Raw genomic sequence first — 72089 nt, 5'->3', positions numbered from 1 at the left:
AGCAAGGAGGCCTACAAACCTGACTCAGTTACACCAGCTCTGTCAGAAGGAATGGGCCAAATTCACCCAAATTATTGTGGGAAGCTTGTGGAAGGCTACTCGAAACATTTGACCCAAGTTAAACAATTTCAAGGCAATGCTAATAAATACTAATTGAGTGTATGTAAACTTCTGACCCATTGGGAATGTGATGAAAGAAATAAAAGCTGAAATAAATAATTCTCTCTACTATCATTTCACATTCTTAAAATAAAGTGGTGATCCTAACTGACCTAAAACAGGGAATTTTTACTAGGATTAAATGTCAGGAATTTTTCAAAACTTGCGTTTAAAGGTATTTGGCTAAGGTGTATGTAAACATCCAACTTCAATTGTACATACATACCACATGATTAATACTCAGTATAAACAACAACAACAAGATTTGGCAAAGATTTTATTCATTTTGCACCTATTATCAGATTACCGTGCACATTCACTGGAAAGAAAAATGTCTCATTTGATGTTGCAATTTCTCTTTTTCCGCCTCATAAACCATGAATCCTGAATCCTGCATTTGCCAATATTGCACTAATACTCCTTTAAAAAATGAAGACATCTTTCTCTCTCTCTCTCTCTGCCCCCGACGCCAGGCAATTATCCTAATCTACCTTCCTCCTCTGCTCCTGCTCTCCTCTCCTCCAACGCATCATGCTGCTATGGACCACCTCTGTGCCTTCATTATCAGCTTTGGGAGTGTCTAATGGCTTGGCTCTCTCACGGCGCAGTCAGATGGAGGAGAGAGAGAATGCTGCTGAGGAAGAGAGACAGAGGGACTGGGGAGCAGGGGGGGAGGGGGGACAGCACTGTAGGGAGACAGCACTAAAAGTTAACATCTCAATCACTCGGGACAATACTGCCAGAGTCTGTTAGCTTTAGCTTTTCAGATGTCACCCTGAAGACGAATGGCGTAGGGACGAGGTTGTCTGTCACATTGCAATGTCAAAGAGGTGGTGAGGGAAGGACACTTTAGAGGAGGAGACAGATTGTGTGGTGTGTGTGTGTGGGGGGGGGGGTTCTTCGACCTAAAATCCTCAAAAGTCCCCACAAGGATAGTAAAACAGGGAAAATTCTCCCTCTTGGGGACATTTCCCACGTCCCTATGAAGACAAGGGCTATTTTAGCTTAAGGGTTAGGTTTAGGTTTAGGGTTACAATTAGAGTTAGGGGTTAGTGGTTAAGTTTAGGGTTAGGGTTACAATTAGAGTAAGGGGTTAGTGGTTACGTTTAGGGTTACAATTAGAGTAAGGGGTTAGTGGTTAAATTTAGAGTTACAATTAGAGTAAGCGGTTAAGGTTAGGGTTAGGTTTAGGGTTACAATTAGAGTAAGGGGTTAAGGTTAGGGTTAGGTTTAAGGGTTACAATTAGAGTAAGGGGTTAAGGTTAGGGTTAGGGTTAGGTTTAGAGTAAGGGGTTAAGGTTAGGTTTAGGGTTACAATTAGAGTAAGGGTTTAAGGTTAGGGTGAGGGTTAGGTTTAGGGTTACAATCAGTGTAAGGGGTTAAGGTTACAATTAGAGTAAGGGGATAAGGTTAGGGTTAGGGTTAGGGAAAATAGGATTTGGAATGGAAATCAATTTTAGGTCCCCATGAGGACAGAATAACAAAATGTGTGTGTGTGTGTGTGTGCCTGTTTGTTTGTGTGACGGGATGGGCCAGCCATGGGGTGTGTTTAGGGTGACTGGTCATGTTTTGAGACGGGACAGAGCGGCTGGTGCACCACGACAGACAACATACAGCCTTGTCTCTTGGAATCAGCAAACCATTTAACGTACAGAAGGACTGGGGGTGGCAATTCAGTTGCACTTAGTTTTTTTTTTTAGACAAAATGACACCCTTGACGGTTGGAAAAATGTTGGGGTCCCTGAACAGATTTCTGCAATACGAAAATAAAACGTGTGACATCAAGACAGACATTTTCAAACCTAGTTCTGAACCCCTAAAGAGAGCAGTGACAAATGGAACCACACCCACACTCCTTCTGCACCGTGTTTTTGCTCACTCCAAAAGTGTCATATACTGTGATGTATATATTGTGATATAGAATATATTCTACATGGCACAAACATACATGGACTCATTTCAAGTGTACTGTAACTGTACATTCCATGCTCGGAGGAGCGGCACATATTGAGATGGTCAAACGCGTGTCTCTGCTTCCGTCTAAACATATGATGAGGTACAGTGAATATGGAGGTCTGGCACTACACGCCTTTACAATGGTACTACAGAGCACTCCATTTAAACGCTAATGTTTAGTAATGTATGTGTTATATAATGTTTACGACATGCACACTTCATGAAAACGCTTTAGTCTACACATAAACGTACCACATGGGCGCACCCCCTCACTGAAATGACTCTAGATACAGTATTTAATATTCTGTTGAGTTGCCAAATGCTATGTAAATACAGTACATGGTGAGCTGTGCATAGTCTCAGTGTAGAGCCTGGGTACTGTTTGGTCACCAACAAACAATGGGGGCAGTGTTACCCTAAAAAATGGGCAATAACGCAGTATTAGTCAACAGCCTGAGTCAATACACCCCACTGGGCTGCGTGTCCTCCTACAAACACAACCAATTGCTCGAGCAGGCCTCTGCAACTAGATGGAAACATCAATTACAGTAAATTAAACCAAAACAATGAGGAACACTTTCATTTGTTTAATCTCCTGAGCCGTTTTGGATGAAAGCAAGCAACATTGGAGTAAGATAACATTACATAGCCCAACGTTATTACCCCCATCCATCAACCCCCCCCCCAACTTCAAAAAATGTTTTCAATGTCCGGCCCACTTTATGGATGTAGTTGAATTCCAAATAAGCGGCCTCTGAGGTCTGTCCCACGACCCTGAAACCCCTCGGCAGCTCCACTGTTCATCTGGAGAGCTGCAGGCATTCTCAATTTCATAGCAGAGAAAACAGCAACAGCTCCATTGAAACACAAAAAGCTTTACGTGCTTGTGTAGGGGAGGAAAACACACACATTATGTGATTCAAAAACTATTTGATGTCACAATCCTGAGATACGGCCTCTAGATTCTATATTGGGTCGGCTTTAAAGAGGAGGTGAAAACAATGGAGCGAATACAAAGAAACCACAAATGACTAGTCTTCAACTAGCTCTTTTCTAGCTACTGAAACAGTGACTATGCACCAAAACAAAAAGAACTTCAACAAAACACTGTAATGTTTCAATGAGCTGCTTCGCCATGGTCGATTATCAGGGGGGGGGGGGTGGATGGATGGATGCAGGGGACAGACAGATGAAGATTTGGCTGTTCCAGAAAGCTTTTTTTTGGCGGGGAGGGGTTGGGGGGTGGGGGGTTGGAGTAAATGAAAGACAAATGCCAGTAGTGCCCACTCAGCTATTTTCCCAGTTAAAATCAAAGGCTTCACTGGACTGGCCTCTCCGCGGGAAACTTGAAATGGGCCCTGCCTTTGTTTGCTGTTGCTAGGAGACCTGCAGACAGCTGAATGTGTTTGCAGTGGGGCACAAGATCAAAAACATTTCCAATATAAATGTTGTAGACTGCCGTGTATTCCAGGCCTAGGCTTGCAATCTACAGAGGACAATAAAAAAAAGACCAACAAATAAAGATGTCTGTGTGTTGGTCATGGACTAAATTGAGGATTTGCTAGATTTTTGTTGTTAGCAAAGCAAGGTAGTTTAATGGTGACCGGGTTGCATGTTTCTAACACGTGGAAGGGTACACCACTGCTCTTTTCTGTAGTACAAACAGTACGACATGTGAGCGTCACACATTATGTTACATATTTTGATAATGTTATGGAGCAGTAACATTTACATTTAAGTCATTTAGCAGACGCTCTTATCATAATGGATTTAAAAATACACAACCATTTTGTATATTGGTTTGGTTAGTCCAATGCTTGCTCTCTCTCTCTCTCTCACACACACACACACACACACATCTCCTCGCCCGCAAACAGTGTACCAATCAGGCCCACATCCTGTTTGATATTTATAGGGCTGAAGTTAACCTTAGCCACAATGCTAATTCTAATATTGTTATTGTTGTTATTGTGCTCATTAGCTATTATTAGGCCGACACTCAACTAATGTCCAAATCTGCTGAGCCAGAAATATTAAGGGGCCCCTTGATATTTACAATAGTGTCATACACTCTTAGAATGAAAAGGTGCTATCTAGAACCTTAAAAGTGTTATTCCACTGTCCCCATAGCATAATAATTTGAAGAACCCTTTTTGGTTCCAGGTAGATCCCCTTTGGGTTCCATATAGAAACTACCTGGAACCAAAAATGGTTCTCCTATGGCGACAGCCAAAGAACACTTTTGGAACCCTTTTTCCTAAGAGTGTAGGGACCTGAATCATGCCAATAGATGTGATGGCCTTTGCAGTGGTTTGAAAGTATAGGAGAGTACTCATATTTTCCATGTTCCTGTGGACTTTCCAATGGATGGTTATTTATTGTTTTGGTAGGTAAGTAATGTGCCTGTTTGTTTAATGAGAGAGTAACAGTGTGTTCAGTCTATGTTGACCAGATCAATGATGAATAAATAGTCCAAGTAAGCCACGCCTCTTAAATCCTCTCCTCATCTTCAATTACATAACATCGTTTGGAGCCACTTAACCAACATGCATGATCTTACTTTGCCTGTAGCCATGTCTGAAGGATCAAGTAGTCTCCTTCCTGTCAATTCTTCCAATTAGGAAAGGTATACCTTGTGCCTAATGGGTAACTTGTACGTAATGCGCAATCAAATAACGTAAGACTGGTGTTGCAGTGGCATGTCCCATTTAAACTGATTTGACCCCTCTTGGCTTTCTAACACTACTCAAAGGTCTTAATTTAGTAGGCCTATTAGGAGCCGTGCGTATCTACTCACCTAACATAATAAACAATAAAAGGTCAATGTAATTACGGTGGCCTCGGGTCCAAGAACGAAACCTTTTCGATCTGGTAAGTGTGTAATTAAGATGTGGTTAAAGACGAATGAGCTAAATTGATATAAAACCTGTGGAATCTACATTATACGTAATGGAACAAATAAAACTGCGATCGCCACGAGAGTGACCTTCATGTCTGGAACGATTAAGATTAGAATCGTGCTGCGTCCGCCTGTTGTTTTCACAAACTTGAGCCAACTGGCACAGCACTGGCGTCCTCTCCCGGCTCCCAGTCTGCGGTGATGACTGACAACGAGATACCGCATGGCGTGCATAGATGACAGAAATAGTTGCACGCCAAAGGATAGCTGGAAATTCCTGACAAACATCACGCGACCAGTCGTGAAAGTCGTTAAGTAGGCTAGCTATTAGCGTGAAAAATACCTTCTGTAGGGTGAAGGGTCATCCCTGACCCATATGTCCATTCACGTTTTAAAACACCTGCAGCATCGTAACTATACCCAGGAAGGCTACACTTCGCCAATTATTTGCTGTGTGAGTAAATGTAGTTTAATGGGGGTGGGGGTGTATTCCCATCCGGTGCGTCCTTAATGACTAAATGCCGCTCTATAGACACTGTCGCTCGATTTGGTGACCCAATAATAGCGCAGCTGCTAAAGTTTCACCAGACGACAGTACAGAGCGCAGCAAATCAGATTCTTCTCTCACGTTGTTTACTTTGCATGCCGACTACCAACTTCAAAGCATTTACTTTTAGTCCCAGCCCTCAATGGGGAGAGAGATGTTACTGGGCTCTCCAGATGCTGCACCCAGGGACCCACCCACCCATAGAAATTAAATAATGTTATTTCTATTATCGTTCTATTTCTGTGGACCCATCCATGTATGACATCACTCAGAGAGCGTAGGCTACTGTACCAGAGCTGTTTTCAAATCGTACATCAGCAGTCTAATCACACGACAGCCGGTTCCTGCAAAGCCCCTGCCTTAAAATAGGTATTAGCCTTTGGACTAGGAATGTCCTGCCATAAATACATGAACAACAGCAGGATAAAACGAAATGGTACCGTGCATTGCGTAAGAGATTTGGATTGTGCACTCTCAGACAATTGAGTGCATTCAATTTCTTGATGACGACAGCACAGTTTCAGTTGTTATATTTGTGTGCTGGGTGTAAAAAAATGATAACGTCTGAAACCAGGATATTAATGAAATTTAACCAAACATTGTTGTGTTTGTCTCAAAAATGTCCAAGTCTAAAATGAGTAATATTGTGTTTTAAATACACACTTGCTCAGTTACAATAAGATAATAGTTTACTGCATGAATGAACATAATCTGTTGTCACAGCACCAGACTAAAACGAGAAAAAGCATGATCATGCGAAAATGACGATCCAACATGGGTATAGCTAAGTAAGTTTAAATATTGGTAAATTAACATGCTATTGTTTGTTTATTAATTGTGCAAGACTATATATGAGACATTTAAACCCAACAATGTAAATGCCTAAAGGTGCACAGGTGGAAGGACTATCAGTGGCTCTTTGTAAATATGAAATATCACGCTCTGGAAGACTTGCACTATTTGTCTATATTATTAAAGATCAACAACAAAAACAAGGGGAAATTAACAGTAAATTAGAAATGTTTAAATTGGGATCCCAAGTGAAGGGATAAACAAATTATTCTGTAACTGTTTTCAATAGACTAAATAATGATCAAAATAATGATCATGAGACAACAATTATTCTGAAAACCCACTGCCACAGACTGTCTTTTTCGCTTGTCACAATATTAGGCTAAACAGGAAAGTAGGCCTAAACTGTTGAAAGTTTCAACAAGTCAGTAAAAGTTATCCTTCCTCTCGACCTTGGGGCTAATAGTTGACCTCTTGTTGGATGACTGTTGCCTGAACCCTAGTTCCCCGTGGTGACAATAAAATGCCTTGGTTAGGCGTTGTGAAGCAAAGGTATAGCCTGTGTAAGGAAAAAGATTTAGTAACGGTGAGAAAATGGAATTCTTAGTGTGAGGTCAGAGGGTCAAAGTAACCTTTTTACAAGCCCCTGAGGGTGTATGTGGAGACCATCGACGTAGAACTATAACAGTCAGGCCTAAATACCATTATCATACCAAAGATGTGTCTTTGTCGTCAATCAATAGGCCTATCAATCACCAATTCCACTTGACAATTATTTGCTTTTATACAATAGTTCATTGGGATCACCAACTTTAGGCTAAACAAGTCGTGTTTAATACATGTCTGTTTGTCTATCCACACCCTATAGGCCTACATCCTTTCATCATTCTTATTTCAGTTGACATAATACATGTCTGTAGGCCTACATGAACTTATTACTAAACTTCAATTTACATGACATCTTTGCCTTACCTTTTTTGTGGCTTGCAACGTGACATCCTTTCTCTGCAGCTCCAAATGTACCATATAAATCAGTATCACAGTTGCCAATGACTAGCCAAGAAGCTTGCAAACTATTCAACGATGCTTGAAACTTTTCCTCTAAAACATATTAGCTAGCTACGCTCTTGAATAATGTAAACAAACCACATTACACTGCTGAATAATGCAGCAATTCACACGCATGTGCAGACAATTAAGGGGGTTATTTTCTCGATCCTACAGGCATTAAATATAGCTTGCAATACACAGCTAGCTAGCAATGCTAGCTAGTAACATTACATGTCAAACAAATTTATGATTGTAGCAGCTTGTATTGTTACTGTATGAATGTTGGGCTCAACCAGACAATTCTGTTTACACTGCCCTGCTTTAAGGCATCCACATGCTTCCCACCCGAAACAGTTCGGAACAGATTGTGCATATATTATGACGACCTTTTGTGATGTTTTTGTTCTGTCTTGGGCAATGTTTTTTTCAGCTGTTCTGCACAATTTTATTTTTCTTGAAGGCAAGATTGAAGTCAGTAGCTGAAGTCCACGCCCCTTCTTCAGTGATTGGTCAACAGTCTTGATTCTTTAATGAAGTGTTTGTTGTCATTCAACGATAGATTACAATTTTTTCTACACAAAATCAAAATCAAATCAAATCAAATGTTATTTGTCACATACACATGGTTAGCAGATGTTAATGCAAGCGTAGCGAAATGCTTGTGCTTCTATTTCCGACAATGCAGTAATAACCAACAAGTAATCTAACCTAACAATTCCAAAACTACTACCTTATACACACAAGTGTAAAGGGATAAAGAATGTGTACATAAAGATATGAATGAGTGATGGTACAGAACGGCATGGTACACTAAACATCTGTTAGATGTAAAATTGCACTACAATGGTCTCCTCTGAGTTATCTTAGATTTATTCTGACTATTTTGAGGAAGCTAGTTAATACTGGCTAAAGCAAAGGTATTTTAATTAAGGGAGTATGTGAGCAGACTCGTTCGATTAGCCTAGCTAGCCTAGGCGCCTGCCGAACCTGGTTGCTAAAATTCTAATAGTTCGCCTAATTTCAATTTATGTGACAAAACAAGCAAGTATAGTGGATATAATCATTTTACGTTCTAAATTGCTGTGAAATATATTTTCCAGGACCAAAAATATTGTACTTTCAGCAGTTTGAAGCTGGTGTACAAAACCGAAAGTAAAACATGCAAAAACGAAACTTGAGAACGGGAAGTATAGAAATAGCGCACATAGAACATATATACTGCTTCTTAGACTTGTTTTCAATGAGAATTACAGATTTATAACACATTTCTATGTGAATTTGGTGGGTAACAGAAAAAGTTACATATTGCAGCTTTAAGTTTTCATTACAGTAATGTCTCTCGAGAATCTCTCGAAAATCTCGTCAATGAGAATAGACCCGAAGTAAAATTGGTGAGGGCTTAGTCTAACTGTTCTGGCGAACAGGTGAACAAAAAAATAGTCGAATTACAATCAACAGAGATAGGCCTAAACAGAATAGGCCTATAATTATGGTACAGAGCCCTATAAAGCTATATAAAAACTGTGAAAGTGACCAGTGCATAATCATCAAGGAGAAACAAGTATATATTTAAAATGTAGCCTAAGAGAGTTAATCATTTCACATACTTCTAAAAAAAGTGTTATTAAGGAGGATTTGGTTTGAGATTCCCTTTTCATTATAACTTTGATTTTGATGTGTGTATTTTCTGTGATTTATGTAATGCAGGGCTCATCTGTAAAATAGACCTTGGTCTCAGTATGACTCCGTGATAAAATAAAACATGTAAACGGTATTATAAAGCGTCAAGACTTGTGGAGACAGAAGGGCGAGGGTGACGTCACAGTCACCCGCCGTGTGTTCGGCGTCTCCAAGTGAAGACTTATCTGCAAAAAGTTTGGACAGACAATGTGGGTGGACAGGGCGTGAAACTACTATCATCGTCAGTTTTGAATGAAAGAAAGAAAACATATATTCAACAAAAGGGGAGGCTCATTCCAATTCAGCTGCGTTGTTAGGACAACGAGTACCATCCCTCAGATGATTAGTTCCACTTCAAAAGAATTTACTTTCCGCAGTGAAAACGCCCCCCTTTTGTGTCCTTACATAGGATTTTCACAAGCCAAAAGAAGAATCGTATGTCTAGTCAGTCTGTTTATTTTTTCCTCTGTTCGCACTACAATTGTATTAAATAAATAGAAGACTTATCACAATGCCCTAGAAGTCTATAAACATGTCCAACTCCCGGCTAAAAAGGTGGCTTGCTCAGACATCATCATAGTCTGCGCCAAAGAATAGAGAAACATGACCTTAATAATACAAAAGGTGTAGGATGGCTGTATAACTCCACCCAAAGCCATTTGGGGGCGATTTTAAAAGTTCTAAAGATATAATCCACAACTCCACCGACATGCAAAACACAAAATGTGGAAAATATAGTAGAACGTTTGTTTCAACCCCTTTCATCCCGTAGGTTTAGCACTGATTTGCTGATAGATTTGGAAAGAGAAGCGCTAGTTGAAAAAACAGCGCTAGTTACTGGTGAGGTCTTGAAGCGTCAGTATGACGAGCATTAAACCCCATTTTTTGGGTGATTCAAAAACAGAATTCTGTATTATCTTCTCGTAGATTCACTCGGAATGCCATTTCTTAAATCTGAATTTCAAACTTGTTCAATGTTAGGCATGGTAAAATACAATGGTAAAATGTCTATATAAACAAATTGATTCAACAAAAATGTCATAGTTTCATGGAACAGTGGAGGGCAACAATACAATATGAACTGACCACAGTCAACATATGGGCTGAAAAAGTTAGTCCCTCTTTGTTAAAGGCCCAGTGCAGTCAAAAACGTGAGTTATCTGTGTAGTGTATATATATTTCCACACAATGAGATTGAAATAATACTGTGAAAATTATGATAATTCCCTTTTATTGTAAGGGCTGTTTGAAAAGAATGCCTGAAATTTCATCTTGTTTTGGTGGGATGGAGTTTTGGCCTGGAGGAGGTAATTTACCAGGAGGTAAATTAGTTAAAAGACCAATAAAGAAAGATAGTTACAAACCTCTCTGGCAATAAGAACTAGTTTTCAGTTTTCCCCTCCCCACTCAGACCACTCCCAGAAAGTCCTCCCATACGGAAAAGTCATATTTGGCCATATATGGCCTTATATATCAAAGAACATGACATACAGTACGAGTCAAAAGTTTGGACGCACCGACTCATTCAAGGGTTTTTCATTATTTTTTAATAATAATAATAATAATAATAATAATAATAATAATAATAATAATAATAATATATGTTTGGACACACCGACTCATTCAAGGGTTTTCTTTATTTTTACTATTTTCTACATTTTAGAATAAAATTGAAAATATAAAAAGGACTTTTATAGAAAAAATAAAAAACACATGGAATCATGTAGTAACCAAAAAGCGTTAAACTAATCAAAATATATTTTAGATTCTTCAAAGTCACCACACTTAATGACAACTTTGCAAACTCTTGGCATTCTCTCAACCAGCTTCACCGGGAATTATTTTCCAACTGTCTTGAAGGAGTTGCCACATATGCTGAGCACTTGTTGACTGCTTTTCCTTCACACTGCGGGCCACCTCATCCCAAACCATGTCAATTGGGTGGAGGTCGGGTGATTGCGGAGGCCAGGTCATCTGATGCAGCACTCCATCACTCTCCTTCTTGGTTAAATAGCCCCTATACAGCCTGGAGGTGTGTTGGGTCATTGTCCTGTTGAAAAACAACTGATAGTCCCAATAAGTGCAAACCAGATGGATGGCGTATCGCTGCAGAATGCTGTGGTAGACATGCTGACAATGTCACCAGCAAAGCACCTCCACACCATCACACCTCCTCCTCCATGCTTCACGTGGGAACCATAAATACAAAGATCATCAGTTCACCTACTCTGCGTTTTACATAGACACAGAGGCGGGAACCAAAAATCTCAAATTTGGAATCATCAGACCAAAGGACAGATTTCCACCGGTCTAATGTCCATTGCTCATGTTTCGATGGCCCAAGCAAGTCTCTTCTTATTATTGGTGTCCTTAAGTAGTGGTTTCTTTGCAGCAATTCAACCATGAAGACCTGATTCATGCAGTCTCCTCTGAACAATTGATGTTGAGATGTGTCTGTTACTTGAACCGTGTGAAGCATTTATTTGGGCTGCAATTTCTGAGGCTGATAACTCTAATGAACTTATCCTCTGCAGCAGAGGTAACTCTGGGTCTTCCTTTCCTGTGGCGTTCCTCATGAGAGCCAGTTTCATCATAGCTCTTGATGGTTTTTGCGACTGCACTTGAAGAAACCTTTTTAAATGATTTACATTTTCCAGATTGACTGACCTTCATGTCTTAAAGTATTGATGGACTGTCATTTCTCTTTGCTTATTTGAGCTGTTCTTGCCATAATATGGACTTGGTCTTTTACCAAATAGGGCTTTCTTCTGTATACCAACCCTACCTTGTCACGTCACAACACAACTGATTGGCTCAAACGTTTTAAAAAGGAAAGAACTTCCACAAATGTACTTTTAATAAGGCACACCTGTTAACTGAAATTGCATTCCAGGTGACTACCTCATGAAGCTGGTTGACAGAATGCCAAGAGTGTGCGAAGCTGTCATCAAGGCAAAGGGTGGCTACCTTGAAGAAACTCAAATATAAAATATAATTTAAAAAATGTAACACTTTTTTGGGTACTATATGATTCCATATGTGTTATTTCAGATTTTTGATGTCTTCACTATTTTTTTTTAGATGGCATATATATTTAAAAACAATATATACATCTCACATATAGGGATTCATTATTTTCTAATTGCATTTCGTGTTAAGCAACATTATGACTACTTTGTTGTTTCTTGTATCTACTATAGATGATACTTGCCATCTAATTTTGGAATTAAAATTGAGATTGCGTAGACTATTGTAGTTTTATCATTTGTGATGTACAAGTTTTGAAAATGCACAGAAACCTAAGTATGAATGTTTATTTTCGTACACTATAGTTCTGTTTGCCCATAAGGTTAAATAATCACATTGTACTTATAAAACATGGTTTAGAGATTGTTGTTGTAATCAATGACTGTATAGGTTGTAATCCACTATTATTTTGGTCCACCAAGGATTTCCATTGGGAATTGTTTATGCCTGTTACCACCAGCAGGGGACGAGGGAGCACAGAGGTTTGTCTCCCCTCTCCTCAACAACACTCAAAGAATACGCATTGTTCCCTTAAACAGGTATGTGGTGTAAAACAGCACATTATACACTAAACAGTGCATTCGGAAAGTATTCAGACCCTTGACTTTTTCCACATTTCGTTACCTTACAGCCTTATTCTAAAATGGATTCAATTGTTTGTTTTCCTCATCAGTCTACACACAATGCCACATCATGACAAAGAGAAAACAAGTTTTTTAGAAAGTATAGCAAATGTATTCAAATACATATTTACATAAATGTTCAGACCCTTTTCTATGAGACTCGAAATTGAGCCCAGGTGCATCCTGTTTCCGTAGATCATCCTTGATATGTTTCTACAACTTGATTGGAGCCCACCTGTGGTAAATTCAATTGATTGGACATGATTTGGAAAGGCACACATCTGCCTATATAAGGTTCCACAGTTGACAGTGCATGTCAGAGCAAAAACCAAGAGATGAAGTTGAAGGAATTGTCCGTAGAGCTCAGAGTCAGGATTGTGTCGAGGTACAGATCTGGGGAAAGGTACCAAAAAAATTCTGCAGCATTGAAGATCCCCAAGAACACAGTGGCCTCCATCATTCTTAAATGGAAGAAGTGTGGAACCACCAAGACTCTTCCTAGAGCTGGCCACCCAGCCAAACTTAGCAATCAGGGGAGAAGGGCCTTGGTCAGGGAGGTGACCATGAACCGGATGGTCACTCTGACAGAGCTCCAGAATTCCAACCATCTCTGCAGCACTCCACCAATCAGGCCTTTATGGCAGTGAAGGCCAGACGAAAGCCACTCCTCAGTAAAAGGCAAATGACAGCTTGCTTGGAGTTTGCCAAAATGCACCTAAAGGAGGACTCTGGCCATGAGAAACAAGATTCTCTGGTCTGATGAAACCAAGATTAAACTCTTTGGCCTGAATGCCAAGCGTCACGTCTGGAGAAAACACGTCTGGAGCACCACCCCTACAGTGAAGAATGGTGGTGGCAGCATCATCCTGTGGGGATGTTTTTCCAGCGGCAGGGACTGGGAGACTAGTCAGGATCGAGGTACAGAGTACAGAGAGATCCTTGAGGAAAACCTGTTCCAGAGCGCTCAGGACCTCAGCCTTCCAACAGGACAACGACCCTAAGCACACAGCTAAGACACCGCAGGAGTGGCTTCGGGACAAGTCTCTGAATGTCCATGAGTGGCCCAGCCAAAGCCCGGACTTGAACTTGATCGAACATCTCTGGAGAGACCTGAAAATAGCTGTGCAGTGATGCTCCCCATCCAACCTGAGTGAGCTTGAGAGGATCTGCAGAGAAGAATGGGAGAAGCTCCCCAAATACAGATGTGCCAAGCTTGTAGCGTCATAAGAATAGTCAACGCTGTAATCGCTGCCTAAGGTGCTTCAACAAAGTACTCAGTAAAGGGTCTGAATACTTATGTAAATGTGATTTTCCCATTTTCTATTATTTCTTTTTTTGCAAACATTATTTATAACTACTTATAAAGGCATCATAGAGCATTCATAAAGTGTGCATAAGCTCTACTTAGATGCCTCAAACAGGTATGAAAAGTCATTATAAAGGGTGAGATAAAAGGTCCTTTTATCAGGTGCTTTGCCAAATGGGCAAAAAGATATGTTTTCTTTTAAGTGGGACAATCAAAGGAATGACAAAGTGAAATAACGTCTGATGTGCAAATGAACAGCTTCTTAGTACAAAGATGGGGGAGGTAATACAAAATGGCTGACTCTTCTTACACTCAACTGATGTGGCATTGAATAGGCCTAAGTCATAGGATAAATGCAATGATTTCCCTTTGAAAGCTGACGGTATAGTTCCTTTTGACATCAAGATGAAATATTATTGCGTTCTGAATGTACGAAAACGTATTGGCTATAGGTTGCAGTATGATATCCCTTTAATACACAGACCAAGATCCCACTAATTTACCATGCCTGCATTTCACAGCCCTGTACCATAAATACAGGTATCGGGGTCTGTGAATCGTTCTCTGCTTTTTGCAGGTAAATTCATAAACACTTCCATTGTTTAACACTTCCCTAATTTGAACTGCAAACAGCCCCCATGGTTAATCAACACCACCCACTCCCCACCCCTCCCAATTTGCCAGTTACCCACTGATATGTATAAAAGGAGTAAGTGGTGAATAAGGGACTGTTTTAAAGGGGGTCATATAAACATTGCCTTGTATTTCTTTACAGGTAATATACCACATCTTCTGTTTGAAATGGGTATTACAGTGCAATACGACTCCTCTTCAGTTTCAGAGAGAGAGGACCTATTATGATTCTTTCCATTTAGTTGTAGTCTGGCCACACAGCTGATCCTCTCTTCAGCACCAGTCTTCTACGAGCCCAGCATACCCTCTGTATGGAGCTATAGACAGAGAGACACATACTATCTAGATACCAGAGACTCCGATAGAAAAATCCAAGATCAAAAGACAGTGACACACTCAGAAATAAATGCAATCATGTTTTAACCCAATGCAGAAAGAAATCAAAGCATAGCTATAACATACAATTCCCACATTCCCACTAAAGAAGGAAGAGCCTTCTTGGAAAAAGGACACATTATTGACTCAAGTGCAACTAATTGCTTCTTTCATCTATCCAATTAAAGGCAGAATTCTAATTCTAGTAGTTTATTTCTAACTCATCAAGTGCCATAGCCTTTTAATCAGAACAAACATGTGAGCATTGCATATAAAACATTTCAGTGAGGGATGATTTATGCTATGTACCTGATGATTGAGATCTTCCTCTCACAGTACAGTGTAGGATTCCTCTTGGACTGCTCCGAGGGCTAAATGACAGCTATATATGAGACGTCAGAGGACGTTGTGACAAAGATAATCGCTAACTGATAACTCTTTCCATTTAGCTCCATTTAGGTGTGCGTGGGTGTGATGAGGTTGTTAAAATTGTGTTGAGGATCAATGGGATGTTGACGTTAGAGCAGGGATCTTTCCCAGAAGACCCCAGGATAGGTGCCATCGCACGTTGTCATGTGTGATGTTTGAGAAATGCCTCTCTGAAATCCCTCTGCTCTACATCGAGCAGCTGTGTGTGTGGATACAGTCAGCCAGCACAGTCAGCTCAATTCCCCAGGTCTCCTAGTGATGAAATAACCCAGTTCCAAGAGGTAACCACAGCTCTCAGCCAGGCCCAAATGAGATGCTATTGTTTTAAGCAAGCCACGCTCTCGCCGGTTCTGGAAGGAGGGTATAAATCAACGGTTCTGGAAGGATGCAATGCTTTACCGGTTCTAGAAGGGTATACTTCTACAGTTCTAGAAGGGTATACCTCACCGGTTCTAAAAGGAGGGTAACCTCAATGGTTCTAGAAGGAGGGTATACCTCACCGGTTCTAGAAGGAGGGTATACCTCACCGGTTCTAGAAGGAGGGTGTACCTCACTGGTTCTAGAAGGAGGGTATACCTCACTGGTTCTAGAAGGAGGGTATACCTCACCGGTTCTAGAAGGAGGGTATACCTCACCGGTTCTAGAAGGAGGGTATACCTCACCGGTTCTAGAAGGAGGGTATACCTCACTGGTTCTAGAAGGAGGGTATACCTCACCGGTTCTAGAAGGAGGGTATACCTCACTGGTTCTAGAAGTATGGTATACCTCACAGGTTCTAGAAGGGTATACCTCACCAGTTCTAGAAGGAAGGTAATACCTCACCGGTTTTATGAGGGTATACCTCACCGGTTCTAGAAGGAAGGTGATACCTCACCGGTTTTATGAGGGTATAGCTCACCGGTTCTAGAAGGAAGGTAATACCTCACCAGTTTTATGAGAGTATACCTCACTGGTTCTAGAAGGAGGGTATACCTCAAATGCAACTAATAATAGTGCATCTATTGTTCCATCTTGACTTGGAATTACATATGATGTACTTTAAATATAAGATTAAATATATGAGTCAATGGGAACTCTGTGGAAAAAAAGGAGAACAAAAACCGTATGGAGAAGTAAAACAAAGCGCTAAATATGCCGACTACAGATCTAAGGAATGCAGCAGCTATTACGTAAATTATTTGGGAAGAGTAACTGCACTGAAGATGAATTAACTGAGTTTGTAAACTGACTGAAAGGAAGTATGTTCTCTCTCAAGCATGCCAGCCTAATTATTTCCAATCCTTACTTGTCTAAATAGGCTTAGTAAACAAAAGTGCCAGTGACTTGAATTGTTCAAAAGAAATCCTCAAAAAGGGAGTGGAATTATCAAAAACCGCTGTTTCATAACTCAATGGGTACTAAATCTTCAGTGTTCACACAGGCGTGATGGAGAATGTAAAACAATCAAAACACGATCTCCTGTTTCAATAATACACCGTTTAATACACAGTTTATACAGAGAGACTCATGCTTTTATTTCAAGCTGGCCTGACTACCGTTATGTTCTCCTGTCTAGTCTACTCAACAAAGCCAACAAGCCAAAGGTCAACTGCACAACATAAAGAATGCTGCAGCACAGGTACTGACTAAGACCAAACTGAGAGCACACATTACACCAGTCTTTAAATCAATCCACGATTGTGCACCCCAATAGATGTTCGACACTCATTTCAGTTATGTACCCAGTAGGTCCCTGAGGTCCTCTGACACTGGCCTTTTAACTATCCCAAAGCCTAGGACCAAGAGACATGGAGAGACAGCCTTTAGTTACTATGCCCCCAGACCCTAGAATAGTCTGCTAGAGAACCTGAGGGGAGCCAAAACTGTGGGCATGTTTAACAGGGATCTTGAAAAACATACCTTTTTAGCTGTGCTTTTCATTAGGGTGATTTTTAGTCTTTCAGTTTTTATTATTATTGTGTTTTATCCTCTGATGTTTGTTGTGTAGTAAATATTTCTGTTTTAATTTTTAATTTTTAATTTATGTTTTTTTCCTGTGAAGTGCATTGCGTTACATCCAAGTCTGAAATGTGCTATATAAATAAAGTTGGATTTGATGTCAGTGGCTTCACTTTGCCTCTGGCATCATGCTCGTATGTGTGTATTAACAATGTCCCACGCTGTTACACATATGTATTACTGTGTTTGCCAATTCACTGATTGATATAACTTCTCTTCAGAGAAGATGTGCAGATCATGTTGCGATGTGTCTTTAAACTAACCATAAGTACAGAAGATACAGAGCGGAGATAGCCGCGAGAAAATTATTTAAATGTATTTATTTCGCCTTTATTTAACCAGGAAGGCTAGTTAAGAACGCGAGCTGGCCAAGATAAAGCAAAGCAGCTCGACACATACAACACAGAGTTACACATGGAATAAACAAACGTACAGTCAATAATACAGTAGAAAAGGTCTATACTATATACAGCGTGTGCCAATGAATAAGATAAGGGAGGTAAGGCAATAAATAGGCCATGGTGGCAAAGTAATTACAATATACCAAATAAACACTGGAATGGTAGATGTGCAGAAGATGAGTGTGCAAGTAGAGATACTGGGGTGCAAAGGAGCAAGATAAATACAGTATGGGGATGAGGTAGTTGGATGGGCTATTTACAGATGGGCTATGTACAGGTGTGAGCTGTGAGCTGCTCTGACAGCTGGTGCTTAAAGCTAGTGAGGGAGATGAGTCTCCAGCTTCAGTGATTTTTGCAGTTTGTTCCAGTCATTGGCAGCAGAGAACTGGAAGGAAAGGTGGCCAAAGGAGGAATTGGCTTTGGGGGTGACCAGTGAGATATACCTGCTGGAGCGCGTGCTACGGGCGGGTGCTGCTATGGTGACCAGTGAGCTGAGATAAGGCGGGGCTTTACCTAGCAAAGACTTGTAGATGACCTGGAGCCAGTGGGTTTGGCAACGAGTATGAAGCGAGGGCCAGCCAACGAGAGCGTATAGGTCGCAGTGGTGGGTAGTATATGGTGCTTTGGTGACAAAACGGATGGCAGTGTGATAGACTGCATCCAATTTGTTGAGTTGGAGGCTATTTTGTAAATGACATAGCCGAAGTCGAGGATCGGTAGGATGGTCAGTTTTACGAGGGTATGTTTGGCAACATGAGTGAAGGATGCTTTGTTGCGAAATAGGAAGCTGATGGTTGGGGAGCTGAGCTACAGAAGGTCATATGGGTCTGCTAATACAGGGCTAGTAAAAGCCCAGTGCAATACTTTAGTGATTTCTAAAGGTTTTATTATTTATATATTTTTTAAATTCAGATTTTTCAGGGGGTGCTGCAGCACCTTCAGCACCACTACTTCCCACGGCTATGGAGGACAATGGTAGGATAGATAATAATAATAAAATAATATATGCCATTTAGCAGACGCTTTTATCCAAAGCGACTTACAGTCAGTCATGTGTGCATACATTCTACGTATGGGTGGTCCCGGGAATCGAACCCACTACCCTGGCGTTACAAGCGCCATGCTCTACCAACTGAGCTACAGAAGGACAGATTCTGTTCTGTCTGTTCTGCGGTAGGAGGTTTCTATAGAAACAATTATATTTTTGTTTTCCTCATTTGCATTATTCATTGTGCCACAGATGTATTTATAATGAACACGTCACAATTTACATTTACATTAGATTCGGATCTCTCACAACTTCCGTTATGTATCTTTTTCACGAAAATACAATATACACCAAACAACCCCAACCTCAAGGTTATCGTCAAGATTACCAACCACTAAACCTCCCTTCGTGTGATTTGTTAGCTAACCACAATGGGATGCGACAGTGACTTGATACTCTATCTGTCAAACCAATGGGGATTTTGTACTTCGTCACCGTAAATAAGTTCTCTTTTTTGGGGGGACAAATGAATATTTTGAAACCCCTCCCAGTTACGCAGGCCAATTGCGTAATTCTGTCACTTACATAACAGGGAGAATAACATCTGTCATTCACAACGTCAGTAATGCAGGTTGATGGTAATGTCACAGATATGGGTGTGGAGCTGGGGATGAGTGCTAATTACCACAGCTATATCCCCCTCTAATAACGGGCTAGAGGAGCTCTATGAAATACACTCTGTTCTTCCACAGGGGGAATGGATTTTTGATCCTCCACCCAATCAATATCATCTAAAACACAGTATTCCCTAGGAGTCAAGATTGAAAAAGACCAAGGCATATATTATGATTTTCTAAGTCATTGGAATGAAGGATATGGGAAAACTTTGCAGCTTTAAAAGTTGTTCATGTTCATGGAAAGTAGAATAGGGAGGAGAGATCTGTATCATACTGCCTAACTGCATGGAATTGTGATCGACCCAGAAATAGGGACACGTTACCCATAAGGACTCGTGTGCCGTGTCACCTCATGGGAAAATGACTCGGTTTTTAGAACTGGAATGTGCTAGAGAGAACCAGCAGACACTGGAGATCTCATTACCATATCATAGCACATGTCCGATAAAAGGTTACACTACCTTATTGATCGCCCAAAAGATGAAGGGACAGTCCACTCCTTTCCCCCTCTCTCTTCTAAATCCACTAGCTACCTGGCTTCCTCAAAGGAAGACTTTTGACTGCTTACCCTCTCCCATGCCCCCTCATACTCCCTGCCCTGTGGCTACAGATATCCTAAGGCTATCTCCCAAACTTCAGAAGTGCCAAAAAGGCATGAGACGACATTGCTAGTTCCGGCCCTGAGCCATTTGCTCTATGCTCGCATCATGATTTAGCGTATTATTTTTGGTGAGGAGTGGACAGATAAAACAACCAAAGGGCCTCTGAGGTTGTTCTAAAACGTCTCAACTGTGCATCCTTGGCTTCCCCTTTGAACCTCTCCGTCTCGGGCCTACACTGTAGGGTCAACACCAGACCAAATCCCATTCGTCCTTTCCATTAATGCAACAGCCTGAAACCAACATATCATTACAGTTCCAGAAACTTGCTCTAACTGTAATTGAAATGGCCCAACGCGAATTCCGTGGTTCTGGTTGCCCCTTCATGCCCTATTCCCCACCCTCCATCTATCACTGTATCCCTGGTGCTCTTGTAACGAGGAGGGGTTAACAGCGAGGTCGCCGCGCCCATACGTACTTACTGCCTCCTGAACAGTGGCCCCTCAGTTCCTTTGCATGTGTACATATGACGCCAGCAGAAAACCGGCATACAGCGTCATGTCAAGTACATATTCATTTAGCTGGCAGGTGCCAAGGAGTGTTAGCTCGAGAGCATCAACAGAGATGTGCTCAGCAAATGGATGTACTTCAATGGGGATGTGATCAGAAACGCCATCCTTCCTTCAGATGTCGAGTTCATAGGTTTGATTACACAGCCCCCTCGCGACGCATCCTGCTACAGATAAAATTAAACACCCGCGATTACAAACGGCTTTGAAATACCCTGGACCACGATCAATGTCATCCCTTATTTAAGCTCATCCTCAAAAGATGGAGATTTGAGGATTCATACACAAAGTATTCAAACGCTATATCGCACAGCAGCCACAAATTGTTACTAATGAAATGTGATGGTGTTAAGAGACAGCAAAGACAACAGCCGCTTAAGGTCTCCTGGTGCTGTGTTTGTCAAATCTAAGGGATTCTTCTCTTTGGGCGTTTTGATCAAAGCCTCTTTACCATTCTTTCACAAGTGCTCAACATGCATTCAGTGTAACGTAAATCATTAAGCAATGACATTAAAAAATAACATCTAAGTTCTCATAGATAATAACCAGTCATGATGAAGCGCATATACACAGAAATAGGCAAAGATTTCTGCTCCAATGTGCTGTTTTAAGCATATTCATCTGCCTCTTCACATACATGAAAGCTGCCAGTTGCCCTTGCCAAGAAGTGGAGGACATTAAGGCAAGCGTCCTAGTTGATCTCTGATGACAAGGATCTGGATGAGAGATCATAGGCAAGGGGGCGAAAGCTGTGGTCATCCCCCTGAAAGGATGGCATTTCTCCTCGTGGGTCTTGGGCTTGCTAGATGTTGCCACATCTTCAAACAGCACTATAGAAAACCTTAGAGATGTGGATTTGGAAAGATACACAAAGGATTCAGTATGCTTCCCTTCGGAACACACATGCATCCTGTCATGAGAAAACCATTGTCAGCCGTATGGGCAAACTCCTGAGCTGATTGGCTCGAAAGAGACCTTTAAAGCCTTCATTGCTGCCCAGAGACTGGCTTATCAAAAAACTGTCCGAAATATCTCTTATGTAAGGCATGGATAATGAATGAAAGAAAAAAAAACAGCTTTTTTTAGAACCATCCACAGGGGTTCATTGAAATGCATCAAAAGACAAAAACGCATCAGATACCGAGATGGGCGTAGTCTTTAGCTTCTCCCAGATCCATCTCTCCCATTTTTTTCCCAACGATAGCCTTTTTTGGGTAAAAGTCTTCTACAAAAAATCTGTGAGCGCTGTATGTTGGGGGGCTTGGGCTTTAGTTGACAGTGGAGCCCCAATTGCGAAGTGTGAATAGAGGGCTGTTTTAATAAGCCTGGTACCGGCTGAGCTACACAGGGGGGCTGGCACCAGAAAACTGCACTGCAGATGAAGATGAGAGAGAAATCCAAGGGATCAGTCTGGCCACATCAGAAGATCAGCGCTCATGGGGATTTCTGATTTCTGATTCTGCATTTCGCTGCGAGAAATATTACGCTTTTACACACTCGGTTGTCATCATTGCATTGTCTTACATAAGAGTCCTGCCACTGCTGGTGTGGTTCGTTTGAACGCTTGTTAATTGTCAAGTTGTCAACGGAACATAGAGGACATGAAACAGATTACCTTGTGAATGTTCTTTGAAAACATGTCCCACAACTCAATAGTACTCTCCACGAGTAACATCTTCCTCTGACACCCGTGTTTCATCCCTCTGATTGCCTACTGCACCACCTGACCTTTTAGAATCCATGTTGGGTTCGTCTTCACCATCACTCTCATCACACACTGTTAGCATCAGAGTTGCGTCTGTGCCAAGCCCCTCTGAGCCCCACGTGCTCCATTTGGAGAGAGATGAACACAACATTGAAATAAAGAAGACGGAGGCGCAGCTGCATCCAGTTTATCATGTAAAGGGCTGCAGTTTCCCGTGGCGAGAGGTAAGGACCAGAGAGAACCTCAAATGGGGGCATAGATAAGTGAAGCTTCATATATGGTGGGGGAATATAGTGGAGGACACTATAGCTACCACAGGACCACACTGGCGAGTATGAAGAGATTAGGGGGCCAGTGTGAAGAAGTCATGGAGGGTAGCCAAGAGCAGAGGGAGAGAGACAGATGAGAGAGAAAGGAGAGGAGACGGCGAAAAAGGAGGGGGAGGGCAGGGATGGATGAAAAGAAACTGAGTTAGGGAGCAACAACACTACCGGCTTGACCTGGAGAAGATGGATCCAATTAAAATCACACTTGGTCGGCCTTATCACCGCCCCCTCGCCATGCTGACGCAGTGCCACACTAGTCGGCCTAGCATGGTTTCTATACCATAGCAGTGGGGAGGGGAGTGGGCACATGTGGGGGCCACACGTTCCATGCAGGTTACATAAAATGTCTTAAATGGCGGTTGGCGATGACACATCTCGGCCAAAGATCCGGTGTGACAATGTGGCCCACCCTCTGGCACACTGGTGGGAATCTGGCCCTGTACATGAAAACAGAGATCGGCACAGCGGATTCCAAGGTGAAACCAAGATATTCACAGGAATTTGAATGTTACATGGTTTCTATACCATAGCAGTGGGGAGGGGAGTGGGCACATGTGGGGGCCACACATGTGGGGGCCACACGTCCCATGCAGGTTACATAAAATGTCTTAAATGGCGGTTGGCGATGACACATCTCGGCCAAAGATCCGGTGTGACAATGCGGCCCACCCTCTGACACACTGGTGGGAATCTGGCCCTGTATATGAAAACAGAGATCGGCACAGCGGATTGGCTGAGTGTGACGGTGATTCAACGGATTCCAAGGTGAAACCGACATATTCACAGGAATTTGAACGTTACATTAGCAGCCGAAAAAAGGGCGGCTGATTCTAGTTGCTAGGCAGATAAGCAAAATAAAGATGGAAGACACTGAACGGCAGACTGGGAAGATAGGGTCCTATCATGCAGTACCAGTGATTAACAGGGGGAGCGGCAGGGGCAGGGGTGTGGTAGGGCTGAGTGGTTATGGAATATTGCCATTGCTTTGTCAGGGAAAAGAATATAGAGCTGGATCTGTGAGAGCTTTCTGCACAGATTAATTGTTGATATTAGGGAAAAGACATCTAATTTCAGGGTGTTCAGCTCTGGCCTTCCTATGTACACATCATCACTGCGCTTGCATAACACATCAAATGGAGAAATAGATTTCCCCATGCAAACAGAGACATTTTCTAGGGCAGTTATATGCACAATGGAATGACTGTTTTCCCCAAAATGTTTTCTGAGAGCAGATTTACTGACTTGGGAGGAAGATAAAAAATAAATCATAGTCATTACATAATGGATGTCAGATAACCTTCACAAGGATAATAGCTGAGGTTTGGATAGGATCATTTTTTATGGAGGAAGGAAATATGAAATAACCTCACTAACCTGCAACACGTCTCAGACAGACCCTAATCTGAGAACTAATATTGGCAGTATCCAATCAGACAAAGTCCTTAGACAAACATTCCAACCTTTGGATTAATTGTAAATTGTTGATGACTTTCTGCAACTTCCATCATGGGCAGGGTAGCCTAGTGGTTAGAGCGTTGGACTAGTATCCGAAAGGTTGCAAGTTCAAATCCCTGAGCTGACAAGGTACAAATCTGTCGTTCTGCCCCTGAATAGGCAGTTAACCCACTGTTCCTAGGCCGTCATTGAAAATAAGAATTTGTTGTTAACTGTAAAATAAAGGTACAATTTCAAAAAAAATGTTGATACGTATGTTGAAGTAATGCAGAAAAAATATTGAGTTTATTTTAAAAAATTGCCTGGTGGGATGTCTCTTCAATCAGACAATCTCAATAACATGAATACATACTGAAATAGTGTGTTTATTCATGACTAATGCCCAGTAATATTGTTTTATTGTTATTTCATCATATCAATGTTATTATGTTGCATCAATGTTGCTGTCATCAACATACACCGTTCAATTAAATACACCGTTCAATTACATACACCGTTCAATTACATACACCGTTCAATTACATACACCGTTCAATTACATACACCGTTCAATTAAATACACCGTTCAATTAAATACACCGTTCAATTACATACACCGTTCAATTACATACACCGTTCAATTACATACACCGTTCAATTACATACACCGTTCAATTACATACACCGTTCAATTACATACACCGTTCAATTACATACACCGTTCAATTACATACACCGTTCAATTACATACACCGTTCAATTACATACACCGTTCAATTACATACACCGTTCAATTACATACACCGTTCAATTAAATACACCGTTCAATTACATACACCGTTCAATTACATACACCGTTCAATTACATACACCGTTCAATTACATACACCGTTCAATTACATACACCGTTCAATTACATACACCGTTCAATTACATACACCGTTCAATTACATACACCGTTCAATTACATACACCGTTCAATTACATACACCGTTCAATTACATACACCGTTCAATTACATACACCGTTCAATTTCACCCAGGTCTTAAAGGTCCAATGCAGCCGTTTTATCTCAATATCAAATCATTTCTGGGTAACAATTAAGTACCTTACTGTGATTATTTTCAATTAAAATTGTTTAAAAAAAGGAACAAAAATTGCTTCTCAGCAAAGGGCAATTTCTCAAGCAAAAATGTTGCTGGGACTGTAAAGGAGTGGTCTGAGTGGGGAGGGGAAAACTGAAAACTAGCTGTTGTTGGCAAAGAAGTTTGGAACTCTTTCTTATTTAAGTGATAATGCCCGAGACGCCGGTGTTTGGAGGATATATTGGCACATTGTTGTTGCAAACCGTGCCAATATATCCTCCAAACAACGGCTTTGAGCGCATTATCACTTTTATACAACGGGTTACCAACATATTCAAATAATGATTGACATGTTTTAATTTTAAAAATTATTTTGATGAATTTATTCATACTATTTCATCCTTCCACAAGATATAGTCCCGACACATATTTAAGGTTACTACCCAAGCCGGCTAGTCGTTCGTTCTATCGGATCCAGAGACGCGACCCAGTCGTTATGGACGCTACCCAGACGTTCATTATATATGTTCATTTCCATACTGGCTGCCAACGTTCTTATCCCTTGCTTGCTAGTTGGCTAAGTAGCTTAATTTACATTTGTGAAGCTATTTTCTAGTAGCATTTATTTGGATACATCCATAACAATAAGCTAATGATGCGTAATTTCACCTGGCATAGAAAATGTGCTCTTTCGTCAGGACACTGTTGTTCAGAGGAGCTCGCCAACAACACAGCTGAAAGAACAGCAAAATAGATGCATTTCATTTCATATTACCTGTTTTCTATTGACATTTATTTCTATATATTCATAAAAATGATGCCAGCTGATTCATGATTTCGACTGGCTGCCTGTCTGTGTCGTCCTGACTCCCGACACGTTCATTACTATGGGACAGCTGGAGATCAAATTTCAAAATTGAAACAATGTCGGAGAGACAGACTGCAAGGTTTATACAAACCTTCGCTGTTCAAAACTAAATGTTAGTCTAAAATAAATGTGAAATAATGTCTAGATGCTTTTTACAGTGGAGATCAAGTTTATAAATTGCCTGGCTGGGGCTGATGAGACAGCGGATTGCGCAGTGAGATGGAACAGAGTAAATAGGCATTTCAACGTCATAGATTTAACCAGTGGTAACTTGTGGAATAGCGAGTGGCTGGAATGTGGTTTTACACAATCAGCATCCAGGATTAGACCCACCGGTTTTATAATGGTCTGTTAACTAATTTACCACCTGGTGATGTCACCAGGCAGGCCAAAACTCCATCCCACCAAAACAGGCTGAAATTTGAGGTGGTATTTTCAAGCCGCTCTTACGCTAAAAGGGCATTATCATTATTTTCACAATTTCACAGAATTAGGCCAACCTCATAGTGTTTAAATATACACTACTGTTCAAAAGTTTGGGGTCACTTAGAAATGTCCTTATTTTTTAAAGAAAATCACATTTTCTGTCCATTAAAATAACATCAAATGGATCAGAAATACAGTGTAGACATTGTTAATGTTGTAAATGACTATTGTAGCTGGAAACTGCAGATCTTTAATGTAATATCTACATAGGTGTACAGAGGCCCATTATCAGCAACCATCATTCCTGTGTTCCAATGGCACATTGTGTTAGCTTATCCATGTTTATCATTTTAAAAGGCTAATTTGTTCATCAGAAAACCCTTTTGCAATTATGTTAGCACAGCTGAAAACTGTTGTGCTGATAAAGAAGCAGTAAAACTGGCCTTCTTAAGACTAGTTGAGTTTCTGAAGCATCAGCATTTGTGAGTTCGATTACAGGCTCAAAATGGCCAGAAAGAAAGAACTTTCTTCTGAAACTCGTCAGTCTATTCTTGTTCTGAGAAATGAAGGCTATTTCATGCAAGACATTGCCAAGAAACTGAAGATCTGGTACAACGCTGTGTACTACTCCCTTCACAGAACAGCGCAAACTGGCCCTAACCAGAATATAATGAGGAGTGGGAGGCCCCGGTGCATAAATGAGCACGAGGACACACCTCACATGTCCTCAACTAGCAGCTTCATTAAATAGTACCCGCAAAACACCCGTCTCAACGTAAATAGTGAAGAGGCGACTCCGGGATGCTGACCTTTTGATTGTATGCGTCTTTGTGTGTGGAGTAAAGGTGGTCCAGAGTTATTTTTCCTCTGGTTGCACATTTAATATGCTGATAGAAATTTGGTCAAACGGATTTAAGTTTCCCTGCATTAAAGTCCCCGGCTACTAGGAGTGGCGCCTCTCGGTGAGTGTTTTCTTGTTTGCTTATGGCGGAATACAGCTCATTCAATGCTGTCTTAGTGCCAGCCTCTGACTGTGGTGGTATGTAAACAGATACAAAGAATACAGATGAAAACTCTCTCGGTAGGTAGTGTGGTCTACAGCTTATCATGAGATACTCTACCTCAGGCGAGCAATAGCTCGAGACTTCCTTGGATATCGTGCACCAGCTGTTTACAAAAATACATAGACCGCTGCCCCTTGTCTTACCAGATACCGCTTTTCTATCCTGCCGGTACATCGTATGTTGATGTTGTCATCGTAAAGCATAAGATGCTACAGTTTTTAATGTCCCATTGGTAGTTTAATTTCCTGCATAACTCATCGATTTTACTGTCCAAAGATTGCACCTTTGCTAGCAGAATGGAGGGAAGTGGGGGTTTATTCGATCGCCTACAAATTCTCAGAAGGCAGCCCGACCTTCGCCCCCTCTTTCTCCACCTCCTCTTCACGCAGATCACGGGGATCAGGGCCTGTTCTCGAGGAAGCAGTGTATCCTTCGCGTCGGGCTCGGCAGAGTCGTGAAAGGAAAAATAGAATTCTGCTAGTCTGTGGTGAATAATCGCAATCCTGATGTCTAGAAGTTATTTTCGGTCATAAGAGATGGTAACATTACGTACAAAATAAGTTAAAAAATAAGTTACAAACAACAAATAAACTAACATAAAATACACAATCGGCTGGGGGCACGTAAAACGTCTGCCATCTTCTCCGGCGCCATCTTACTTATTTACACAGGAAATTACGTTTTTTACTGCACTGGGCCTTTAAACAATATGGTTTCAAGGTTTGGCTGACTTCAAATTAAATTCACGTTGACAACTCAATCAAACATTAATCAAACTGGATGTTGATCTGACGTTTTTGCACGGTGGCTGATGACTCATGGAGCAAGCACACACACTAGCTGTTGATAAAGTTCATCTAAATTAAGGGAACTAGACCTAACAATCTTATAAGGTTCTGGAAGGAATAGGTGATGAGGTTCTGGAAGGAATAGGTGATGAGGTTCTGGAAGGAATAGGTGTGTCCCTTCTTTCTAATCCTCATCTTGTTTTTTGATTGCACCTCATCTCACATTGGTTGAAATGCCTTCTACTCCTCTCCAATCTGAGGTTCAGACAATTTTATCATCTCTTATTTAATATTACAGTTCTTTTATGAGAGGTTTCTGAAAGAGGGCAACACTAAACATCAACAAGTTCTTGCAAATTACAGGATCCGCAATCAAATGTCTACTCTCTCAAAAAGCAAATTAATAAGGGAATCCTTGTGGTGTGACTGGCAGATGACTTCTCAGACAGATGGCTTGGGTCTCTGACCCGCTCGTTATTTATTTCCCTGGGCCGACATAGAGGGCAAACACCCAACCGTGGTCTAACTCAGTGGGATTTGCAAAATACACCATCAAAACATCCTGCCTTCTCTAAAGAGACGTCCTCATGAATATCGTGTACGACATACACTAATACGACACACTTCAGTTTACATGAAAGCCCTAACATGCTTATCACCTTTTGCAGCATCCGGAAAAGTGCTACCTCGTGAGGAAATTGACTATGTGTGCTGAGCTGCTGTTGTTGGCGATGGGTGCTGCAGTCAAAGCAGGCAGGGAAAAAACAGTTTAGGAGGTGGAGAACTCAAATACATGATAGGACACACAGCTTGTGCAGCCGTGTCTATTGATATCAAGAGGCTGCAGGTGATGGGCCTCAATATTTTTTGGGTTACCTTTATTTAACTAGGCAAGTCAGTTAAGAAAAAAAGTATTATTTACAATGACGGCCTACCCCGGACGACACTGGGCCAAATGTGCGCCCCCTTATGGGACTCCCAATCATGGCCAGTTGTGAAACAGCCTGGAATCAATCCAGGGTCTGTAGTGACAACGCTTGTACTGAGATGCAGTGCCTTAGACCCGCTGTGCCACTCAGGAGCCTGCATATAACTAAGAACAAGAACACAAAGCAGACAGTCAGTCAGTCATTCTGAGCTGTAACCATGACATTGCTGTAGGCCATGACATCATCATTTCAAAAACATTCTGGGAGAAAGAAAATCAACAATGAACTTGTTTCAGTTTAACTTGGGAAAAAAACACGTTCCACGACATTGGTTCTCTTTCATCAGCAGAACATTACTTTAGAATAAATCTGTAAAGATATTTGTTGTGACAATAATGACAACCCTTCTGACCTATCAAACTTTCAGAATGACACAAGTATATTGTAGCCCAGCTTTGCACATCAGAGGTAGAGTATAGCATGTACGGGGAACACAAAATGGTTTGAAAAACACTATTTTAGCCTCGTTCTATTTTTCCAAAATCGTATAAGGCCCTGTCAGACACTGTCCCGACTTACCACACTCCGACATATCTATGTTGCCGACTAAACTAAACCACTGCTGTCCCCTTAATACCACAGAGTGGATTCCTAGAAACTGAACAGTTGTGAAGTAAAAGTATGGAATGGCAGACTCATAGTGTGGTACACCAAAATGGTCTCCTCAACCACAAACTGTCTACACAAGTTTATTTTACTGCAGTAAAACACATCCATACTTTCTTAGAAAAAAGGGTTCTTTGGCCGTCTTCATAGGGAAACCCTTTTTGGATCCAGGTAGAACCCTTTCGGGTTCCATGTAGGATCTAAATGGAACCGAAAAAGGTTCTTCAAAGGGTTATCCTATGTGGACAGCCGAAGAACCCTTTTAGGTTCTTGATAGCGCCTTTTTTCACAGGGTATGATATGATTATGTTAAAGCACCAATGAGGTCATCAGTGTGGAGTGACTTTCATCGGGTGGCATGTCTACTGTACACTGACCCCCTTTCTCCAGTCAGACAAGTGGACATGGACACTTATTGCAGCAATCATTTTCAGCCTGTCACAAATATGCGCCTAGTTAGCTGTGCTGAATTCTGTGGCCACTGCTTTTCCAGCATCTCTCACTTTTAACTAGACTGTAATGATTTGTGCCTGAGGCTCCATCTTTGACCGTGGGAATTGGATGTGTAAACTATGAATGAGTTATATTATAGTAATAACTGTCCAGGGATGAAATCTGCCGTTTTAACAGTACTAGACTATGAATCATTAGAGGCACTGAGTTCAGATATAGAAGAGAGAGGGTGGCAGGTAGCCTAGTGGTTAGAGCATTGGGCCAGTAATTAATTAAAAGGTTGCTGGATCGAATCCCCGAGTTGACAATATAAAAATCTGTTGTTCTGCCCTTGAATGAGGCAGTTAACCCACTGTTCCCCAGTAGGCCATCATTGTAAATAAGAATTTGTTCTTAACTGACTTGCCTAGTTCAATAAAAAGACAGACAGTCATGATGTATGGAATAGATGGCAGTAGGCCACTGTACTAGGATCTGTCTGTGTTACTGTAATATATCTGTCACTGTTATATCTGTACTAGGATCTCTCTGTGTTACTGTAATATATGTGCTATGATCTGTCTGTGTTACTGTAATATATGTGCTAGGATCTGTCTGTGTTACTGTAATATCTGTGCTATGATCTCTCTGTGTTACTGTAATATCTGTACTATTATCTGTCGGTGTTACTGTAATATCTGTCCTAGGATGTCTATGTTACTGTAATATCTGTACCAGGATCTGTCTGCTTTACTGTCATATCAGTAGGATTGGTCTGTTACTGTAATATATGGAATATGATCTATCTGTATTACTGTAATACAGATAATGTAATAGTTGTACTCAGATCTGTATGTGTTACTGTAATATATATGTCTGGTTACTGTCATATCTGTGCTAGGATCTGTTTATGTTACTGTAAAACATGTAGTAGGAGCTGTCTGTGTTACTGTAATATCTGTGCTAGGATCTGTTTATGTTACTGTAAAACATGTAGTAGGAGCTGTCTGTTTTACAGTAATATCTCTGTGTTACTGTAATATCTGTACTAGGAGCTGTCTGTTTTACTGTAATATCTGTACTAGGATCTGTCTGTGTTGCTGTAATATCTGTACTATAATCTGTATGTTTTATTTTAATATCTGTACAAGAATTAGGGATATCTAGGGCTCGCTTGCTCTATAATATCAAAGAAATCATTGTTCACAAACGGATTTAACACTGACGCAAGTACACTGTGATATGAGTCGGATCAAACATCTGAATGGCTTTCTCCAAGACTGTAAGTAAACAGGGCTTTCGAGCAGGGCCATTAATTTTGCTGTACAAATCACTACATTTCAAAACATCAGCGAACTGGTCAAATAATCAAACATTTCACAGTTTGACACAGATAGGCAATAGCATTAAATAATAAAATGTAAGGAAGATATTTGTCAGACTTAACCTGACAGCATGATAGGTCAGTTAGGAATTGTAAGTATTAGTCAAATATAGTTCATCACCAAGCAAGCAACCTTCACCGAGGCCCACAACCTTGAAAACGGGTACCTTTGGATAGTGTGCTCTTGCATGCACCGAGGTGGAGAGTGTGACCCACATTTGAGAAAAACTATATTGTGATAAATGGAATTGAGAAATGGGACAGACAATCGCACAGCTATGACTGTGGCAAATACGCACGCCCTAATGTAGACCAGGTGCCGCTATGATTTCAACTGCCTACACTGCGATCAATAATGGCTTTCCCCTGCGCCATCACTGTGCGTCACCATGGGCCAAGACATCACCCAACTTGTCATCAATGCCACTGTTTGTTTGCCCTAAATAGCACAGAAACCGAAATTTGCTAAAACATTCAATGGTGTAGCCTATTGACCTCGATTTCCGCCTGATTTCGGTAAGCTGCTCCATATCAAATGAAACCCGTCAACTGTCAAGATCGCAAGGATTTGGTGTGAATCTTGATTCATGTCTTATTAAGTGTGCACTCCTGATAGCATTTTACAAATGAAATTGAGAGTATATGTGCCCATGTATAACACGTCGGCCACCTCTCGGTCGGCTATTTTAGGTTAACCAAGATGTTCAGAGTTCAGTGCAGGCTTATACAGAATCCAATGTATTGCATGAAATGATCATTCAAATCCAAGAAACATATGTATGAAGTGCTAAGTACATTTCAAGTCATCTGAACCAATGCACGGATATAGTAACACTGAAATAAACTAAGCGCGTTGAGTCTGTGAGGAGTCACTGTGGTACAATAGCACATTTTCTTTGACAATGCATTGGGCTTAATCACAGAGCCTGATCAAAGAGAATATACTTAAATTAAATCGTGAATGCATAATTCATGTTACAGCATGTACAGTAGAATTGTAATTAAACATGTAAATTCTTATCGAGAATACCGTCGATTGTGTTCTCAACTGATGCCGGAAAAAAAAAAACATTTTTACACAAAGATTCATAAAATATCAATATACGAAGAACGAATGTTAGTGTATGCTGAGGAGATAGGGTGTAGGCGGAGAGGGGGATCATGCTTCATACACTATATTCTACACTCCACTCTTCTTGTAACAGAGCAAAGCAGCTGAAAAGCTTTATAGGCCTAACGCACCTTCCTTTCATCTGATGTTAAATCATGATATTTAACAAATGAGTGTTATAATGACTATAATGATATGTTCAAATATGATACAAATCATAGGATGTCATAATTGGTTCTCTTGTTATTTGACCTCTTTAATTAAACTTGACGAGAAATAATAGGTTTTCAATCATATTTTATTTCCAAGTTCTGCCTTACATTAAACACGACATAAGTAATGCACGTTTCTATGCTTTCCCACAATACAATACAGTAACATTCCACGAAGACCCAGTCCTTTATATATACTGGTATAGCCTTTCAAGCAACAATACAAGTATAGTTCATTTTATATCACGTTTGCTACATTCAGATATGCATATAGACCTATATATATCCACGCATAGACATCCCCGTTGAATCCATTTCGTTCCATTGTCCTATAGCAAGCATCTATGATGGCGATCATTCAAATAATAGGTAGATATACTGTAGACAGCATTTGTATTCGTGATGTTCTATTCTAATAGTCCATCAGAAAGGGGAGGAGTGTTCACTGGAGCCTACACGTGTGTTACAATAGGCCCGTTTCTTACAACTGACATAACTCAAGGCCCACCACACATAGGCCTATATAGTTTGTGCGTCACAGAACAGATAAAGCTTACCATCAAGCATTTTGCAACGCTGTATATATAGTTGAGCAAGTTTTCAAAACTACGACACATAATAACTTCGACGTGGCACATTTACAACATCGAAGAAAAAAACCACACACGCAATAATAGGCCTATATAATCCAAGAATAACAGATGTCATAACAGAAATAAACCCAAATGGTGTAGGTCAACGTTACTCAGGCGACATAACTGAGTCAAATGGATGATATGTCGTTGTTACACTGCTTTGGTGAGAAGGCGTCCACGCCACTGTGGCACGTATACCACCCATTGACAATACTTTTCTGAAAGGGTGAGGCAGTGGGGAATGTCCTGGAGCTCTGGGCGAAACTGTGGCCCGCCTGGCTGCATGGGTATTGGGTGGGCTCTGGTCTGTAACTGCTCCTCTGGATCAACAATGGATCCAAGAGGCCCTGTGACCTATGTGAGGTGTAGTCCAAACTGTTGTCAAATGTGTGATGGAAACGTGACCTCAGAGTGGACTCGTTTTGAAGCTCAGGGGATAAGGACTCTTGGGAAGTGGGGGGCTGAGGTTGTGTCACCGTGGTGGACGAGGCGGTGTCGGATTGATCTGTTACTTCGGGTGACCTGGCCTCTGCAAGGTGTTCCCCGTCCCCATCGCGCCCATCGCTGCTTTTCGCGCTGTAGACCTTGCAGTGGAGCTTCATGTGCTTCCGGAGGGAACTTGGGTGGGTGTAACACTTCTCACACCCTCTGACCTTGCACATGTAGGGTTTATCACTGGAGTGCACGTGAGAATGCTTCTTTCTGTCGCTGCTGTTAGCAAACCTCCGATTGCAGCCCTCGAACTCACATTTAAAAGGTTTTTCACCTAAACGTGCAAAGAGAGAAATGACCGCGTGTTACGATATGGTGCCTGATTTGTTCTAAACCTCTAGGATAGGCTTGTGAACTCATCTAAACTTACATTTATATTGTTATACATTTGCACATAAACAAGTGACGATCGAAATGATGATAAGTGGGAGTTTATGACCAAGTGGTGTGTAAAGGCCTATAGGCCTAATTCCAAAACGTTCTTAAAATATTCGACAGTCATGTCGATTTGAGTTTTGAGTTAATTTCTCCTGTGTAATGTGCAATAAAAAGTCATGTAAATGCCTACATTAAACTTGATCACGTTTTAGGACAGTTGTGTTGTCTTTACACTAACCTTAGGCTTAATATTAACGTTAACATAACCCCTACACCATAACTTTGATTCTAGGCCTAAATGCTGAATAAAGGGTAGAATTGCACAAAGCATAATGAACATGTAAATGAATACTGTAGCTTAATATACGCGGAACATGCCCCAAAAACTACTCTAAACTGAGACTTCCGTCAAAAATTGTATCGAAGATATGACGAAGATAATCATGAACATAATCAACATGGCAAGAAGTGGAACAGATCATTCCCATAGAAGTTTACCATACCCATGAAACTCCATTCATATGGTCAATGATTTACCTCAAGGCCGCAGTAAAACAGGCCCACAATCTATCAAGGCATATGTCAAACCGTCGATCTCCCCAAGTCCGACCCTTGTTATTAACATGCTAAAACTATGTCTGAACAACTCTGTCCTGTATCCAGTAAACAAGGTAGAAGATCAAAGTTCATATTTCTACAGATAAATGAGTGTGGATAGGCCTACTCTTGAAATTGGGATTAGGCTTAAATCGCAAAATATGTTGAAACATGGTGTTTTTTGTCGTCTCAATAAATCCCAACAAACCATCATTTAATTCTAAAATATATATATTTTTTAAAATACATACGAACATTAATATTTAAGTACATGCATCTGTATTTTCTGTTTAAACGATTTCACTCAATCCAATATACATGTTGTCACGTAGGCCTACATTTGAACATCAATGCAACGTTTTCTATAATGTAGCGTTGGCATGTATAATATTTTAAGGGTTCTTACCAAAAATGTTTGTCACTGAAGGTTTTTCTCTTTGTGTTGATTTAGATAACTCTGGCTACCAACGATATCATTATTAATAAATGTTTGTCCACAATACATCTCTTTAAGGAAACATTCGACTCATTTATATTTTTTATAAAGGACAACATAAACTGTGTTCAATTATCTACGAGCTAAATTTCCACCGCACTTTAACATTTAAATCCTGTTGATCTCTGTGAAATTTAGCAGAGATCAGACTACAAAGGCATTGTGTTGACTATCCCTCATAACCTACTTGGCTGCTGTGTTCTACTACCACACGTCCGGCGTTGTTCCTGCGCCTGCGCAGAGAGGAGGCCTCCCTGCTGGGGCTGCAACTGAGCGAAGAGTAAAAGCTACGTCACAACTCTCCGGTGTCCCCGCATTTATTTATTTATTTAAGTGAATGAATGGGCAAAGCACTCAAACAAATGGGCCTGAAAACTACTTGTCTGTAGCAGTAGTACTACAGGTCTTCTGTCCTACTATTTGCAGTTGCTCATGCTTCTCTCCTGTACAACTACCACCACAACAATAACGACGGGCTATAAAGTCATATCCATATTATATAAACAACACAGACAACAACAGCACCACGAACATCATAAATAATGACCACAATATGACGATATTAATAACAAATAATCTGATTGTTGAAAATAATAATAATAAAAACAATAATGTAATACAAATTCTAATAATAAAAGAGTATGCACATTTTAATAATCAAAAATCTGGCGTGGCAGACTGACTACAATTCAAAACAATCAAACGGAAGTTCAAACAATTGTTTTTGTTAATATTTTTGTGCACTATAAAATGTTAAATAAATGTCATTATACATACGAGATAAGATTTTTAGTTTTGTGACACAATCTAACTTGTGTATATAATGATATAATTTAGTAAAATATAAATATCAAACATTTAAAATGTGGTTTAAATTAGATTATCAACCATTTCTCATAGAGTAAATTTAGCCCCACAAAATTAACAAGATTTTGGCAAATTTGATCGTTGGTTAGATTTTTTTCTGACAACTTTTCTGCTAAATAATTGCCATTATTGTTATTATTATTATCATTGCTATTATTTACACTAATAGTTACATACCTGTGTGTGTCCTCTTGTGAATCTTGAGGTTCTCTGATCTTGCAAAAACTTTTTCACAACCGTGGAAAGGGCAGGGAAATGGTTTTTCCCCTGTGTGGACTCTGACGTGGTTCACCAGCTTGTACTTGGCTTTGAAAGGCTTTCTGTCCCTCGGACAATTCTCCCAGTAACACACGTATTCAGAGTGCTCTGGTCCTCCGACATGTTCCACTGTCACATGGGTGACAAGTTCATACATAGTCCCGAAAGTTCTGGTGCAGTACTGCTTCCCAGACCCCTCTTGGCTGTCAGTCCACTTACACACCAGTTCGTGCTTCAGGTTCTGTCTGGAGCACCTAAGGAAAGCGTCACCTCCACGATGAATTGCCATGTTCAGCGGTTTGTAGAGACCCAGGAACTGAGAAACGAGTTGTTGGCTGTTTCCCCTGGGGCCGTTGATGCTCTGACCGTAAGGGTGAGTCCGGGTGAGGAGGTCCCCAGGTAGACCCAACATCACTTGACCGGAGAGATCTCGGGTCCCGTCGGAAGAACCATGGGCCTGCTCGTGATATGCGGTGAAAAAAGCATGGCTTCTGCTATCTCTATAGCTAGGCAGGTCACGGTACCTTCCAATCCCGCCATGTTGGTTACTTCTTGATGCCAGTTGATCAGTGACGGGTGGCATTCCGGTTCCAGAAAGATTGGCTCCAATGATAATACCCCTAGGGCTATGCTCTAAACGGTGGCTGGGGTATCCAGAGTCTCCAAAATGGGGAACCGAATGGTCAACATATGCACTGGACCTCGTCTCAGGGTAGTCTCGCAAATTGTGCGCGGGGCAGAGTTTTAAGGAACTGCCAGTGGGGTGCCCCATGTGCTCCCCTGCCAAAGGTGGCAGCACCACGCTGGGTTCAGTATTGCTCTCCCCGGGGTTGACGCAAGAAAGAGGACAGCCACTAAACCTCGACAGGCTTGTCATGTTTTGCTGTGAGTTTGTCTGTGAGTTTGCAAAATCAACCAATTCTGTGCTCAAGATTTACATAGAAATCTTGTTTTCAGAAATCTTGTTTCCATTTTCTTTGCTGCTTATCATCTGCATGTGAAATGTTTGGCCGTGAACTTCCCAGTAGTAGGAACCAGACTCAAGTTCGTTAAAGTTAGTGTGAGTCCCATGCCGTTCACTTTGCCCTCTTGATTTGTGGCAATAACAGTGGTAGTAAAAATGCTTCGAAACAGGCCATGGTGCAATATAAAAGCACAGCAGGAAAACCTGCCTTTAAAAAAGGGCCTTTGGGATTGGTTGGAATGTGGCATGATTGACAGGCCCTGGGTTTGTTTTAAAAGGGACACGCAGGCGTTCACTGCACGACTCCGTTTTCAAATATCTCAGAGAAAATGCTTTGAAATGTGCCGCGGTATACACTGCCAAATATTGGGGGCTCTTTGACTGTAAGCGACACAATACAAGCGCCTATTCGTAAATGTCTATTTACTGGACATTTTTGTGTGGAAGTCTACAAAATTAAGATATTGAAATGCAATGTTAAAGCATCAAACGTCAGCGCTTTTAATTTCATTTCAATATGTATTTTACTTGAAGGAATAGGTTCCGAAATGACATTCTAGGTGAAGATTGCGTTTTTTTTCTGACAGGGGGCAAACGAAAACAAAGGAGAGTAGCCCTATACCCCAAAAAGACCTAAAACAATCACAATGTCAATATATTTGTCGTACTAAAAAAACTATATTTTGCTAAACAAAAAAAGTAAGTCACTTTAAAACAAGTTACAGAATTGCTGATTTAAAAAAAAAAAGTTGATATGACAGAAGATAATGTTTTGTTGCAAGTCAATGGACCATAATATGTCCGGATAGCCAGACTATAAAATATGAAACCATCAATCTGTATGCACTCCGTTGCATGATCTTGCTGAATGGTGGAATATAAGGTTCTGGCCTCAAGGCAAAAGGGCAATAACCCAATCAAAACAAGTAGACAATGTGCATATGGGATTTCTACGAACTAATTTGTAAAGAAAAAACGTATAATTTATTTATTGATATTCGAACAGGTCTATACGTTGATTTTCCAATGGCTTTCCATAAAGGTGTTGCATAAACCGTTCATTTTTTTCCATATCCTTGCCAGCCTACTTTTAATTTCGCTGACAACTCTAAACCGATTGGATTTTCTCTCACGTCACGCAACATCACCTGATTTAACGAGCATGTTTTGCAAAGTCAACCTTCTTCATATCCTGACACACTGTAAGTGCAGTCATTCATATAGGCTACCGTAGCGCCTTTAATTGGATCCACTCTGTCCTGTTTTATGCATGTAGGCTATGATCATGGGGAGAAATTGTGACATATTATTTGTGTAGGTGTTCAACCAGCAGAATATTTCACTTGTAGACAATGAACAGCGAAAATATGACTATTGTGAAAAGTAAACTGTATCTCCAAGGGCTGCAGTGTAAAGTGGAACTCGGGTCATGCAACAACTCGTCTGTCTGGCAAACACATTTCCTGCCAAATTATTAGAGTTGTATTTAGCGGGTTTTAGTTGTAAATGATGAAAGCCCCCCCCCCCCAAAAAACAAGGTTCCCAAATTAATGAGTCTTCGTTTGGTTATAGAAGGCCTATATTTTAATTTAAGCCACTTGTGATTAATTTGGATGCAGAGGTGCACATCGAATGTAGATTTAATTCGTCAACTATTATCTATCTATCAAGACTGTGTTGTCCTCTAACTTTCAGTCCAGGTTCAACATTATTGTTCTGATGTCACAAGTCACTAGGTCCAGACAAAACGAGCGAGACCCACTTGACATAAAGTGCCTTAATGTGGACAAACATCATTGGCCAAACTTTGTAATTATTGTAATGGTTGCTCATGTTGGTCGGCCTTTAATTAACCTGGCGCATATACATTGGGCGATGCTCAAAACATCACGTTTCAGTCACTAGCATAGCATAGTATAGCCTATAAAATAGCCCACAACGGTGTTTCAAGGTTTTAGGGGATATCCTCCTTCGAAATAAATTGTAAAACAAAAAGTCGATCAATAAAGCTGGTGAAAACTCACCTTTGTGATCAATTATGCACATTGCCATTTGTCTCCGCATGCACCTCTCATTGAGGCCCACTATCTTCCACTATCTTTCAGGGCTGTTGTCTATTTACATTTGAGTCATTTATCAGAAACTCTTATCCAAAGCGACTTAGAGGAGGAATTATGGTTAGGTGCCCTGCTTAAAGGCACATTGACAGATTTTTCACGGATGCGGCTCAGGAATTCGAACCAACGAACTTTCGGTTACTGGCCCGAAGCTCTTAATCCCCTAGGCTACATGGCACCCCTTTTATTGATTTGTTGCATATGGCATGTATTCCTTATAGTCCTAATAACAGCTACATGCAACATACCCAGAGACAACCCAACATCTTTAGGTTGTGTCCTCTAACATTTCAGTGAAATTGATGTGGTGGCCTACATTGTAAAAACAATTATTGAGATTCAGTCAAAATTATTCATTTTATCTAGCCAAGTCAACTACATTAGCGAAATTTGTTCACTTGATTTAATAAGTTTTGGAAAAAAAGTTAAGTTAGCAAAAAACTATGTACTTACTCAACATAGAAATTCACAACCATGAAGTCAAAACAACTGAAGCAACATAACAGTTAAGTTAAGATGACTTCAACACATTTTGGAGGGGCAGAGCTCATTAGAGCTCATTACCCACCATGCTCTGCAACCATACATTTTTACGTAGACATTTTGGTCATTTACCAGACACTTTTACCCAGAGCAACTTCAGTTAGTGCATTCAATGAAGGTAGATAAACAACCACATGTAAAAAGTAACAAGTACAACATTTCTGTAACTGTTACTGAGAAGCTCATTGTAGTTCAAGTGTTCTGTTGGTTGGTTGATATTACTGAGTGCACTGCCAGTTTTGAAACTGGCGAAAAAGATCACACATGAGCAAGAGCCAGATGGGAGCATAATGTTCCCTACTGAAATGTCTATTATATGATTGCTAGGGTTAGTGTTGTTTAGTCAATGTATATATATAGTCTACTTAACTGGATAGCAAGTTAGATTCATTGAAAATATGAAGTCATTTCAGAATGAAGGCTAGTTATCGCTAATAAAAACCTAAATGAAGTCAATTACAAATGGTAGGTTATACTGACAAACTGTAAAGTTGACATTACTTAATTGTATTAGTCAAAGTCAATTTGGTGTTAGGTAGGATAACTCTACATTTAAAGTTGATATAACTAAAGTTAGTTTTGATTGCTAACTCAAGACTTAGGCCCACAGTTTACAGCTAAGTTGCGACTACCAACACACTGATAGTATTGATTGCATTCATTACATGATACGTGTAAGACGATCACAATCAAATTTCCCACTTCACATTCAAAATACACAGCCATAGAATAGCAGAAACTGATATCAACAGTCGCCTATAAGGCCTGAGTTGTAGCCTATAGCCACAGCAGAATCAAGAAGCACTCGGCTCCAAGGAACACAAATGCTGTAAATGTTATTTTCACGTAGAATTATATATTATGAGGTCTATATTATGACAGTAGTTGAATGTCAGGGCAATAACCTAATCCACGGGCATGGATTTTACCTAGACTTACCTCTACTTAGCTTTCTCAATGTGTCCATGATGATCGAATACTGTTTAAAATGGCACCCATCGCCATGTTACAAAGGCAACTCTACAAATTGCCTGGCTGTGCACATTGTTCATGACCTGTTATTACCTAGTCCTATAAGATAATCAACAGGAATCATACCCAAATAAGTGAAAAACTACTCTGCTCAGGCCTTTTAATACACTGTAATAGAGAAAAATGCACAGGAGTCATGGGCAGCTTCATGTATTTCATAGATGCACCCATAAAACCAACCAAGTTGGAAAATAAACAAATGGAAAAGACAATTAGGGATATCAGTTCATAGATCATAATTTTTGTGATTTAGACTATTTTGACTCTCCGTATAAAATTATAGTGTATCTGTGTATGTGTATCCGTGTATGTGTATCCATGTGTGTGTGTGTGTATGTGTATCCATGTGTGTGTGTGTGTGTGTGTGTGTGTGTGTGTGTGTGTGTGTGTGTGTGTGTGTGTGTGTGTGTGTGTGTGTGTGTGTGTGTATCCGTGTGCAACCGTGTGTATCTGTATGTGTGTGTGTGTGTGTGTGTGTGTGTGTGTGTGTGTGTGTGTGTGTGTGTGTGTGTGTGTGTGTGTGTGTTTACATGTGTGTGTATCTGTGTGTGTGTCTGTGTGTGTGTGTGTGTGTGTGTGTGTGTGTGTGTGTGTGTGTGTGTGTGTGTGTGTGTGTGTGTGTGTGTGTGTGTGTGTGTGTGTGTGTGTGTGTGTGTGTTTTACATGTGTGTGTATCTGTGTGTGTGTGTGTGTGTGTGTGTGTGTGTGTGTGTGTGTGTGTGTGTGTGTGTGTGTGTGTGTGTGTGTGTGTGTGTGTGTGTGTGTGTACATGTGTGTATCTGTGTGTGTGTGTGTGTGTGTGTGTGTGTGTACATGATCTGTGTCACTGTGCCGTGTGTATCTGTGTGTTTGTGTGTCCGTGTGTGTCTAAGACTATTCACTGGCGCTGCCCTCTTGTCATGACTTTATGAAAAATAGGTGGATTAAGAGGTTTGGGGTGAGACCATTTGCAGACAGATGTTCCAATAAATTGTAGCGAGGAGTTAATTAGCCATGTTGATGTGAATCAAAAGGGTCAATGGTGCAAGTCTTGAACTTGTAGTAGAGTCACTTGTTCCAACCCACCGAACTGACCACAAACACCAAAGTGTACACTGTCATGTACTATCATACTGGAAATGTGTCTTTCCTATATAAAAGGCCCAGTGCAGTCAAAAGCTTGATATTTCTGTGTTTTATATATTTTTTCACACTATGAGGTTGAAATAATACTGTGAAATTGCCCCTTTAGTGTAAGAGCTGTTTAAAAATAACTGCTTGAAATTTGTACCTATTTTGGTGGAATAGAGTTTTGGCCTGCCTGGTGACAGCACCGGGTGGTAAAATTAATTAATAGACCAATAAGAAAGAGAGTTGCAAACCTCTCTGCTAATAAAAGCTAGTTTTCAGTTTCCCCCTCCCCTCTCCCAGACAGTCAGCAGCAAAATACTTGCTTGAGTAATTACTCTTTGCTAAGAAGCTATTTTTTTCTTCTTTTTGATCATTTTAATTGAAAAAAAATCACATTATGGTAGTTAATTGTTACCCATAAATGATTTGATATTGAGATAAAAACGGCTGGATTGGACCTTTAACATCTGAGTAGAACATGTAATTAGCAGTGGACAGGTTAGGAACCTTGAATGACAGGTCATGAATCCTGAAAGACAATGACCGATTGATACACAAAGGTATATATTTGAGGGAAAGGTGTAATCTCTGTATCTTCAAGATAGTTTTCTTCCAAACTCAGCGATCTGAAAAATTAGTCCCAGAAAATGGCAGACAACAGCCAAAGCACTGCATCCCACATGATGGCTAATACGGGGAGAGATCTGGCAGATTTGTTCTGTATTCCTCCTCCATACATGACCTTTATGACCTTGGCTGCCTCTGAGTAGCAGAAGGGGTACTTGTGTCAATATCATTTGACCACTATTTATCCATGTTATAATCTGTCCCAGATGGGACGATAAATAACGGATTTGCCCACAAGTTTCTAAGAACTTTGCCTCTCTAACTATAACAAACTACAGAATGAATCCAAAAACAGACTGACTTTACTTTAATGTAAGTTATTATAAATATGAGTGCATGAACATGTAAGCACCTTTATAACAGTCCCATTGGATATTTTTTAACCTTCATTTAACTAGGCAAGTCAATAACTAACTAATTATTTTTTATGACGGTCTAACCGGGGAACATGGTGTTAAACTGCCTTGTCCGCTCGGGGATTCGATCTCGCTACCTTTCGGTAATTGGCCCAACGCTCTAACCACGAGGCTACCTGCCGGCATTGTGTGTTGTCCACTCTACTCTAAGAGAAGCTCTCTCTCTTGGTTTTTCGCTCTGCCGATTTAGAGGTGAAAAGATAGGCCTTTCCCAGAAGCTGAGAAAGTGTATTTCATACAATATTTTCCAATAATGCCCTATGTCAAAACCACATATTACCATTTTCAGATTCACACCAAAATGCATGCCTAAAACAAGATTGGTCAAAACATGAGTGAACCTAAAATCATTTTAGAAATATTGCAATCGTTACAGAAAAACAACACATCCACACCATGTATCCATCCACACCATATATTAATTGACCCGTATTGTTTCTAACACCAAATACGCATTTCACTTGAACTTCTTAATGTAAATAACTCAATTAACTCAATTACTGTTGACCCTGCAAGAAATCATATTTTTCCGCGATTCAATTCGGCAATAACAATTCCTTATAGTTTACACATTTAAATGTTTGTATATAAATCTAATTCAAACGGAATCATAATCGAATATATATATTCGATTATGATTCCGTTTTCATTTGTTTACATTGATGGTGAATGATAGACAATATTTTTGTTTGGTAACCATTGGGTTAACTGTTGAAGAGGAAAGTTTACTCAATGAACTTGTCGAGGGCTACTGCACGCGCGGCTTCAGCTCAGGCACCGCTACGTCAGAGAGAGGCCCAGCCAAGCTAATATTGGACAACCATCGCACAACGACATCTGCATTAACCTAGAATTCGAATAGATATCTCAAATATTTCAAATGTGAGCTATCAAATACAATTAATTGGTTTACCATGTCCAGTATGGTTTTCGTTGACAGTTTGTGCCCTTAAGACAACATTGATATAAATTGCATAGGTACATTTGATTATAAGTGTTATATTGTCTGGAGGATCTTTGCATCGCAAGACAATTATGAATTGAACATTATCAAGGCACTGATTGTGCAGTATATTTACCCAATTTTCTCAACTCAGAGAGCGATTTGTATAAGAAATAGTCTTGCAAGATATTAGACTACCAGAATAGTGTTTCTGCGGAAGCTCATGCGCATGCTCAGGGCAAAATATTATGAGCTCGCAGCCGTTACCGAATAGGATTTTCTCGCTGAAGCTACTTGAGCTAAAAAAAGAATCACCTTGGTAAATATAACTCTTAAATAAGGCAGAAAATGAATAAATAAGTTAATTACTCATTCAAATTGGGACATAACACTGTCGGCGGTTGATTAGTGAACAAAATATGATGTAGGCTCCAATCATGGAGAGATCTTAGCATATCAATTTGTCTGGAAGCAATCAAACGCAAGCAAAACATGTCCATGCATGACAATTTTAACATTTAACATAGAAATGTTTAGCTTCACCAATGCAAACGAGGGGATGAGAATAAATACTTTGTATTGTGACATCAATTATTACTTTATATATATATTTTTTCTCTCTCTTTAAGTGTCAAAGGCACTTATGCTATCATGTTTCATTCAAATCAAACTCCGGTAAAGAAAAAAATATACTGGAAATACAGAACCACAGTGTTGAGAAACAAAATATATTGAGGGCAAAAGACTTAGGCCTAACATTTCAATATCAGGACCTAATCTGTTAGAATTTCAACAGAAACAAGTTTTGTTATTTAAAAAAAATACTCCTCCTAGTTTAATTTGTACAGAGGCAAATGTACTAGGCTACGTTTACAGACTCATTCAACAATCCTCGAAATGTTTGAGTAGATAGCAACAACTACAAAAAGGGTGTCATCTTGTTCACGCATCTGTGAGGCCTACACTTTGCGTTTCGGAAGTAGATTAGGATTATTTTTTATATCCTGGTACTAAATCCAGTCATCCCCATCTATGTGTGTGATCTTCAGTTTGTTACATCAACATGGCAAAATGGGATAACTTAACTTTGTTTCTTCTTGTTTGTAGCACAACTAGTTGGGTCACGAAATGGGTTGTTGGGAAACTCAATAGGCTATAGTATTTTCCAATGGAAGACTAATTAAATATAAAAAGGACTAACGTTGTATGTGGTTCTCTGTAAAGTTGTAGATAATGCTCGCATCTGGTTCAATGTGTTTGTCTGAAATTCAATAATATTAGGCCTATAGGTTGTTTTCTGCATCACATTGTGTTTGGCTCTCCGCGAGCAACAGTTGCTTTCGATTATTTGGTGAAGACAGTAACCTGTAACAACACACCAGGCATTGTCTGATGCCAAAGGTCGGTGAACCACTCTCGTCATAGACGACACTCCAAGACTCTCCTAATACTGCAGGAACTTGGTGGCTAATCTAATTGAGCGTTCCGTTGTAGAGACAACAGTGCACGTGCTTCTCATCGTTAATCATTTTATAGTAACACCATCACTGTGAACATACCATATATAATAACCTCACCGGGTCCTTTCGTTTCAACAAACCAATAAAATATCGAAGAGGAAAAGTTAAGAAAACTTAACTGCCTGTCACTTGTGAAAGTTCACAAAGGTCGCCATAAATCTCAAGCTCTAAGACTGCAAGGCTATTCACAGTTAACTCATGCTCCCCCTCTCTCGCTCAGTGTGTGAGTGTGTGTGTGTTTGTGTGTGTGTGTGTGAGAGAGAGAGAGCGGGAGACAGAGAGGGAGGGGGACGAATGAGTGAAGAGAGACTAAAAGAGGGTTTGTGTGAGTGTGTGTAAGAGAGAGAGTGAGAGAGAGAGTGGGGAGGGAGCGAGAGAGAGAGAGCCCGCGCGGGAGGGAGAAAAATGAGGGAGCGGGAATCAGTTTTCGGTTAAAAAAAATAAAAAAAATAATACGTTGTTGAGTTTAGGAACGCAGCTGAGATCTATCTGCTCTAAAAGAAGCACGCACTTTTAATTTTTATGAAAAAAATACGACTACTAGGAGTTAAACAAGGTACCACAAGAAATAACTAAAGTTAGGAATATCATAAACAAGTGTCCTGAGCTGACTTTTAAAGAAAGACGTTAAGCACAGATGTTACACACCTCCACAGATTTACACACCTCCACAGATGTACACACCTCCACAGATTTACACACCTCCACAGTACCCTACTTACAATTACTCCACAGTTGCTTTCCTTCAAAAGAAAAGTAACCTTGAGAATTTAAATATGGCATAAATATGAAAACTCACCTTGCAATTAAAACAATTTAAAACTTCTCGAAGAGGAATATGTTGTGGGAATGATTGCGGAGTGGATAAGGCCGCAAGCAGAATGAAGGACTGATTTGAAGATTTTCCTCTTTTTCTTTTTTCCGATGTCTAAAATAAAGAACGTGAACTCCTTCCTGGGACAGATTGAGGGGTAAGGGATGTGAAAGACTCGGAGTTATAAAGCGCCGCTTGAAGCACTCAACGCGTCTCTGAACTTGATCAGATTTTATGTGTCCTGCAGCGAGTCAGCGGCTACCCTGTGAAACTCGCTCAATGGCACGAATTTTTGGCTATGCAAAAAAATCTCAGGATATTACAATTACTGCCATCTTTCTTTCTGTCTTTTATTCTTGCGTCTTACACCCTATAGAGCTTTGCAAAAAAAGCCCCCTCCCTTCTCATGCGGCTTCAAGAAAGCCACATTTCGGATCTCTGCCAACTGCATTCATGTTCTCAGCTAACAAGAGTCAAAATGCTAAAATAAGATAGATAGATAGATGTTGTAAACGGGAATGATCTACTGTTATTACACGTGTGTTTTGAAATACACAATGTATAACCAAACGTTACAAACGTATGCCCCCACCAAAAGGCACCAAGTAAAATGTTATCTTTTTGCCCAATGCAGAGACGATTAATTGTGATTGTTGGTTAAACAACATGCTCGTGACTGAATTATTGCACATGTAAGCCATAGGCTGAAGTTAAGATAACGATTATTTTTCCTAGAGTTCTATCAGATAAACACATTTTCAGTAACTTTGTTAGGACAACCTAAAACAAACATTTGCTATGACTATTGTCCTCTGGTTATTTACAGTTTATAATAGAGATGATTCAATTTTTGAAACGGGAGATAAACAAGGGTCATTGTATTGAAGCGACAGAACGCTCGCCCCGTTACCTTACCTGCAAAATACTGCCTCCACTAACCAATCAAATTAAACCACTGAGACGAACTGCCATTTTCAATACCAAATCGTGCCAATCAACAGACATCTAGCCAATTAACTTCCTTCTTTGGCGTCACGTGCCAAAGGGGGAGCTGAGCTCTCATTGGGCGTCATAGCACTGCCTCCCGAGTTCATTTATGTGCAGGGAGTGAGTGATTGACTTTATCAGTCCAAGGACATCATTCGTGTGGAAAGGGGGGGAAGTTTGATCATCTTTTTCACGGATCCCAGTTACGGGAGTTTCTCTCTGCTGTGTAAGCGAAGGATTGTTCTTTCGTTGTTTTGCTTTTCTACTTTTAAATTCTTATTTGCCGTTTCAACGCACTGAAATCGGGTTCCCGTTATTCGAGGTTAGAGTGAGCTCCACTAACCTGGAGTTTCAGTTGAATTTTATATTATTTCGTTATAAGTTCGCTTGAGACCAATGACTATGCTCCTTGACAGCGGTCCGCAGTTCCCATCGCTAGGAGTGGGAGGTTTCGGAACACCGCGACACCATGAGATAGGGAACAGAGACCCTGGTTTGGGACTCAACCCCTTCGCTGATTCATCCCACTCCGCAGCTTTCAAACTCAGCCCTGTGGCTCACGATATAGCCTCCAGTCAGACTTCAGCTTTTACCCCGCAAGCCAGTGGATACGCAGCTGCCCTGGGACACCATCATGGCGGACAGGTGGGTTCGTACGGCGGTGGACCGTTCAATTCAACCCGGGACTTTCTATTCAGAAACCGTGGCGTTGGAGAGTCCGCTGCATCGAGTGCCCAGCATGGGATCTTTGCCGCTTCTGCGGGGAGCCTGCATGGACCCCCTGGAATCCCTGATAACCCAGGACATCTGTTGTTTTCAGGGCTCCATGACCAGGGCGTGAGCCATACTTCACCAAGCGGACATGTAGTCAACAGTCAAATGCATCTTGGTTTACGCGGGGACATTTTTGGAAGACCCGACCCATACCGTCCGGTCGCCAGCCCTCGGACGGACCCCTACGGCGCTCAGCTCCACAACTACAACCATCCAATGGGGATGAATATGGGGATGAATGTGCCGACACACCACGGTCCTGGGGCCTTCTTTAGATACATGAGGCAACCTATAAAGCAAGAAATGTCGTGTAAATGGATAGATGAGAACCAGATGAACCGACCCAAAAAGACTTGTGAAAGGACTTTCAGCACAATGCACGAGATGGTGACGCACGTCTCCATGGAACACGTTGGCGGCCCCGAGCAAAGTAACCACATTTGCTTTTGGGAGGATTGCCCGAGAGAGGGGAAATCATTTAAGGCCAAGTACAAACTCGTGAACCACATTCGAGTGCACACTGGAGAAAAACCCTTCCCCTGTCCATTCCCTGGTTGTGGAAAGATATTCGCCAGGTCTGAAAATTTGAAAATTCACAAAAGAACACACACAGGTAATTCACTTTTCTCATGTTTGCTGACAAAAACCACACGTTTACGTTGACTATCCATAGACCGCTATTTTATTTTTGCAGTAGGCATATTGCGTGGGAGAGAATAGGCATAATTGTGGAGAGATTGTTGCATTTTATGAATTAATGCTCGAGAGAAGGCCGCAATTGGTTTGTAGTTTATACCCATAATATTATTTTATGCACTGAAGATTGCATTTGTTGAAGGATCGGATAGTCTAATTTAATCTCAAGATATATTAAATGTGCATATTTTGACATTGGCATGTGTGGACATATTTCTCGATTAGAGAAGCCATTCTGCACGCTCGAGGTGTTGATCGAGTTGTGTGTGTATTAAAGGGGAGGCGGATACTTTCTCAAAACGAGTGAAGTAGCCTAAACTACACTACGATGGACTCCCTCGGTGCATGGTTTTGTGTGAGTCTGAACAATTGGCCCGGTTACACTCTCTCTCTTGTTTTACTAGGCTGGGCTATAGGCTACTACTCCATCCTACAAAGCAGTGCAGCAGTTGGGTATTAGCATTATAGCCTAGGTAAACACACTACGACAAAGCATACAACCGTTGCCTAATATCAAAGTACATACTACATCAAACCCCATACAATAGCATTCGCTGATCCATGTTTGTGCACGTTTATGTGTATCCTAAAAATGTGGGCCTGTATTGAACACATGCTATTGCTATTCACAGGGCAAACGTCATCAACGGTGAACATGTGCATATGTCGTGGTGGGAGGCTAATCAATCTACTTTGTATAGGGGTTAACGAATTGTGTTTATTCCATCTTGCAGGTGAGAAGCCGTTCAAGTGCGAATTTGACGGCTGCGACAGACGCTTCGCCAACAGCAGTGACAGGAAAAAGCACATGCACGTGCATACTTCTGACAAGCCATACATCTGCAAAGTGTGCGACAAGTCCTACACGCACCCCAGCTCTCTCAGGAAACACATGAAGGTAATTACCGTGTCAATTACACCTTAAACACATTCATCCATTGACCCAGACTGGCTAATCAAAGCATCAGCCCCGAAACAGAATCACACTCAGCTGAAAGTTTTCACTGCGTTTTCAATAGGTTGGAGCATAATGTTCATTTCCCAAATATTACTACTTACTTGGAGGCTACGTTTCAGAAGCAAATTACGCTTAGCAATTTGATAGATCAAAGGGTCAAATTGTACATTGACTTATGTTGAGTGTTTATCAGTGTGTAACATTCGTAACGTTCTTCTTCAAGCTATAGGCCTATAGATAGATCAATATATAATAGCAACTCCTCATGTATTTTTTAAATTATTATTATTACAGGTACACGAGTCTCAATGTTCGGAGTCCTCTCCAGCAGCAAGTTCTGGATATGAGTCGTCCACACCACCAGTTCTGGTGTCAGCGAACACCGAAGACCCAACAAAAACACCACCGTCAGCCGTTCAAAACACATCTGGGCACAGCGATGCAGGACTGCCACCCAACTTTAATGAATGGTACGTTTGAAGTCAGAAGCAAGCTCTCATTGTGGACAAAGAGGTTTTAAGGAAACCTTAAAAAGTACTCACACCAAGGTGTACACAAAATGGGATTGGAACAACACGAGGAGATGAGAGCAAGCCAGCAGCAGCAGGCCTCGTCCTTTCTCAGGATTCGAAATGTGACTTTTATTCCGAGTTCGAAGAGAACAAATAAATCATAAATAATTAAATAATACTTTCTAAGAATAAAAAAAAAATGTTTTCCCCCCTTTTTTAGTTTACAGATTTCAGATAATTATTTTATTTTTCATTGTATGTATTTTCTCAAATTTTTATTTAAAAAAATAATGGAGAAGGAACAATATTTCACGGTGTTTTATATAATGGTGACACATTACTGTCGCCTTTCAATTGATTGTTAAAAATTCAGACAGTCTTAAGAAACGTGCCAAAGTCTTTGTCTTGAACTTGAACAAAAAATAAATAATAAATAAATATATACTCGTGAATGTATTTCCTTGTTTGATGGGGTCGAATTGTCAATGTCTGTTTTCAGGTGGAGAAATGTGGTATTAGGTTACGATTGTTACCGTTAAATATAACGTTGCCTTTTGTTAATAACGTTGTAAATACATATTCATGATGCCATATTTATCAATTTGTAATTTAATTATGGATATAAGTTCTAAAACTTAAATGATATTTATGAAAATGTTTTCTAACAAGACTGTACAGTTTTGGGTCATAACCAGCTAGCATTAAACAACTATGATCAACTATAAAGCTCCAATATTGCGATTGTATCTTTTTTTAACCAATACATGTGTCTTATTTGGATCTAAGATATCGTCTATATAAATGTTATGGATTTGTCTATATGATGCTGATTTTTCCATCACTTATTGTTTAACTTGTGAGACCTTTGACATGTAAATCATCAATTCTGTAAATCTGAATTGTAATCAATTAAGTTGGCAAACTATATAAAACGGTTCTGTCGTATCTTTTTGGTCAAATTATCTTTTTTGTGTATTTGACTTTTATAGAATCCGAGAGTAGAGTTCATTTGTAGCGTGATTTCTGATTCGAAAGATCCATCAGCTATTGACAGATGTTATACCTAGTTCATTCACGAATTCCACACCAAGGTGACAATATTTGGAGTATTTCAAATTCGGATCAAATACCCAAACATATGAGCCAGTATGGCATTCCTTTATAGTTCCAACAATGTCTTTGTGCAAGTATGTTTAAATGTGTGCATCGGCAACAATGAAACTGTCACAACACAGTATCTTCAAAATAAAAGTTTTTTTGTCTGTCAGCTTGCATTGTTTTAAATGTAATTATTCTGTGAAACTAAGCGTGTTATTTGTTATAAGTACTGTGGTGTTGCATATAGAGCAGTTTGATTATACATTTGCTTGTTTTGTGTGAATAACCTGTCGAGAAAACCTTTTTGTGTGAATTAAGTCTAAGGAACACTAATAGTTATAGGCTATGTGGGTTGAGGAAAATGTGTTCAGTGGCACAACAAGTTACAGCATTGCATTGTAACCTATTTTCAAGAATTTAATCTTATGCATACCACAAAATATATTGTGCTTATGAGAACGATTTCAGACCACCAGCACTACTTTTAAAACAAAATGTAAAAACAGTACCTCGTAAGTGACAGTGATATATAAAATACGTTTATTTAAATAATTTAAGGAATATATGTTTTATATACTATTTTCTATACATTAATTTAAAATAAATAATTGTTTTCTTATTCCCACAACCCTTATGCTCCATGCCCTGAAGTCGGAGCACATTTCTGACTTAGAAACGCAGCGAGAATGTGATGTTGTAACAATTTCTGGGAGAAATGGGTCACACTCCAAGTTATTCCTGAAAAGCAAATGTTTTACTGATGAACTGTGTCACTGTGCCACAATCGAGTCAAACGATGATACAACAGTGAGCCTATTCCTTATTTAGCGGGAAGAGACAAAGGTTCATTGTACAATTTAAAGTAGGCTATCGTTTGTTGGTTTGTTTGTTTTACCAACTATTTATGAAGAAATGTGAACAAACATTTTGAATGAAATAAAAATAAATAATTAAAACTAACGAACTGTGACGTTTATCATTCTTTGTCATTGTTGTATTAGCTTATACTCTCTGCTAAGATCATATAGAAATTACATTGTCTGTGCGAGTCGGCACTTCACTTGAACTTGACACTGAGGAAGGCGCCATTTTAGCATCTTGTTTCTGGGAAGATGGACTGGAAAAGTTATCGACTGTAAGCTACTTGGTGCTTTCTAGAAGGAGGTGCGATTGGGCGAAACATACGCCATGTGTGAATGAAAGTGCCACTTAAATGGGATCACAACGTGATAACTATCAAACTAACAACTACTAAAAAGTAAGCCAAGAGAGTGAGAGGCAAATGAGGACATGAGTTAGCAGCAAAGTATCGTCATACAGCCTATTAGGCTACTCAGGCTGCCAAAAGTAACCACTGAGCACCACGGCAGTCGTTCCACGCATGCGTGCTGAGTGCTGCTGCCAATGTATGGGCCACTACAGCGGGAAATAGTTTTGAGAAACGTTGTTGTAGCATATCATCGAGTAGTCTCATGAAATATTAATTGTATGTAGGCTACTCTACAAATATTAAATAATATCAAACTATCAAACACAAAGTGAATTAAAATAAGTCATAATGCTAAACAATTGACAAGCATTAGCCTAGCAAAAACCCTTGTAAAAAGATCTGTTTCCCAACTGTTCGGCTTATCCTCAGGAATCATGGGGGAGACAGAAGCCTATCAAGTTTGAATTATGATTTAACTTTACTCAGTGATGATTATAGGCTATGATTGTAAATTAATGTTGTATAGATATAAGACTTCGTATTTACTACACAATATCTTTAGACCTACCCCCAAAGACTCTATACCCCCACTTCCAACCCTGCCCTACCCCCATCTTCAAATATTAACAGATTTAAGAATGTATTCAAATTCCGTTTTCCATCTTCTTGCACAAGCGCGCTCTTGTATTTCACCAGGACATTGTTTCTTCTTACCCATGCAGTTCAAGTTCTTTCTAGCGGACCCCATGACGTCAAAAAAATGGGATAGGCTTGCCCTACGAGTGGCTCTGTGAAACAACGCTCACGAAAGCAAAGCCACGCATTGATGATGGCATATCGGTAGAAAAGACTCAATAATACCTTATTTAGCCGAATACAACCTAATACAAGCTGATAACTCCTAGCATAATCGTGTTTTGAGATGATGAGAAAACTGGGTGTAGGCCTATATCCACAAGAAAAACATGAAAGGCTCCTTTTTGGGGACTCAATGGGATTAGAAAGCGCTGGTAGTCACATGGTATGAGATGGGTAGCGGTTGTCTGACAAGTGGTGTTTGTGAATACAGTAGTAGGCTCTATGTATGTGAATAGCATTAACATGAAGTGTTCATTCATCTTGACATATGGACGGGGATATATTTGGAACCATAGAACAGCTTTGACACCGCACACATTCATCTATCCACGACTCTAGCGCTCAGAGTCACATATGTGCTCTCATCATATCTGGAGTAGCTTATAGTCATCTATATTCAAACCTATATCATCATCTATAATCAAATCTCTTCCCAACTGGCAAAGTCCGCATAAATTGTTACGGGTTTAGTACGTTTACATGCACACTACTAATTCGATATTACATTGATTATGGCACAAGGCCGAGTATGGCAATAGTCGTGTAAACACATTACTTTGCTTATCTTAATCGGCGTGAAGTCAAAATCGAAATAAACATACGCGGATTAAAACACCTGGTTTTCTGAGCAATCTTTCAAATGATTATAACATGTAAACACCTTAATCGGCGTTTCAGTGGTGTAACTGTTCTACGCATGTGCTAGCACCAGCGGAGCGAGCCTCCCTCTTCAGCGTGAGTGAAGTGAGTTCGAAACAACTGAATGCATGCGTTTTAGAAGTCGTTTCCACATACAAACTGTATATGTGCAAACTCAGCATCAAATATGCCTCCCGAAAAATAATATGGTGGCTGTGGTAGAACATTTATTTTGATTGGCGTTTTTCTGCATTTATCAGTGCCATCAGGTAGCCTGACTTCAGATGTGTCCATGTAAACAGGATTATTAGGGAAATTCTTATTCTTGCAAAGCATGTAAACGTTTTCATTGAACTATTATATTAATCTGACTATTATTACTATCACCCCCCCACCTACCTACCTTCCTCCCCCCGGCACGTGAGTCCATAAGAGGACTGACAGATACAAGCAGGTTCCAAACGCTTTTTGTCACGCAACCGAGTTCGTGATCTTGATAAAGTCTCTGGATAAATGATCTCGCGCAAGGCGTGCTGCAAAGTGAGAGTGTATCAGAATTATTGGGTCTGGCACGCAATGCATGCAATTCCCTAAATCCTTGAGATTCACGTTCTCCTTTCTAAATATTTGAAACCAAGCACGGCTGTGCAGGGCTGTGTAACAATATGAATTAGGATTTTTTAAATCATAATCGTGTTGGGGTCTCTGAGAGATGCTATAACACGGTTCGAGTGGTCAAAACAATAGACCTGCTATGTAGGCTAGTTGGGTCAAATCTTAAACTGGTATTTTTCTTCAATCAATTAAAATCTAAAATTACGCAAGGCACTCAAGATCCAACATAGGCTTATGTTTTCTTCTGACATTTAACTAAAATAATCATGTAATTGGCCACTAACTTGTAAATTATTTATTATGCTCTTATTGAGTGATGCTGTTGAACATGAATAAAAACCAGTAAGAGACAACAATACAACAGCATGTTAAAACTTTGAAAAGTCTTCCGTTTATAATTTTACAAAACAAAAATTGTTCTCATAACGTTTCTTAAACTTCTCAAGTCAGTGGAAACATTCATTATATCTTGGTACACTATTACCCACATGCGTAATTAGCTCGTTATAACCTCCGTCGGGTTTAGTACTAGTTTTAAATGCTACACATTGCAACAATCAAGGTAACACTTAATAATATCCTTAGCATTTGCATACAGACTAACAATCATCAGCGAATTACCTAACTATGCACGACCATCATCATTATGACCTGTTTATCAATTACTGATGCTTATTTTCCCTGAAGATCGAAGCCTGTTGAATATGCATAAGTATTCACTGAGCAAGGTAATCCAGGATGTGTGCCGTTAACTCTTTTTTTTTTCGGAGGTGTTACATGGCTATTGTGATGGTAACGAGGAGGCACAATGGCATTGTTATTGACGTCAATGTTTCGTTGACTATTTAGAAATACTCACATTTGCATTTGATTGAAGTTATCGGAAAACGTTTCAATTGCAATGTTAAGTCAGTGCTTTTAGTAATGGGAAACTATTTGCATGTTACAGAACATTCATTACATCTATACAGGTATTCTTGAAAGAAAACTGTCACTTGAAACGATTCAGAATAGCATACACACCAACAGTAGGTCTGTACTTTCACACGCACATACAACCACATTTACCATAGGCCTACGTCAATGCTTGAAGTTTATGCAGATAAGGTTTTAGCTTGACCAGCTCCATATAAAACAGATACACAAAATAAAGGAATAACTCATTTAACTTTCTGTTGACCCTCTCATTGCGTCTCATGTTAGACCTACTGGACAAAACACGGCATTATGCAATGGCACACAAAGATCTCAACTCAATAGCATAGTAGACTCTCAAGATTCATGGTGTCATCATACCGTCATTAATTCAATATTTCAATTACGCCCCAAAATAATATTTCCTTTGCAAAATAGGCGCAAAACATATGATTATCAATTAGGTTGTCCAACTGTAGACAGTCTTAATTCCCGAACATCTGGGATGGAGTCTTGATGACTTCCCCTTCCGCGCAGGCCTGGGAGTCACCGTTAACAGGTCCCGGGAGTGGAAGTTGAAGCGCTCTACTCCGCAAAGCAGATGTTCAGCTATGTATATGGTGAAGTGCGTTTGTCTTCTGACAGATATATTTTCAACACTTTTGAGAGGTGCTAAGTGAGCAACTGACAATTTTTATACGTGCTATGCCATCGCCGAAAACCACTCCAAACCGAATTACCCCGGTGCCCCGTTACTCATCATCTGAAGAAGTCTCTGGTGGGAGAGAGGCCAATATTCTGCCTGATCTCATATGATTTCGAATAGACTGGTAATTACATTTAATTATTGAATATGGTTATGCACACCACACGTTTTTTTCTCCATCAGCCTATACAATCAATAAGCCTAACAACAAGCTAAAGATAGCCTACAGGCCTAATCATTATGCCCTGTTGAAAATGCCATACCCGCTTCTCCATCACTCTCCCATATTTTTACGCATATGTCAGATCTTGCCAGTTGTCTTAAACGAATCTCGTGATTTTGATTGAGCTTAGCTCAGGTTGTAAAGCAGGTCTGAACTTTGCACAATAAAATGATAGTTGTCAGCTGTTGTCTAAACCCGCATGGGACAAACTTGTGTTTCAACAAAGTTTGCACCTGAAAGCGGCACATCTTTTGTTTTTAGGCAGCAAGGATACCCCACTGTGGCAGTGTCCCGCCTAGGGGAATGGGTAACAGCAGATCTCTGCCCTCCCGCCTACCTCAGCTTTTAAAAATGAATATCTAGGACAATGCTTGTTAATGTCTTTCATTTGAAACGGTGAATTGGAAGTGGGGGTTCCAAAGTCTCCATTAAGACCTGGAAATACAGCCAACGGCCCAACGCAACTTTCACGCGAGTTAGAGGATGTTTGAATGGGAAGATTACAATCAACGATTTGGGCAATGGAAATGTAGGACATAGCTGTCAACATGCCTACTGGCGCGCGCCCACCACCGTTCCAGTTACGCAATGTGGCTCACGTTCAACGCAATTTCCCGCGGGGTTTGAAGATTATGAACATGATGAAGCGGCACAATTCGCTCTCCACGAACTGACTAATGAGTTAACTCAATTTCAATTAAAAACATAATGAACATATGAATGTGCGAAAATAATTATATCCAAACTATGACACAGAATATCAAGGAATGTGAGAAATAACCACCGATCTAATACACTTTACATTTTTGTCATGGAGCTGTCAATCAGAGCAAAACTGCTTCAAGACAGCAGGAACTATGGTTGGATAATAGTTTCGTGCAATATGCCCAATAGTTTTTGCGCATTCCATGCAGTTGTATCTCTATCCGGTTAGTCCAGTAGATGCATATGTCTGCTCTGCTAGATAGCCTTTCCCCACTGTTCAATTCCTGTCACATAACATAACAGACTGTAAAAAAAAACAATGTTGGTTTGGATCAGACATTCTTTATCGTTCTTTCAACATGCAATACTGGCGTCGTCTACGAAAACAATCATTTTAGGAACTTTAAACCTCTACAGAGGTTTACATAAGCAGACTTTGCTTATGTATCGAGTCTAGAAATCCAAAACATAAGAATCATGCCTGACTTTGGTAAAATGATCACCTATGCAGTTTTCAGTTTCCCAGTTTCAGTTAATATGTATAAAATGATCAAATACAAAAACATTTGTCCATAACACATGATTTCACAGTGAAAACAGTGATCTCCATTTCACTCACACAAATGAGTTATCCAAATACTGTGGCCTACTTCACACTTGGATCCTCAATTTAATGATTTCCTTAAAATCAAATGAATTGTATGACCACCAAGACTCTAATCTGGGGAAATTAGTATAATGTGAACTTTTATGACCCATGATCCACGTGGATCAACCCCCCCCACACACCTTTAGAATTCCATAAAGCCAAATGACAGAATGCTATTGGATAGCCAACAAAGATTCCACTTGAATTTTAAATGTCCAGGAAAACATAGGTAACACCCCAATGCATACACTGAGGCATGACCATGAGCAAATACATGAAGGCCACAGAGAGACAGGTGTTGCCAAAGGGGATGGAACAGAGATGAGAACCGATCTGACTGAGAGGGGAAAGGTCAACAGACAAACTGCTCCGTCACCTCTTCTCTTCCAGGGCCATGGGTGGTGACGGGTGGTGACAGTGGGCCTGAGAGAGCATGACAAAGCAGCAACATCATATGATCACAGTTGGGGCTAAAGTCTTGCCGTGGGCATCGTACCCCTAGCACCAGTAAATGAGAGCGTCAGAAGGCAAAGACCTCAATGAGTCAAACAGTACCTCACAGCTCCACACATCCCAGGGAGTCAGAACACGGGGTGAGAGAGGAGGCCTTAGGGAGCACCATCACAGCTCTGGTGCAGCGCCTGTATATACGGAGTAGGAGGATGGATAACCTTACACAAGTGTTGATGCCTGCAATACAGACGCAGGTTGACATTTATTGTCATGAATCTTGCCCTGGAGGCAGAACTGAGCGATTTCCACTAGATGGACCAGCTGCAAAGTCAAAATTGTCTATATCTTAAAAATTAATGAAAACAAACATGTGCTTTTCAGTCTTAATTTAAGGTTAGGGTTAAGCATTAGGATTAGCAGTGTGGTTAAGGTTAGGGTTAGGTTTAAAATCTGATTTGGTGACTTTGTGGCTGTGCCAGCTAGTGACGACTCTGCAGAGCTGCCTGCATGACAGATGTCAGGGCTAAAACACTAGAATATTCAACAAATGTATATGGTAGTAAGATATTCTGCTCCCTAGGACTGCAGCTGATATAACACTACCTTCCACATCTCCAAATTTGATTCTCCCACTGCACCTTTCAGCCCAAACAACAAGGCCAGGGTTACATTTTGCTTGTAAATAAATAACACCTATTATTTCATTGTCTGTCGGTTTAGTATCTTAGTGAATTATCACTGTTCCCATGTTCTTCCAGACTTCACGTCCCCTCGCTACAACCGAGCACAAAGTATTCAAAATTCATTTTCACCTGAGAATCTCCACAACGCTATGATGGAAAAACATTTGTGCTATTGTCATTAATGTCTACTGGACACTATTGTTATTATATGTTATGGTCTTAGTTGCCACTACAGCAGCACAACGAGAAGGAAAGGTGTGGTTCTAGGTCTGGAGGGGGGACAGGTAATAGGGCCTGTTGAGAGGGGGCAGTGGGGGTTGGGGGCCAGGTGCTGGTGGCAAATGCCAGACTATTGCTAAAGCGACCTCATGCCAGGATAATGCAAGGGCCATAGGTGTCCCCGAGTCAATCCGAACCCTCATGCTGATAGTCTTTCAATGCCTCTCCAGTAATTACTTTTCCCTGTTTCAATTCTCCTCTGGACAAGCCCTGGGAGAGACAAAAGAGGACATATTTTGTTTTCAGCTTTGCAAAAGTGCACAACCATTACATGGCATGTTTTAACATTTCTTATTTATTGGAAAGTGCAAAATGTGGTTCTCACTTGGATTATTGGTCACAAACATTGAGAGTGTTTTTGTTGTTGTTGTGCAACTAAAACAAGTGTGAGGCTAAATGTAAACCTGGAAAATATCATAAACATAATTGTGATAATATAAACAACAACATTATGAAATTCATGTTTTATTCAGAAACTACTTTACTCAATAGGTGTGACTGAAAGTGCATTTTTTAAACTGTAAATGGCTTCCTGATTGGCAAAATGTCTAATTTCCTACATAGTATATACTGGCCTATTCACTGATTCTGAGACAAGGGGCACCTTTGAAATATGTACATCATATTCTCTCAGTTAAAAAGCAATATTTCCAAATATTTTCATATATATCTTCTTATAATTCTATCCATACCTAGGTAAAACCACCTATGACATATTTATTTTGGGAGCTTCTCTCTCCAAATGTTCCACTTCTTGCCTTGAAAGGACATCATAACAATAAAAGAGCATTTGACAGTCTGAAATGGTTCAAATTAGTTTTTGTTTTTCCCTTTGTGATTTTATAATTTACATATGGTGTGTTATGTTATCATAATAACCATGAGTTTGAACTATATTCTCATTAAAAGAAGGCCATGTATGAATTATGTTATTATCATTGTCTTATTAATTAGCGCTGTATCAATCAAGGCTGGATAGGCCTATAATAAATCAAATACATTGGTTTTTACCGCTATTCCCGAACAAAATAAGTAGGCAAAAAAAAAAAACATAATTACAAAAACGAATTGGTCGTAAATGTTCTCAATAATGCGCAAGAAAAGCCGCAGGAAAGTTTCTTGTCAAACTATAGACTTACGTGTCAATGTTTCAGATGATAGCTCCCCAATGCAACCGAACAATACTCACAAAAAGAAACAATGCAGCCAGGGCAATGCGTTATTAACGATTCACTTGGCATGTCCTTGAAAGGCTCAGGCGAAATGAATGTCTAGGAAACCTCAATCGTGCACTACGGGTGAAATTCTGCCAATTTCCCGTTAAAAACGATTCATGTGCCGCCTGTGGGCGAATTGAATAAAAGTCCAGTCATTTCAAGTTGAAAAGCTTCAAGGAATTGCGCACTTAGTTTTACATGAGAGAAAACCCGTTACTACATATTATACAAATATCACATACAACTCTTCCTTTACGTGTTGTTTAACTAGTCATAACGTTGGGTATGTGGGCTATTCAGCGTTTCAACAGGCCCAAAGAAGCGGAATGAGACAACATCATTGCGCAATTCCCGATCCAATGAAGGATTGCTGTTAATTAATTAATCTTAAAAATGAACAGAATGTATCGTATTCATTTGACCCTAGTATGAATAACACCCAGAACAGTGCTGCAGTTTAGAATGAGAAATGTAGTGCCATCTGCACAGTTTGTATCCATTCTTGCCCGATATCAATAATGTATCACCTCTCCTGTCTGCCTATTACATCTAATATGTCGTCGTTCATGCATTAGCAATGATACGTTGACAGAGATGAAGGGGGACGCAAACTGCTGCTGGTGTAAAAGTGATATTGTAAGACCTTACTTTGTCTTACGTGGATCTACTGGACTAAACAGTAAAGGCCATGTTCACACCTCTCCAGGAAATGTGGCTTCACATACATAGTTCCATGGTTATGGTTACAGATTCAAACCGGATCTCTACAACATCCAAATGGTTTATCACACACATGTGATGCTTTGTTTGTACAATACTTAACGAATGACCCTCTTCAAATGTACACCAGCTAACAGAACATAAGCCTACTACTGTACACCATGCATTGTGATACAACTGTAGTCTACATGGCAAACAGCTCCCTAAACATTACCTCAAATATAATATGTCTATGTGAGTCTGTCCAAATTTCTGATAGTGTGCCTGTCGAATACTAAGTTTAATTTACCTTGTCTTGAGATTTGTTTTGTGTGTATTACCTAAATAAGGTGAAATCTGGGGCATGCAGACACTAGTAGACTGGTTGTCAGAGTCAGTGAAGTGTGAAATTGCAACACCAGACAGCCCGCATAAAAGCTCCGAAGGGGGCTAATGTCCCTGCTACATTCACAGAACATTTTTCTAATGGCTAAAAAGACGGAGCAAAAATGACAGATTTATGCTCTAGTCAGTTTAGTCATTGTTTTCCCCCATTTTATGTCTGTCTTTTTCAGGGTTGCTGCTTTCTATATGTCCATTTTGTTATTTCATTAAGATCGACTAACGAGATGACGACTCTGTTCTCTATGTTAAGGGGAAATACTATAAGGAGTGGGGGGGGGGATTGGGTATCAGGGTTGATCATTCGGGCCCCTTTACACCCCCCACCCCATTAGCCACCAGCAGCCTGAAATGTCGCAGGAGGAAGAGACAGAACAATTACAATTAATAACAGTGAGCAGCTCTGTTTCCGCTTCACCCCACCCAGCTGACACATCCAATCACACACTACACACACACGCACGCAGACACCCAATCACACACTACACACACACGCACGCAGACACCCTATCGCACACTGCACACACACGCACGCAGACACCCAATCACACACTGCACACACACGCACGCAGACACCCAATCACACACTGCACACACACGCACGCAGACACCCAATCACACACTGCACACACACGCACGCAGACACCCAATCACACACTGCACACACACGCACGCAGACAACCAATCACACACTCACACACTGCACACACACGCACGCAGACACCCAATCACACACTGCACACACACACGCAGACACCCAATCACACACTGCACACACACGCACGCAGACACCCGCAACACCCAATCACACACTGCACACACACACGCACGCAGACACCCAATCACACACTGCACACACACGCACGCAGACACCCAATCACACACTGCACACACTGCACACACACGCAGACACCCAATCACACACTGCACACACACGCACGCAGACACCCAATCACACACTGCACACACGCACGCAGACACCAATCAGCACACGCAGACAATCACACACTGCACACACACGCACGCAGACACCCAATCACACACTGCACACACACGCACGCAGACACCCATCACACACTGCACACACACGCACGCAGACACCCAATCACACACTGCACACACACGCACGCAGACACCCAATCACACACTGCACACACACGCACACACACTGCAGACACCCAATCACACACTGCACACACACGCACGCAGACACCCAATCACACCCACTGCACACACACACGCACGCAGACACCCAATCACACACTGCACACACACGCACGCAGACACCACACACTGCACACACTGCACACACACGCACGCAGACACCCAATCACACACTGCACACACACGCACGCAGACACCCAATCACACACTGCACACACGCACGCAGACACTCAATCACACACTGCACGCAGACACACCCAATCACACACTGCACACACGCACGCAGACACCCAATCACACACTGCACACACGCACGCACACCCAATCACACACTGCACACACACGCACGCAGACACCCAATCACACACTGCACACACACGCACGCAGACACCCAATCACACACTGCACACACACGCACGCAGACACCCAATCACACACTGCACACACGCACGCAGACACCCAATCACACACTGCACACACACGCACGCAGACACCCAATCACACACTGCACACACACGCACGCAGACACCCAATCACACACTGCACACACACGCACGCAGACACCCAATCACACACTGCACACACGCACGCAGACACCCAATCACACACTGCACGCACGCACACCCAATCACACACTGCACACACACGCACGCAGACACCCAATCACACACTGCACACACACGCACGCAGACACCCAATCACACACTGCACACACTGCGCACGCACACACACACACTGCACACCACGCACGCAGACACCAATCACACACTGCACACACGCACGCAGACACCCAATCACACACTGCACACACACGCACGCAGACACCCAATCACACACTGCACACACACGCACGCAGACACCCAATCACACACTGCACACACACGCACGCAGACACACGCACCAGACACCCATCACACACTGCACACACACGCACGCAGACACCCAATCACACACTGCACACACACGCACGCAGACACCCAATCACACACTGCACACACACGCACGCAGACACCCAATCACACACTGCACACACACGCACGCAGACACCCAATCACACACTGCACACACACGCACGCAGACACCCAATCACACACTGCACACACACGCACGCAGACACCCAATCACACACTGCACACACACGCACGCAGACACCCACTCACACACTGCACACACACACACACACACCCACCCACACACACTGCACACACACTCACGCAGACACCCAATCACACACAGCACACACGCACGCAGACACCCAATCACACACTGCACACACACGCACGCAGACACCCAATCACACACTGCACACACACGCACGCAGACACCCAATCACACACTGCACACACGCACGCAGACACCCAATCACACACTGCACACACACGCACGCAGACACCCAATCACACACTGCACACACACGCACGCACCCAACACCACTGCACACACACACACACTGCACACACACTGCACGCAGACACCACACGTAGCAGAATCACACACTGCACACTGCACGCACACACACACTGCACACACACGCACACACCAATCACACACTGCACACACACGCACGCAGACACCCAATCACACACTGCACACACACGCACGCAGACACCCAATCACACACTGCACACACACGCACGCACCCAATCACACACTCGCACGCACACCCAATCACACACTGCACACACGTACGCAGACACCCAATCACACACTGCACACACGCATGCAGACACCCAATCACACACTGCACACTGCACACCCACACACACTGCACACACACGCACGCAGACACTCGCGCAGACACCCAATCACACACTGCACACACACGCACGCAGACACCAATCAATCACACACTGCACACACACGCACGCAGACACCAATCACACACTGCACACACACGCACGCAGACACCCAATCACACACTGCACACACACGCACGCAGACACCCAATCACACACTGCACACACACGCACGCAGACACCCAATCACACACTGCACACACGCACGCAGACACTCAATCACACACTGCACACACACTGCACACACTGCACGCACGCAGACACCCAATCACACACTGCACACACACGCACGCAGACACTCAATCACACACTGCACACACACAGACACGCACACACACACGCAGACACCCAATCACACACTGCACACACGCACGCAGACACTCAATCACACACTGCACACACACGCACGCAGACACCCAATCACACACTGCACACACACGCACGCAGACACCCAATCACACACTGCACACACACGCACGCAGACACTCAATCACACACTGCACACACGCGCACGCAGACACTCAATCACACACTGCACACACACGCACGCAGACACCCAATCACACACTGCACACCACGCAGACACCCAATCACATGCACACACTGCACACTGCACACACACGCACGCAGACACTCAATCACACACTGCACACACGCACGCAGACACCCAATCACACACTGCACACACACGCACGCAGACACCCAATCACACACTGCACACACACACGCGCGCAGACACCAATCACACACTGCACACACATGCACACACTTAATCACACTGCACACACGCAGACACTCACACCCATCACACACTGCACACACACACACGCACACAGATCACTGCAATCACACACCCAATCACACACTGCACACACACGACGCAGACACCCAATCACACACTGCACACACACGCACGCAGACACCCAATCACATGCACACACATGCACGCACACACCCACACACACTGCACACACACCTCAATCACACACTGCACACACACGCAGACCACTCAATCACACACTGCACACACACGCACGCAGACACCCAATCACACACTGCACACACACGCACGCAGACACTCAATCACACACTGCACACACACGCACACACCTCACACACACACGCACGCAGACACTCAATCACACACTGCACACGCACGCAGACACTCAATCACACACTGCACACACACGCACGCAGACACCCAATCACACACTGCACACACACGCACGCAGACACCCAATCACACACTGCACACACACGCACGCAGACACTCAATCACACACTGCACACACACGCACGCACACACACGCAGACACTCAATCACACACTGCACACACACGCACGCAGACACCAATCACACACTGCACACACACGCACGCAGACACCCAATCACACACTGCACACACGCACGCAGACACCCAATCACACACTGCACACACACGCACGCAGACACCCAATCACACACTGCACACACGCACGCAGACACTCAATCACACACTGTACACACGCACACACTGCACACACTGCACACGCACGCAGACACCCAATCACACACTGCACACACACGCACGCAGACACTCAATCACACACTGCACACACATGCACACAGACACTAATCACACACTGCACACACACGCACGCACACCCAATCACACACTGCACACACGCACGCAGACACCCAATCACACACTGCACACACACGCACGCAGACACCCAATCACACACTGCACACACACGCACGCAGACACTCAATCACACACTGCACACACACGCACGCAGACACTCAATCACACCCTGCACACACACGCACGCAGACACCCAATCACACACTGCACACACACGCACAGACACCCAATCACACACTGCACACATGCACGCAGACACTCAATCACACACTGCACACACACAGACACTCAATCACACACTGCACGCAGACACTCAATCACACACTGCACACACACGCACGCAGACACTCAATCACACACTGCACACACAAACACTCAATCACACACTGCACACACACGCACGCAGACACTCAATCACACACTGGACACACACGCACGCAGACACTCAATCACACACTGTACACACGCACAGACACTGCACACACTGCACACACACGCGCAGACACCCAATCACACACTGCACACACACGCACGCAGACACCCAATCACACACTGCACACACATGCACACAGACACTTAATCACACACTGCACACACACGCACGCACACACCCAATCACACACTGCACACACACGCACGCAGACACCCAATCACACACTACCACACGCACGCAGACACTCACACTGCACACACACGCACACACTCAATCACACACTGCACACACACGCACCCAGACACTCAATCACACACTGCACACACACTCAATCACACACTGCACACACACGCAGACACCCAATCACACACTGCAACACACGCACGCAGACACCCAATCACACACTGCACACACACGTGCGCAGACACCCAATCACACACTGCACACACACGCACGCAGACACTCAATCACACACTGCACACACACGCACAGACACTCAATCACACCCTGCACACACACGCACGCAGACACCCAATCACACACTGCACACACACGCATGCAGACACCTAATCACACACTGCACACATGCACGCAGACACTCAATCACACACTGCACACACAGACACTCAATCACACACTGCACACACACGCACGCAGACACTCAATCACACACTGCACACACACGCACGCAGACACCCAATCACACACTGCACACACACAAACACAATCACGCACGCAGCAGACACCAATCACACACTGCACACACACGCACGCAGACACCCAATCACACACTGCACACACACGCACGCAGACACCCAATCACACAGACACCCAATCACACACTGCACACACACCCAATCACACACTGCACACACACGCACGCAGACACCCAATCACACACTGCACACACACGCACGGACACCCAATCACACTGCACACACACGCACAGACACTCAATCACACACACTGCACACACACACACTGCACACACACGCACGCAGACACCCAATCACACACTGCACACACACGCACGGACACCCAATCACACACTGCACACGCACGCAGACACCAATCACACACTGCACACACACGCACGCAGACACCCAATCACACACTGCACACACACGCGGCGCAGACACCCAATCACACACTGCACACACACGCACGCAGACACCCAATCACACACTGCACACACACGCACGCAGACACTCACACACTGCACACACACGCACGCAGACACCACACACATCACACATCACACTGCACACACACGAGACACGCACACACTGCACACACGCACGACACCCAATCACACACTGCACACACGCACGCACACTGCACACACTGCACACACGCACGCAGACACCCAATCACACACTGCACATCACGCAGACACTCAATCACACACTGCACACACACACGCAGACACGCACACACTGCACACACACGCACGCAGACACCCAATCACACACTGCACACACACGACGCAGACACCCACAGACACACTGCACACACGTACGCAGACACAATCACACACTGCACACACACGCACGCAGACACTCAATCACACACTGCACACACACGCACGCAGACACCCAATCACACACTGCACACACTGCACGCAGACACACACACACTGCACACACACGCACGCAGACACCCAATCACACACTGCACACACGCAGACACCCAATCACACACTGCACACACACGCACGACACCCAATCACACACTGCACACACACGCACGCAGAATCACACACTGCACACACACGCACGCAGACACCCACACACACTGCACACACACGCACGCAGACACCCAATCACACACTGCACACACACACGCACCCAATCACACACTGCACACACACGCACGCAGACACCCAATCACACACTGCACACACACGCACGCAGACACCCAATCACACACTGCACACACACGCACGCAGACACCCAATCACACACTGCACACACACGCACGCAAACACAATCACACACTGCACACACGCACGCAGACACCCAATCACACACTGCACACACACACGCAGACACCCAATCACACACTGCACACACGCACGCAGACACCCAATCACACACTGCACACTGCAGCAGACACCCAATCACACACTGCACACACACGCACGCACACCAATCACACACTGCACTGCACACACTGCAAACACACGCACGCAGACACCCAATCACACACTGCACACACACGCACGCAGACACCCAATCACACACTGCACACACACACGCAACACTCAATCACACACTGCACACACACGCACACACCCAATCACACACTGCACACACACGCACGCACACCCAATCACACACTGCACACACACGCACGCAGACACCCAATCACACACTGCACACACACGCACGCAGACACCCAATCACACACTGCACACACGCACGCAGACACCCAATCACACACTGCACACACACGCACGCAGACACCCAATCACACACTGCACACACACGCACGCAGACACCCAATCACACACTGCACACACGCACGCACACCCAATCACACACTGCACACACACGCACGACACCCAATCACACACTGCACACACGCAGACACCCAATCACACACTGCACACACACGTACGACACCCAATCACACACTGCACACACGCGCGTAGACACTGCACACACTGCACGCACGCAGACACTCACACACTGCACACACTGCACACACTGCACACGCACGCAGACACCCAACTCACACACTGCACAATCACACACTGCACACACACGCAGACACCCAATCACACACTGCACACACACGCACGCAGACACCCAATCACACACTGCACACACACGCACACAGACACTCAATCACACACTGCACACACACGCAGACACTCAATCACACACTGCACACACGCACGCAGACACCCAATCACACACTGCACACACACGCACGCAGACACCCAATCACACACTGCACACCCGTGCGCAGACACTCAATCACACACTGCACACACGTACGCAGACACTCAATCACACACTGCACACACGCACGCAGACACTCAATCACACACTGCACACACACGCACGCAGACACTCAATCACACACTGCACACACACGCACGCAGACACCCAATCACACACTGCACACACACGCACGCAGACACCCAATCACACACTGCACACACACGCACGCAGACACCCAATCACACACTGCACACACACGCACGCACACTCAATCACACACTGCACACACACGCACGCAGACACTCAATCAATCACACACTGCACAATCACACACTGCACACACACGCACGCAGACACTCCAATCACACACTGCACACACACGCACGCAGACACCCAATCACACACTGCACACATGCACGCAGACACTCAATCACACACTGCACACACAATCACACACTGCACACACACGCACGCAGACACCCAATCACACACTGCACACACATGCACGCAGACACTCAATCACACACTGCACACACACAGACCCTCAATCACACACTGCACACACACACACGCAGACACCCAATCACACACTGCACACACACGCACGCAGACACTCAATCACACACTGCACACACACGCACGCAGACACCCAATCACACACTGCACACACACGCACGCAGACACCCAATCACACACTGCACACACACGCACGCAGACACTCAATCACACACTGCACACACACGCACGCAGACACTCAATCACACACTGCACACACACGCACGCAGACACCCAATCACACACTGCACACACGCACGCAGACACCCAATCACACACTGCACACACACGCACGCGACACCCAATCACACACACGCACGCAGACACCCAATCACACACTGCACACACACGCACGCAGACACCCAATCACACACTGCACACACACGCACGCAGACACCCAATCACACACTGCACACACACGCACGCAGACACCCAATCACACACTGCACACACACGCACGCAGACACCCAATCACACACTGCACACACATGCACGCAGACACCCAATCACACACTGCACACACACGCAGACACCCAATCACACACTGCACACACACGCACGCAGACACTCAATCACACACTGCACTGCACGCAGACACCCAATCACACACTGCACACACGCACGCAGACACTCAATCACACACTGCACACACACGCACGCAGACACCAATCACACACTGCACACACACGCACACAATCACACACTGCACACACACGCACACACCCAATCACACTGCACACACGCAGACACTCAATCATGCACACACACGCACGCAGACACCCACACTCAATCACACACTGCACACACACACACACACGCACGCAGACACTCAATCACACACTGCACACACACGCACGCAGACACTCAATCACACACTGCACACACACGCACGCAGACACCAATCACACACTGCACACACGCACGCAGACACTCCAATCACACACTGCACACACACGCACGCAGACACCCAATCACACACTGCACACACTGCACGCACGCAGACACTCAATCACACACTGCACACACACGCACGCAGACACTCAATCACACACTGCACTGCACGCAGACACACACACACTGCACACACACGCACGCAGACACCCAATCACACACTGCACACACACGCACGCAGACACTCAATCACACACTGCACACACACGCACGCAGACACTCAATCACACACTGCACACACACGCACGCACTCAATCACACACTGCACACATCAGACACTCAATCACACACTGCACACACACGCACGCAGACACCCAATCACACACTGCACACACACACACGCAGACACCCAATCACACACTGCACACACATGCACACAGACACCCAATCAC

General features: G+C 42.3%; 2 protein-coding genes across 2 annotated transcripts; one reads left to right on the top strand and one right to left on the bottom strand.

Annotated features, from left to right (window-relative positions):
* Positions 1-33212: 33212 nt before the first annotated feature.
* LOC118372130 (zinc finger protein ZIC 4-like) lies at positions 33213-37990 on the bottom strand. The gene is made up of 2 exons (XM_035757895.2): positions 36781-37990; positions 33213-34539 (listed from the first exon to the last, which is right to left on the bottom strand). Exons 1-2 carry the CDS (start codon positions 37736-37738, stop codon positions 33902-33904), a joined length of 1596 nt encoding a protein of 531 aa, XP_035613788.1. The 5' UTR covers positions 37739-37990; the 3' UTR covers positions 33213-33901.
* Positions 37991-48062: 10072 nt separating this feature from the next.
* Positions 48063-52146, top strand: LOC118372140 (zinc finger protein ZIC 3-like). Its single transcript, XM_035757929.1, has 3 exons — positions 48063-49321; positions 50139-50302; positions 50657-52146. Exons 1-3 carry the CDS (start codon positions 48331-48333, stop codon positions 50840-50842), a joined length of 1341 nt encoding a protein of 446 aa, XP_035613822.1. The 5' UTR covers positions 48063-48330; the 3' UTR covers positions 50843-52146.
* The last annotated feature ends 19943 nt before the right edge of the window (positions 52147-72089 follow it).

This window comes from Oncorhynchus keta, chromosome 30 (assembly GCF_023373465.1).
Source record: "Oncorhynchus keta strain PuntledgeMale-10-30-2019 chromosome 30, Oket_V2, whole genome shotgun sequence".
Classification (NCBI taxonomy): domain Eukaryota; kingdom Metazoa; phylum Chordata; class Actinopteri; order Salmoniformes; family Salmonidae; genus Oncorhynchus; species Oncorhynchus keta.
Note: the sequence above shows the minus strand (reverse complement) of the source record. Positions and strands in the feature narration are given on the sequence as shown.

What these genes read in the sequence shown, in the direction of transcription:
- LOC118372130 (XM_035757895.2), bottom strand. Translation starts at nt 37,738, where the DNA reads ATGACAAGCCTGTCGAGGTTTAGTGGCTGTCCTCTTTCTTGCGTCAAC. An exon ending in TCACAAGAGGACACACACAG is followed by an intron (nt 34,540 to 36,780) that starts GTATGTAACTAT and finishes TTGCACGTTTAG; the next exon opens with GTGAAAAACCTTTTAAATGT.
- LOC118372140 (XM_035757929.1), top strand. Translation starts at nt 48,331, where the DNA reads ATGACTATGCTCCTTGACAGCGGTCCGCAGTTCCCATCGCTAGGAGTG. An exon ending in TCACAAAAGAACACACACAG is followed by an intron (nt 49,322 to 50,138) that starts GTAATTCACTTT and finishes TCCATCTTGCAG; the next exon opens with GTGAGAAGCCGTTCAAGTGC. An exon ending in CTCTCAGGAAACACATGAAG is followed by an intron (nt 50,303 to 50,656) that starts GTAATTACCGTG and finishes TTATTATTACAG; the next exon opens with GTACACGAGTCTCAATGTTC.